This window comes from Trachemys scripta, chromosome 5, assembly GCF_013100865.1.
Source record: "Trachemys scripta elegans isolate TJP31775 chromosome 5, CAS_Tse_1.0, whole genome shotgun sequence".
Classification (NCBI taxonomy): domain Eukaryota; kingdom Metazoa; phylum Chordata; order Testudines; family Emydidae; genus Trachemys; species Trachemys scripta.
Window position 1 is genome coordinate 104,998,402 of NC_048302.1, and position 72,089 is coordinate 105,070,490.

The window sequence follows — 72,089 nt, forward strand, 5'->3', positions numbered from 1 at the left end:
GGGCATAGTATTTGCTAAACATGTACCTTTTCACACTAAATATCGATTTAAGGATAAGGAGGGATGATTTATATTGTTAAAGGGCAAAGTTGCTGGGTTGTTAAAAACAATGGACTCAGTGTAGGCTTGGATGCCTAGGCACCAATTCTGTGGATGCTCTAGGGCTGGAGAACCTGCAGAAAAAAAATTAGTGGGTGCTGAGCACCCACCAGCCTCCCCCCATCAGCCCCTCACCTTCTCTCCCGCCGATCAACTCCTGCCCTTCCTTCCACTCGCCTCCCACCTGCCGCAATCAGCTATGCAGGAGGCGCTGGTCGGGGGGAAGGAGCAGGGATGGGGCACACTTGGGGGAGGGAGTGGAACTGGGCGGGAAGATGGCAGAGCGGGGGCAGGGGTGGGGGAAGGAGTGGAGTAGGGGCAGGGCCTGGGATGAAGTGAGAGTTGAGCACCCCTGGTGCAAGGAATAAGCCGGTGCCTGTGCTACCATGCAAAAGCAAAAGCAAAAGCCAAAAAAAAAAAAAAAAAAAGTTTTCCATAAGAAGGACTTCTTTACAGCACTGCAATACTTTGGGGAAGGGCAAATTATAGTTGGAGGAGACTTCTGTCGCATACTGACTCCTTACTGGGACAGATCTGAAAAAGAGAGACATGGGGAACATAGAAATAGGCACAGCATTCACTTCTCTGTGCCAATGTTTCAGTTTCTCAGATTGCTGGAGAGAACTGCACCCGGGAAAGAGATTACACATTTTACTCACGTCCTCATCAGTTATATATTAGAATAGATTTAATAGATTTAATGTTAATCTCTAAATCTGATCTGCAAAAATTGTCAACTTTATATCGTCAAATCATGTACCAGTGGAAGTAATATTTGATAGCTTGGTTGGATTAGAAAGATCACTTTATTGGAAAATGAACGGCTTGCTTCGCCAAGCAAGAGATCAAGATGCAGCAATTAAAGAGGACATTGTTCACTACTTCTAAATAAATGATACTGACAATATAAAAAGAGGCCTTTTCTGGGAGGAAGGTAAAGCAGTATTTAGGGGTAGGTTGATAAGCAGAGATTCAACTGAAAAAAAGAAAGAGCTCAAGAAAAAATAGAACTAGAACAGGAAATTAAAAGATCACAAGACACAGATTCAAAAAAACAACAACATAGCAACAATTAACCAATATTAGAGGGAAGTTGAATACATTGATGACAGATGCAACTGAAAAGGCCCTTAGGTATACCAAGCAGATGTTTTATGAAAAAGGGAATAAAAGTGATGGGCTATTGGCTCAAAAGCTTAAATGGATTCAAGAGCAATGTACTATTCTACCAATTAAGACCAATCTGCAAAATTGCCATACTGAAATATGTGCTACTTTTGCAGCTTATTAGAAAAATCTCTATACCTCAGATGCTCTGAAGTTATTCAGAAATATCTGGAAGTAGAAGGCTTGCCAAAGGTAAGCAAAATTGATAAAAGAAACTTTGGATAAAGAAATAACAGAAGAAGAAATCCTAGTGGCAACAGCAAATATGAAACATGGCAGGACTCCAGGACCTAGTTGCTTTCCAACTGAATTTTACAAGTTATTTAAGGAGGTATTGGTGGGTCCTTTGAGAGATACCTCCAATACTATTCTATTAGATGGGGAACTTCCACAACCTATGAAAGAAGGTACTGTGGTTGTTCTCCCTAAAGATGGAAGAGACCTTAGCTTATGCAGTTCCTATAAGCCCATATCTCTGTTGAACCAAACAAAGATTTTAGCAAAAATACTAGCTAGCCAGTTACAGTCTATGCTCTGAGCTTATATAAGCCCAGATCAAACTGGATTCATTAAGGACAGACAAATGTCAGACAATACTCAGAGAGTACTTGGAATCATATGTAATGGCAGATTAAAAAAAAAGATCAATTTCACTTGTCATCACTAGATGCAGAGAAAGCCATTGATACACTAGAGTGGAACTTTATGTTTCAAGTCCTGTTCCTATGCACTTTGATCCCCAGTTCCTAACATGGATAACTGCTTTTTAAACCAGTCCAAAAGCAGCTGTACAAGTTAATGGAGTTAAATCTCCCCTTTCTGAATTACACGGAGGGACTAGGTGGGGATATCCAGTGTCTGCTTTACTTTTTGCACTGGCTATGGAGCCTTTTGTACAGAATGGATCCCTCACAATAAAAACTTGCAGAAACACGTCAGAAAATAAAAATAATATTCCATCATCTGCATACTATGCTATCTAAACCAAATATTTCCCTAAAATTAGTTTCTAAAGAAACCCAGGACTTTGGGGAAGCATCTGGATTTAAAAGTAAATTATCCTAAATCTATAGGATTTTTTCAATAAATTTTCCAGACTTTGAAAAGTCACTCCTCCAGAAAACATATAGGTACAAATGGGCAACAAATTCTATACAATTTCTGGGAATTCAAATCTCAAACAATCTAGAAGAGCTCTATGATTCAGATGTCAAACCATTACATCAGTAAATAAAAGAAGGCTGGACAGGGGCGGGGGGGGAGAGAGTATGTAATTTCTTGGTTGGGAAGAGTAACCACAGTCAAAATGAATATTCTGCCAAGGATATCTTTCTTATTTCAAAATCTTTCTGTGAGTATCCCAGATAAAACCCGAGCAGAAGATGCTGTTAGAATTTAAATGGAATAAGAAAGACCAGGCGTCAGAGTAGATACCGTGTACAGATCCATTAGACAGGGAGCACTAACTGTTTCAAATATTCTACGGTACAGTACCACCAACCCAGACAGCTTAAAGCAGTAGTGGGTTGGGGGCACTCTAACCCAGCCAAACACTGGGTCTCTATTGAACAAGAAAATTGCAGCAATGTAAACATTGCTAGACTACCATGGATTACTAAAAAATAATAAAAAAAAAAATCACACCCACCAGAAATTTTAACACAACCTTTAGCAAAGGCTACTCTATGGGTTTGGGATAGAATGAGAGATAAGATCAGTTCTGATCCCTCACCAACGACACTCATTGCAAATAGGCAAGATCTTAACCCAAATTGTGAACCAGAGAGCTTCAAAGACTCGGAGAGCCAAAGGAATACACACTTTCCAGCTATCCTGGAAAGAAACTTTTCTAACTTATTTAGAGACCAAAACTAACTTAAACTGACCCACTCTCCCCTGGTATCAGTACTTTCAAGTCAGGCACTTTGTCTCTCAACTTTCTAGAAAACCTGCTTTATACAGAAAGCTAACTTTAATAGAAGTATCAGAGGAGTAGCTGTGTTAGTCTGGATCTGTAAAAAGCAACAGAGAGTCCTCTGGCATCTTTAAAACTAACAGATGTATTGGAGCATAAGCTTTCATGGGTGAATACCCACTTCGTCAGACGCATAACGAAGTGGGTATTCACCCACGAAAGCATATGCTCCAATACATCTGTTAGTCTTAAAGGTGTCACAGGACTCTCTGTTGCTTTAATAGAAGTGATGGCATCTGGTCAATTAGGAAACAAAAAATTATAACTAATTTATATCCATCTTTGAAGATAGCTTTCCTCACAATAAATTGTCCATATATGATGTGCTGGGAAAAGGATATGGATAGACAAATTACCCCAGAAGAATGGGATTTGATCTAGAAAAGAGGACCAGCAAACTTCTTTAAGATACCATTTCAATAGTACCTCACACCAGCCAGGTTAAAAAAAAATTAAGCGAGAGATTGAATGGGAATACGTGTTGGAGAAACTGTGGTGAAAGAGGATATTTTAGGCATATACGGTGGACATGTCCAGTCACTAGGGAGTACTGGTATGCAATCCGTAACCAAATATCAAAAACTGTTGGATATTTATTACCAAGTGATCCTTTGGTAATCCTCCTGGGGCTTCTTAGTGCTAGTGGTCACACACAACAGGAAATTAAGAGTTACTCTTTCATCTCCTAGTAGCTGCTCAGCTATTGGTAGGCTCTCACTGCAAAAAGAAAAATAGTCCAACCACTGAGGTATGATTCAAAAAAATATGAGAGCTTGTGGTTATAGAAAAATTAACAGACCAATTATGTACCCAGCAAAATAGAAGACAGATAGATACTTAGATATGTTTACTTTTTATTCAGTACTCAAAGTACATTCACCTTCAAAAATACCAAAAAAACCCAGCACATCTGTCCATTTTTAAAAATATTAATATTTGATAGACATACAGGTCTGTTAAATGCATATATATAGATTTCACTCAATTTAATGAAATCACTAGAAACAACATAGGTGATGTATGATGCTCAATCTGTAATATGGTAGCATCCTGTTAAATAGACAGATCTCATGACTATATTCCTGGATAATGTCTCTTTAAACAAGAGCTAACTGTTGTAATCATTGTTGTGTTTCTGATATTTACATGGCAAGGATTTATAAACTTGTTAAAAATTCCAAAATAATATATAACAATAATAATAATAATAATGAATAAAGAAATAATGTACTTGGGAGACATAACATGTTTCAATATTATCGAGAAACTGAATGCACTTTTACTCATTTCAATATTCTATGATGACTGTGATGGACAATGGACCACAATTCACCGCAGCAGAATTTAAATAATTCCAAAGGAAATATGATTTTGATCACGTTACTAGCAGCCCACGTTATCCACAAGAAATTGGAGCAGTTAAGAGAACTGTACAGACAGCCAAGAAAATCCTACAGCAGGAAGATCCGTTCCCTGCTCTTCTGAGTTACAGATCAACACCAATAGCAGCTACTGGATATAGTCCAGCACAACCCCTGATGGGAAGACACCCAGAACTACTGTTCCAGATTCTTTTCCAAAGCTATCTCCAAAGTGGCCAGACATGAAGAGAGTAGCCAAATCGGATAAAAAGGCAAAAGGAGCTCACAAAGACTTTTACAGCGGACAACACTCAGTTGGACCGCCATCAGTTTACAAGCTGATGACTGTGTTTGCATCAATCTGGATGGAGAAAAAGAATGGACAACTCCAGTTGTCAGAGAAAAAGTGATCAAGACTGACAGTGAATAGTTCAACAGAAACCCTCAACATCTACAGTTTGTTCTTCAGAAAGAACAACAAACAGCGCAAACTCCACAAATGGCAGCTGCAGAACAAGATGACGACAACAACTCAAAGATTCCAAACCAACCAGAGACAGTCATTGCAACTAATGGACAGCCAGATGACCAGCTTGCTATGCATGCGGGTTGTGTAATTAGAAAGCCAGTATGATCCAGAGACACTTAACAGACTGATACATACTAAACTTTAAAGATAGCAGGATAGTGTAGGAATGGAAAACTTAAAAGGGGAGGAAGTAATGGAATGCTAAACTTTCAGCCACTATGTAGCACCATGTGTAACATACCTTATCTGAGCTAGTTATTGCTAGAGCCCGTCACTACATTAAAGGATCTTATAGTTAAAACTCTGGTATATCCCTCTCTCGCAAGGAAGCTCAGTAGCCAGCCCATATCTGGTACAAGAGCCTGACCTGCTAGGACAGAGGTGGGCAAACTACGGCCCGCGGACTACATCTGGCCCATAGGACCATCCTGTCCAGCCCCTGAGCTCCCGGCCGGGGAGGCTAGCCCCCAGCCCCTTCCCTGCTGTGCTCCCTCCCCCACAGCCACACCACTGCACGGGGAGCACTCTGGTCCACCGCTGCTGTTGGGCTGCATGGCTTGCGCCCGCCCAGGCTTTCCAATAAGCCAGTCCTGCCGCTTTGAGCAGCATGTTAAGGGGGCGAGGAATGGGGGGATTGGATAAGGGGCAGGGAGTTCTGGGGGGGCAGTCAGGGAACAGGGAGTGGTTGGATGGGGGTGAGGTCCCAGGGGGCGGTTAGGCAATAGGGAGCAGGGAGCAGTTGGATGGGGTGGAGGTTCTGGGAGGGGCGGGTGGTCAGGGGATGGGGAACGGGGGGGAAGGTTGGATAGGCATGAGAGTCCCAGGGGACCTGTCAGGGGGCAGGGGTGTGGAGGGGGTGTGTGGATAGGGGGTCGGGGCAGTCAGGGGACAGGGAGTGGAGGGGGGGTTGGATGTGGGTGGGATCCTGAGCAGGCAGTTAGGTCCTGGAGGAGGCAGTCAGGGGACAAGTAGCGGGGGGGGGTTGGATGGGTTGGGGGCTCTGAGGGAGGCAGTCAGGGGGCGGGAAGTGGGAGGGGGCAGATAAGGGGTGGGGGCCAGGCTGGTTGGGGAGGCACAGCCTTCCCTACCCAGCCCTCCAAACCATTTTGCAAGCCCAATGTGGCCCTTGGGCCAAAAAGTTTGCCCACCCCTGTGCTAGGAGCAGCCCTGAAACTTACTTGTACAAGTAGTACAATGATAGAAACTTACCAAGCTCTGGTTCTTCCACCATGTTTCTTGTTGATATATAGATAGGAGGTATTTCTGGCTTAGGGACATGTTAGTTTGTTAATTCAGCCCAGGATTTCTGTGCACTTCCGTTCAGGGCAGGACCCATGGCATTCTCCTATCACACCCTCTCTTTCTCCCTTATACCATATGGGATTCAAAATAGACACTGGAAAGAGAGAAAAAAAGGTAAACAAGCAATTATAAAAATTTTAATAGTTACATGATGTTGGTATATGTATGGGTTGGTGCTCCACAATTCATAGCCTCATGTCTTTGCCCCTTCCCCCTGGCCATATAATACAACACAGCTTCTAAATCAGCCATGCACACATTGTTTCAGACGCCTGTGAACTGAGTCCCCAAAACCCTGGCTGTTATGAGTCTAAACAAAACCAGAATGTGTATTTGATCCATTGCTGGCTTTAATGTAAGAGTTCTCACTGCAATGGAGGGTATCAGTCTGTATGTATTAGGCATCCCGATGGATGCCAGTGAGTGAGTGTTTGCGTGGACATAGGGGGCTCGCAAAGAGACTGTACTCCATACTAATTCAGCATCTTGTTGATTTTACCACAATTTTTCACCCATTGCTGGCGTGTGATGAAAATGAACGTCTCATGGAGAAGGAACTCCAGATGTTCTGTTACGTTACAGGACAGGGCATATTTATTAGGGCCACTTCTGTAACTCACATGTTTCCTTTCCACAATGTGCTATTTGGTCACCATATGCCAAAATAGCTCTTTATCATACACAGATAGTTTTCCTCTGTTGGCCTAGAACAGAAGTTCACACTTTCATCCTGGGGCCTCCAGGATATCAACATTCTCCAGAGCTTGCCTTGCCTAAACAGGATTAACCAACCATAACGTGTAACTAGACCACTCATCAGTCCTCCCCCCAAAAAAACAAAAAAGAGTATATAGAAATAATTTGAATAGAATTTTGTATGTGTCGCTTACCATGATGTCTGCTGGTTTCAGTCCTGCTCACAAAGACATCTGCAGTGGCTAGTGTCTTTTGCATGATGAGAATACAGCCTGTTAATAAAAAAGTATCATCTTTGGACCTTGAATTAAAGTAGCCCCTTTCATAAACTGTGAAATGTATTTATAATGCTCAGACAATGATGTTCTGTCTCTTCTTTCAAGAACATTCTACTTCCATAGGGCAAATACATTGCACCAGGAATCTGGAGGTGCAGACTACCTTACTGTAGCGCTGGTGGGACGAAAAATATGCTAATTGGAAAAATGAGCTGGTTGGAGACCTGCTACATAAAACTAATTAGCAGATCCAGAAGGCCCAAAGGTAGTACCAAAATGATAAGGATGCTTGGAGAGTGGAAAGGGACACAGAAGCTGCACAGCATGAGGAGAGATTGTTGGATGGATTCATAGAGCATCCTCAGCATGGTCACCAGTAGAGGGAGGAGGACAGAACGGAGCAGAAGGAGCTGTTTGAGCGATTACTTAACCTGATGGCTACCGGACTACAGGCTCCAGTGCAACCTTGAGCTCCTGTTCCCAACCCCACTCATCATTATGGAAACCTGAGAGCAGCCATCCTGGGGTGGCTAGACCACATCACTAGCACATGGAATGGACAAAGGTACCCTGTGTATTCATTTACTCCTGTCCAGGCATGGCCTGCATATGCCAAATGTGGCAAAAAGACCAAAGACAACATGGAGCCTTGACAATTTTTTTAAGCACAGAGTATGGTTATTGCTGTGCATGCCATGAAGGCAGCTAGTCTGCGTTTCTGATCATTAGATATGCATGTAAAATAAAACATTCAATTTACACCCAAAGCTACAATGACAAGTTTTATTATATGTAATGGCAAAAGTGGCACAAACTTTAATGAACATCATCACATGCCCAAAGTCAAACTTTCATAATAAAACTTTCCAAATTGTCATCACAGTAATCCATAAACTGTGAATGGCAGTACATTGCCAGCATGGATAAAATGCGTAATACAAAAGTGTTTACAGAATTCATGATACACAATACCTACACGTTTATGAAAATCTTCTCAAAGCCAGCACACGGTCCCACAGAGAGCAACCTCAAATACCATTTCATTCCCTCTCATGCATGGGACAATGCAAACCCAGTATATGGACACATAAAGCATTCCTGATTTCCATTGTGTATCTGGAGTTAACACCACTCGTGACAGGTGCACTGTCTGGCTGTGTGTACCGGTTCAGATATTCAGCAGTGTCCTGCGTCTGCTCCTAGTTAAAAGGTTTCCTCCTTCTCCTTGCAGACATGGTTCGAAGCACAGCAAGCCATAATAATGTGGACTTCATTAATGACACTGGCATCTATACAGTTTTGAAGGCAACACTAACGGGATTTCAATCTGCTAAATGTACATTCTACTGCGTGTGTAGTTGAACTTCTTTTGCCAGGTCCTCTGAAATCACCATACAGTTTCATAAACCATGGCAAGAGAGGGTATGTGGGGTCCCCTAGAATAACAGTGGGGTCAGTAACTCCATTTATAATAATGTCATTCTGTGGGACTGATGACCCAACTTCTCCATGAAGGTAAACTCCTGATGTTCAAAACAGCTTGGCATCATGGAATTGTAGGAGAGAGAAAACAGAAGGTAGAAGTTAGAAGAAGAATGAACAACAACAGAAAAGGGTTAAGCAATGAAAGGAGAAATCATAGGATTATTTTGTAAGAAATTTGTTCGTGATTCTATCATATGTAAGTTGTCCTTGCTTTGGGCAATATCTCAGCCCCTTTAGATAATCATATCACCCTGGTTTTCATTATGAAATGAGGACTGGACTGCTGTCTATGTAAGGGCCAGATTCACTGGAATGTGCTAGCTGCCTTGTGCCACTCTGACAATATACAACAGCTGGGGAGAGGGCGGGGGTAGCAGTGAAAATGGCCCCATGATTTTGCACCATGTTCATCACCATGGAAACTGCACCATGCTTCATCCTCTTCCTGCCCCTACTGGTTTATGGGTTTGGGGGTTGTTGTTTTTGGAAAACATCTTTTAACAAGCTCCATCAAGGATATGAAGAGATGCTTTCCTTGCTCAGTCAATACATGAAGCACCATGTATGCTGTTCCCCATTAGCTATCTCTGGAATTAAGCACTAACCTGCAATTGTGTGGGGAGGGGAAAGAGAAGAGAATCTTTCCAAGTGGTGTTCTATGCCCCTCCCTCTTCCTGACTCAGAGGAATAATCCTCCAAATTAAACAGTACTATTTCAAGTTGGCTTGGGGCCTTTGGCCTAATTTTTTGTTTCAGATTAATGCTTTCTGTGTCTTTTGGAAATTCTCCACTGCAGAAAAGACACACTTCAAATTAATCTGTGTGCTGTGTTTGGGAATCATTCTTAAGAAACGTATACCGGGCTATCCCTTTCCTCCTTTGCAATGACCCCTTGAGACAAAGATTCCCATTTTCCCTCCAGTTTGATTGAACTTCTAACCTATTTCTGTGCAATCACATCTGTTGTCCTTGATCCTCCTCACCTCAGTCTCTAGTTGCTCTATAATGAAGGCTTAATCTAGTTTATTATAACGCACCAAAAATGCAAAATGGACTGAGGTAAATAATTTCAACAATAAGGTTTTGTAGTGTACATGTTAGCTTGGTTGAAGTTTCTAGCAAATGTGATTTTGTTTAACACAGGAATTGTCATACTGGATCAGAGCCAAGGTTCGTCTAGAGCAGTATACTCTCTCCAGCAGTGGCCAGTACCAGATACTTCAGAAGAAGATGCAAGAAACACTACCACTCTCTTTTCCATGGGGAGCAGTGATCACTCATCGTGATTCTCTGACATGGCGCTATCAGGACTAATTCACCGCAGATGTACACAAAAGCATTCTTCCTCATTCTGAAGCCCTGCAGACTAGTTGCTTGTATTAAGTCTCAAAACCAATTCAGTCCCATTTGTTTGCATTCATGGGCCAGACCCCAAAAGTAGTGCTTCATCTGGTGAATTTTCTCTTCAAAACACCACATGGAACCATATACTCTGGATGTGGGTTAAAGCATGACTGTTGAAGGAAGAACTTAATCAGTTACTGGTCTCAGTAGTTGCTCTCCACAGGTATTGCAGAAGCACCCCCCACTACCTTACAAGTAGTTTGCAAAAGCTTCAACAGAAACCTCTCCTGCCAAGCAGGAGCTAAGCACTCCTCCTGGCCTCCATTATAGTGAGGAGACTTAGGAATAGGGTGACTAGACAGCAAGTGTGAAAAATCGGTATGGGGGTTGGGGTAATACGAGCCTATATAAGAAAAAGACGCAAAAATCAGAACTGTCCCTATAAAATTGGGACATCTGGTCACCCTACTTAGGAAATAGCACCAGCACATGGACTCTGTAAGAATTCCCCCAAGGAATTATGGGAGTTTCCCAGAGAGTTATGGGACTTTGAACTCTTCACACAACATTTCCCTGAGTCCCGCAAAGTCCACCACAAATTGCTCCTTGAAGAAGCTGTTCTGGGAACTCAGGAACAAGTTCCCAGGGGCAATGTGACTACTGTAATGTAGAGAGGCAGTATCTTTGATTGGATCAACTTCTGTTTGTGAGAGACACACGCTTTTGAATTTACAGAGCTCTTCTTTCAGTCTGCAGTGACCTGATGAAGAGTTCTGAGTAAACTCAAAATCTTGTGTCTCTCACCAACAGAAGTTGGTCCAATCAAAGATACTTACCTTACCCACCTTGTCTTTCTAATATCCTGGGACCAACATGGCTACAACAAAACTGCAAACAACAATGGAAGATACAGTAATGTAGTAATCTAAGTAGGAACATTGCGCAAAACATCTGAAAAAAGACTACTGTTATGGACACACTACACCACTGGTCCTTTTATTAATGCGGTCCATCCATTCAATTATCATTGGTTCAATTGTCTACTGTAGACAAAGCCATAATGTATAATCTGTTTCTTTTATTTTTTATGAGCAAGTGGGCTTTGGGGGAAGAAAAAGACGTGCTTCCTATGAACAGTAATATGCCACTCTAGGAAAGATGCACTTCTTTCTAGAGACATGGGAGATGCTGTGAGAACTACTTAGAGGTGTGCTCCTAGGCTAACAGGCTGAGAAACTCACAAACTTTTGGGGCAAAGAAGTGGGAGATACCAGAAGGGCTTGCTATTATGTAACCTATTCACTAACATCCTGTGACTAAACTTTCTCTTAGAGACACTTGCATAGTCACCTGCTCAGCTAATATCCCATCTCCTAGAACTGGAAGGGACCTTGAAAGGTCATCGAGTCCAGCCCCCTGCCTTCACTAGCAGGACCAAGTACTGATTTTGCCCCAGATTCCCAAGTGGCCCCCTCAAGGATTGAACTCACAACCCTGGGTTTAGCAGGCCAATGCTCAAACCACTGAGCTATCCCTCCCTAGCCTTGAACATCTTTTATTTCATGCTTTTCTTTGTATTATGCCAATAAAATGGCTTTTGTTCAAAAATCACTGGAACTGGATGAGGAAACTTAAGTTGGAGATCATTTCTGTTGGGTACCTTCATAGGTGCTGGAATTAAGGTTGCTGCCACACTCTCTGGCTTGAAGTGTTTTCCATCATCTACAGGGTTTATAGTTTGAATCAATGGCTCTCAGCATCCCTACTATACAAATTGTTCCAACACCCTTGAGTATCTTGGAGAGAAAGGAACTGACCTCTGACAAATCTGAGCAGAGCCTGTGGTAGCGTCTTAAGCATTTTTTAGATCCAAAAATGATTTTCAAAAAGAGTTTTGTTTGGGGGGGGGAAATAATATTCAATTAATTTTTGAAATAAAAAATTCATTTCAAGTTGAATTTTGCATTTTGTTTTGATTGTTTCTTCCCTCCCCTTTTTTCTTTGTCACTGAATGTAACAGAAGGTGTTTTCCCCTACTTTTCTTTTTAATCCATTTTTCCACTCCAACTTTTCCAAACTAGAGGAAGTTTTGAACAGTGACAGAATGACAAAAGGGAAAATGAAACTTTGCCACAATGTATAGTTTTGAAAAGCTAGGGGGCGGGGGGGGGGGGGAAGGAAAATTTATGTGTGTACTGGGGGGAAACCCTGGGCATTATTCATTTTATTAAACTCAGTCAAAAAAAGAAAAAAAGGGGAGAAAAAGTTATAAATCCTTTATTTTTAAATAAAAGATATTCCATTTGAAACCCTTTAGCAGAAACATCAACATTTTGAAGTTTTTTCTGTTTTTTGTTTTTTTTTTTTCTAAAACCTGCTCTACCTACTGTATATCAGATACCTTAAGCAGGGGACTTAAGTTTGCTACTCATACTACTTGTAAGAGCTTAGACACGGACATATGAGTGACAGATGCTGACATCCATGAGAGAGCTTACCTTATGAGAATGGCACTTTGGAACCAAGAAGAGTATATTTTGAATGGGGCACAAGCTCCTTCACGGTGTGTTTGAGGAAAATTGACCAGCTTGCTACAGGATGTTGAATTATCTGTTGAATAGTGAATTCTCTTTGTTTTTCCTCTCATATCCCCGTCACTTCTACCCCCTTTACCTCAGTTCTTCCTTCCCAGCCCCCTCCCCAGTTTTCCTGTGGTTGGTTTATCTCTTCTTCTCACGTTTGCTTTGTTTTCTTTTTTAATTTTTTTCTTTTCCTTCCTCCATCTCTCCTCCCCCCCACTGTTTGTTGATATTATCCCTCCTTTCTTTTATCAATCCATTGCCTTCAATTTCAATAACTTTATTGGCATGAGTAGTTTCAGCAGAGGTGTTTCCAGTTAACACAACAGATATCTGTATTTAAAACAGCTGAAGTAGAAACAGCAGAGAGGCTCTTTGCTGGCTGGGACATAAAGAAAGTTGTTCCTGAGAAGCCCTTGCTGTGGGCCTATGCCATGCAATGTTTGCTATTTATTTAGTATCCATGTCTGTTCAGAGTTATTACTGCAGGGACTCTACCTAGGATAATTTATTAATCCCATGCCTGTGTCCACTTATTTCTCTCCTAAAAAGGAAACAACCTATTTTGAGAGACCCAAGTTTCCTGACCACCCTGCAGTCATGACAAATTCAACCCTGGGGAGGAGTGGTGGCTTGGCATTTGCCAAAATACAGATGGAAATACTGTAATAGTGCTATGGGCTTCAAAGAAATGTTGAGTGGTGAGACTGTCACAAGCTGTGTTTTTTGTTTTGGTAAATCAAGGTCATGATTCCTCAGGGTCATCAGGAATTAATCATCACACAGTCCAAAAACATTCTTCCCTTCCCAAAGTAACATCATTTCAATATGACAAACATCTGCACCCACCTCTTTACTTGGAAGATAATGTAAAGTAATCAGACCATTGTTTATTTTTAAACTGGCTTATTCCTTAGATTTCATGGAGTTTAAAGGCAGAAGAGACCATTAGATCATCTAGTCTGACCTCCCATATATCATAGCCCATTACACTTCACCGGGCTACCTCCATATTGAGCCCAATTACTTCAGTTAGACTAAGGGCTAGTCTGCACTACCCGCCCGGATTGGCGGGTAGAAATCAATCTCTCGGGGATCAATTTATCGCGTCTCATCTAGACGGATAAATCAATCCCCGAATCGACGCGCGTACTCCCACCTCATCAGGAGGAGTAAGCGCTGTCGACGGGGGAGCCGCGGCAGTCGATTTGCCACCGTCCTCACAGCGGGGTAAGTCGAATAGGATACATCGAATTCAGTTACGTTATTCGCGTAGCTGAATTTGCGTATCTTAAATCGATCCCCCCCAGTGTAGACCTGGCCTAAAGTATTTCAATCTGCAGGAGACTAAACTGTTGTGTGCCACAGGCAGAGAACAGGAGAAACTGAGTACCATTAATGCCCAACAGCACTGCAATCAAGGCAGGGAACTGAGTAGCTGAGAGATGCCCAGATGATCTTAGCAGGTGATCCAACCCTCATACTGCCGAGGAAGATGAAACCCCTGATGTCCTTGCCAATCTGATGTAAGGGAAAATTCTTTCCCGACCTCAGATAAGAACATAAGAACGGCCATACTGGGTCAAACCAATGATCCATCTAGCCCAATATCCTGTCTTCCAACAGTGGTCAATGCCAAGTGCATCAGAGGGAATGAACATAACAGGTATTCATCAAGCGATCCATCCCCTGTTGCCCATTCCCAGCTTCTGGCAAACAGAGGCCAGATCTCAAATCTGGCAATCAGATTGACACTGATCTCATAAGCCAAGACACACCAAGCATCTAAGGATTTTCTGTACCGCCTGAAAGCTTTTCAGAGGACAATAAAAAACTGAATACACCTCTACCTCGATATAACGCGACCTGATATAACACGAATTCGGATATAACGCGGTAAAGCAGTGCTCCGGGGGGGAGGGGGAGAGGGAGCTGCGTGCTCCGGCGGATCAAAGCGAGTTCAGTATAATGCGGTTTCACCTATAATGCGGTAAGATTTTTTGGCTCCCAAGGACAGCGTTATATCAGGATAAAGGTGTACTTCTGGCCAATTGTGCATCAGGATGTGGACAACTATCCTTCCTGAGCCCAACTATCCTTCCTGGCTGAAGCCCTGAGGCATGAGATTTGATTATCATTATGGCCTTAATGCAGAGCTGTAAGTGTTATGAGCATGTTGAAGCAATGTAGAGTTTCCTGTACTCCCCATGAAGGAAGCAAATGAACGGGGGATTCATAGATTCCAAGGCCAGAAGGAACCACCACAACCATGCAGCTTGACCGCCACATACACAGGCTGTAGAATTTCTCCCAGAAGTTGGATTGAAGCATATCTTTTAGAAAGATCTCTAATCTCACTTTAAAAACCTGGAAGTGATTGAGAGTCCATCACATCCCTGGTAAGCTGTTCCAATGTTTAGTTACCCTCACAGAGAGGAAGTTATATTATTTCAAGGATGAATTTATCTGACTTCAATTGCCTGCCATTGAATCTTGTTATCCTTTTGTCAGCAAGATTGAAGAGTCCCCCTGCCCTGAACCCCACTATCAGGCATGTTTTTCCATGCGTAAATACATATTCACAGCAAACAAGTCACCTCAACCTTCTCTTTGGTAAGTTGAATAAGCAGAGCTCCTTAACCCTTGTATCATAAGACCTGCTTTCCAGTCCTTGGATCATTTCTGTGGCCCTCTCTTTGAACTCTCTCCAATATTTCCACATCCTTCTTGAAGTGTGGATATCAGAACTAGACACGAATATTCTAGAACTGCTCTTGCCAATACTGTGTAAAGAGGTAAGATCACGTCCCTACTTCTTACTAGATATTCCCCTTCTATACATCCAGGAGTCACATTAGCCATTTTTGACACAGCATTGCACTGAGAGCCCATGTTGAGGAAATTATCTACAGTGACCCCCACGTCACGCTTTCCAACAAAGCCATAGCTTACTCTTTTAATTCACAAACATAATATCCTGCATTTGGATGTATTAAAATGCATTTTGTTGAATTGTGACCATTTAACCAAGTGATTCAGATCACTAATAGTAACCTGGCCTCCTCATTTTTACTACCCAAACAATCTTGGCATCATCTAGAAACTTTATGAGCAAAGATTTTATCTTATCATTTACATCATTGAGAAGAAGTTTAAATAGCATTGGTTCCAAGAACTGATCCCTGGGAAACCCCACTAGAAACAGCCCTACTCATTATTGATATCTCCCCATTCACAACTTCATTTTGGATGGAAGGCACTATGTAACTGGATAGTATTAGCCACAAGAATGAGAGCAAAACCAGCATCTGACTTACTTGAACACCTCCAAGTTGCTGCCTGTTCAGGAATGGTTTGTGGCCTAACCACCATTTTCCATGCTTGTTGTCTATTGAATAAGCTACACTGAGCTCTGGGATCTCTTACCCTTTCACAACAGTTAATGCGTTACCACTTGTGATTTAGGTAAGTTACTTAGGGCCAGCCTATAAGAGGTGCTGAGCACTGGCAGTTCTAATAGACTTCAGCTGGAGACATGAGTGCTCAGCTCTTCGGGGGAGGGCGGAGAAGAGGCCTTTAGCTTCCCACCCCCCAGATAAAATAAAGATTTGAAGGCAGCCAACAGAATACAATCTGCTGTTGATATGCCTGCCTGCCCTAATGGGCATAGGACTGCTACTTCCCAACTCCCAATTTACAATCCTACTAATCTTCGCAGTTTAAGAAACTGAACTGGGAGTCATTAACCCGCTTCCTATTCAATTTCTTAAACTGCAAAGTTTAGGAGAGGAATGTGTCCAGCGGGAGAAATTCAGAGAAGGAGAACGGGGAAAAGAATGTACGGCAGGTTTGAGAGGAAACTGCAGGAATCCACTAGCTTGTGAAATTAAATGTGAGTTAAAGAGATGGTGAAAAACAATCTTCCCCCATTTTCTGTAGTACCTTAAGCATAATGAGCAAAGGCCTTTCCCGCTTGTGTTCCAAGCAGAGGGATCAGCTGTGCATTACTGGAAATTGGCACATACACGTATCACCCAAGAGACTCACCCCTATCACGAGAACCGAACAGTTCAGCTTGTCATACAACACCCCTCAATGGGCCACTTCAACCCATGCTGCCAGCAGATGTCATGCTGGTAGCCAGGCCTGATATTATTGCCCCAGGCATAGCTTTGCTTTTGCCACTCTCATTTTGGTTGATGGCATAGGGGCATGGCTGGGAAAGGGGGATATGTGTGAGACTTGCCTATTCCCCAGAAATAGCAGCCCTGGAGGACTGGCAAAGGGGAAAGGATGGCTCAAAGGCCTCTCCTCCTGAATTGTGCTCTGTTCTCCTTCACTGGTGCTTTATTACTTAAAGTTACAAACAAAATCCTGCTAAATGAGCTTGCACCTGTGATTTTGAATTCTGCTAATCTTCTAACTGAAGATTGGGCCTTCAATCACACTACCAGTAGGTACCATCTATTTGTTAGAGACTCACTTAGCAACACAACAAGAAGTTAATAAATAACATGCAAATAGCATTACTTAGTAGGGGAAAAAAGCATCTGGTAATCTTTACTGGCTTGAAAAGTAAGAAGTTCAAAGTTCCAAATACTTCAGCTTTAGGATGCCTGGCTAACGGGGAACATGTATCACTGTAGAAGAGAGGACTCATGGATGCTGCACCTCATCATGGCTAGGCGTGATGTAGTAGCTCTTTCCTCATCTAGCACCCCCTGCTGACAGCCACTCCACCCTTTGGTGGTCTCTTTTCTCATGACTCAGCCTTCCAGCCAGGTCACATTTCAATTTCAATCCTTCCAGGGTCCAAGAAGGCAAATGGATAGTAGTCCAAATCCTTACACTGGGTCTTTAGCCCTCAATTCTTTTCCCTATGGTCCTTTAATCCTTTCACTCAGGGTTTTAAGTCATCTACATCCCCTTGCATCTGAGGGCTTCATACCACTTTCCCAGTGACTGGCAGGGGAACCAGGCCCATGTTTTACACTGGGTTCCAGTCCAGGGACCCTAAAACAAGCAACCAAGAACTGCTCCATCAAGCATCTTGCCACCACCTCCCTAGATACCTTCTTACTATTTGCCTTTCTTCAGGCCTTCTCCTCAGCCCCTTTCTGGGGATTTGTAATGAGCAACACCTCCCAGGGCTTCTGCCTGGAGATCAGATGCCTGGCCATAGTCATGTTCCCAATCCACCACAACAGGACTCCTACAAGGAGGCTCCCTGTAGTGTTCCACATCCAGAGCCCTCTGCCTACAAGGCTACCCCTTCTGAGTTCCTCCAGAATCAGTCTCCTGCTCTTGGGTTCAGCCTCTCCCTGACTGAGTTGGTTCTTCCCTTTTACCTCAGAGCCCCACATGAGCTTTCTACCTAACAGAATAGTGTTGTGTTACAAGCTTTTCTGCATCCTGTTCTTCTACTCATTACTGCCAAGAGAGAGACTAAAACATTCTTTCCCTTCAACCCACTTTGTCACCAGACTGCCTCCCCAGCTGGGCTTCATCTTTGATTAGGTCTGGCTCACCCTCCAGGTGCAACCAGATGAGTTAATTGGCATCACAAGCTTACATTAACCTTTCAAAACCTGTGTAGGGTAGACACTCCATCACAATAAGGCTATAATTCATTCCTAGAAAGGCCCTGTTTGAAAATCATATGATGATCTGAGGCTCTGTGCAAATAAAAACATTGTAGAAAGGCAACCAAATAAATGATCAAAGCCAATCAATGTTGATGAGATGATATGTAATATGATTACAAATAATAAGAAAATGATCTTTCAGTTGTAATACCTGAAGATCATATTAGGAAGGAGAGGCTAGAATCTATTTTAGGGGTCTGAGCTGAGCTATGTGTGGTCTTGAAGGGTTCAGGGTAAACTGTACTTTTGAGCCCTCACTCAGTTCCTCTCTTGCCACTCCTTTCAAGTGACATGTCCAGCCCCTATATTTCTCTCAGAGTGATATCCCACAATTCATCCTATTTTCAGACTGGGTCTCCGAGTTACCACATCCCTGTTCAACAGCCATGTTTTCTTAGCAGCTCCAACTGAAGTTTAGCCTCTGTTATGCTTCCCTTTAGGAGCCTGTTATCAGTGTAAAAAAAGCACAGAATAGCCTCTTCAAAACAATTATTTATCTATAGAAACATAACAGAAATAAAATTATTAAAACAACAAAAGGAGTAACATACATATCATCTTACCTACACTTAGCATTTCCCTCAAGATTTTGGTAGGCCCAAGTTTTCCCAGCATCTAGGAATGGAGTCCAACCTGCTTTGCTCAAGATCTTATCTCTCTCCCTCAGCTTCAGGGTTGATATCTTTTAACAGTTTCCAAGTTATTTGTTCCCGTTTCCTCTCTTCCTTTGCTAAAGTCACCTGGTGAGCATACCATTAACTCTTTGCACCCACATAGCAGATAGCATGATAGTAAAGAAATATTCAGGAAATATAAAATAATACATAATAATAATACATAAAATAATCCATTATACTCCCACATTCTTCATAGATGGCAAACTTTATACAATATTGAAGTGACTCTGACATGCTCGGAAAGTAGACGAGCATGAAGGAGCATCTTATCCAGAATGGGAGTTACAAGGTAATATTACTGCTTTTATATTCTTTCCTATGTTACTGGAGTGTAGAGAGCAGAATGTTTCTATGTGAATCCTGTCAGTGTTTGAATATATCTGATTTCCTGTTTACTCAGCTAAACACAATTTGTTTAATTAAATATGAAGTAAATCTGTTATACTGGGGAAAACACTCTCAGAAAGAACTGGGCCTGATCTAAGAACCAATTAAGTCAGTGGAAGCCTTCTCATAGACTTTACGGTGCTTTGAATCAGACCCACAGTGAGGTAGATAATACAGAGGTGTGTGTACATACTAGTCACGAGGAGAGAGAGAGACATGCTGCCTTTGCTCCAGACAGTGATTTGAAGGTTATTGTGGGTGCAGAGAGTGAAATGGCCTGAATGTATTGTAAAGCGATACTGTGTTAAATTAAAATGGCATTATGCTGTGTTTCACCTACTTCTACTCATCAGCTCTGGGTGCTGAGGGGATGGAGCATATTTTCTAGGAGACTAAGAACCTCAGAGCAAATCTTTTTGTTGTTTTACTTTTCTCTGGGTTTTGTGTGTTTCAAGCTTCAGGCCATGAGCTTCCCCCACCCTCCCAAGATAAGCTATTTCAACTCACTGTGCATCACATGAGGACTACACATTTCTCGGAAGCACTGGGCACTAGCCACCATCGGAGGCAGGGTGCTGGGCTATGGCTCTGTTCCACTGAGGCACTTCATGCATTCCTCTTACTCCTGATTTGAAAAACATTCCTAATTTCAGGCTTGAGATTTAAGACTGAACTAAAATATAGTTCAGCCTGATCAAATCACACTTTTAAGCGGATCATCTATTAGCTTATGCTATTATATTTCTTTTCTGAGGGCAAGTGGGAAGTATAATCAAGAAAGCCATGAATCAGATGCATACTTTTGGTGAGGGCATTAGAACAACGCGGATTTATTGGGGCTGTCCAAGTGTTCTGAAGTGTCATCCATGGGGGCATTTACAGAAGCAGAATTACCAAAAGGAAATATGAGTGTGTGCATGTGCCCATGCACATGTCTAAAAAATGGTAACAAATTTTTGTCTCCTAATCCTTTTGGTGGTTTTAAAAGAGAAAACCTGTGTTTATTTATGTATGTATTTCTTGAGAAGATTCACATTGGGATGACTGAAACATTAGAAATTGAACTGAACACAAACAGTGTGCGAGCATGTCCATTTGGAAGCAATCTGTCTTTTGTGACTAACTCTTAGTAGAAAGCTTGGGAACTTGCCAAAATGTAAATATCCCTGTGTCTATGCAGGAAATCGTTTTTAGCAAACCAGAGCTGGTTTGCTGGTATGGGAGATTCTAAACTTTTCACATTACAGTATATCTACTGTACACTCTTATTGGAACAGGCTACACAGGGCTCACGGCAGCACATTATGGATAATACTGGTGAGAATTTAAGAATGCAACAAAATGGTAAAGCAATTAATTAAAACAATTTTTAGCCATTGCACAATGTAGTGTTTTTAAATTCCTGTGCTCTTTTACAATAATGTGGAGAAAGGCTGCTTAGAAAAACAGTCTGGCTTGGAAAGGACATTCCTTCAGTTCCTCTTGAAAGTTTGACAAACCCCTTGATAGGAAAATACTATTGAGCAGCCAATGCTTTCCACATTTGGCTAACGGGATACCCAAAATACACAGAACACTACTTCACTCTGAAAGGATTGCAATACTCCTATCTGAGTCATCTGAAAGCAAATAAAATGAGACCTAAACAAATAAACCTAATTGTGCATGGAAACATATCCAGCTCTCCAGCTTGGCTGATGTTCTGTTTTTGTTAGTTTAAAGCCAACACATGCAGTTTTAGTGGCATCAGGAGTTATGCAAATATTGACAACAAATTGCCAAATGTGTTTTTTTCCCTAGGTGCCTGTCAAGAAGACTAGGTGGTGTTTCTAAGCACCTTCTTCACTGGACAAATTTCACAACCTTGTGGGATCAGGGCCAGTCTCAGGAACTTTCTATAGCGTGTATTGTCAACCTAGCAATTATGCTGATTTCAGATATTTATGATTGCTATCCACTGGGACTTTATTTCATCTAGGCACTTAGCTGAAATCAAATCCAAACTTTCAAACCATACTTCACATATTTGCACTGGATCCAGGGCCGTTGTCGCATTTTCAGTCCACTGCCTCATGATTTGTTGCTAGTTTGTGTCTTCTTTAATCTGCTTTTGGGGGTTGGACTGACCAAAAGAGAAATGTAATGGGGAAAAGTGAGAAAATCAAGCTGCACTCTGAAACTGTAACATTTCCACCATTAAAATTTTGTCACTAACTTTTTCCCCTGGAGAGGCAGTCATCTCAAAATAAAAATCTCATTCTTTTGCAATCCAGGAGCAATTAATCATAAAGAATGAATAGATGCTGATCCAGTTTAACTGAATTCTTTACGGTCCACATGGAAGAGGGATGACTTATCAAATCTGGAGTTGCTGTGAGCCAAAGGAGAAGAAATTAGTGAGTGAGGTAGGATGCCTTTGTGCTTGATTTTTAATCAAACAAAGGCGTAGGTTTGTACAGAACCAATATAACAAAGTTTCTTCTTCTTTCCCTCAGAATCACAAGACATGACCATCATCATAACATCAGCTATTTTAACACTCCACTCTTCTGCCGCTGCATTAGTGTTCTTCACAGATTTAGGACTTGATCTTGCAATTTTTCCATATGTGGAACTCAGGGAGCATTTGAAGTGTGGGCCAGGATATGAATGCAGACATATCTACAAAGGTATTTATGTACTACATTCATCACCACTGTATCTGAGCACTACACAGAAAAGAATGGAGCATTAAATCAGTGGAAGCCATAATGGAGGGACACTGGGACCTGTGATCCTATAGGAAAGAAAAACACACTTTGTCAGTAGATCAAGACCTGCATAAAACCCAGAATGCTAGGCAGTGTCCATACTGTGGGAAAACAGTGAAATATGACAACCCATGTTAGCTCACCCATCAAGGCATGTCATGTTATATGATATTTTGACAGCTGCCGCAATTGCAGTTCAAATCCATCAACTGGCAAAGGGAAACTAATCTCAAATGCAAAAAGCCACATTACTTCAACATTTTGATAGAAATCTTACATGCACCAAAATCAGGAAATTCAAAATTCTAATCCCTACATTAATCATAATCCAGCCCTCAAGCATATATGTGCAGAGTGATAATGCAGCTGCATGGCTAGGATTCATATAGGCACCATAGGTTTGAATTTGCTGACTTTGGTGCATGCAAAATCTCCACAATAATCTCTCATAAGTATATTTTCTTTGCAATTATTCACCTTTTTAAAAAAAGGGAAACCAGTTGTTTTCCTGTGTGATGGGAGTGTGAAATGACTGCATAGTGCCATATACAGGTATCGAGATATAGCCATACTTGTATGTACCCTACTTCAGTAAACCCCCATCTTGTGCAAAGTCCGGAGTAAACTGCTTTAGCCCAGGGGCAGAGAGACAAGAAGAGTTGATTCTCTATCCAACCTAGATTGCTTGTTTCTGTATTGCAGCTTCAGTAGCATATTCAACACTTACTACCTAGCCTGCCTGTAAGGAGAAGAGGCCATTGGATCTGTATTTTTTTAAACCCCACCTGTGCCTGTTCCCCTGGGGCAACAGGTTGCAATGAACTCCTGCAAGAGGTGCAGCCCCCCTGGCATGGGTTGCTGAAATTCTGTCCTTCACAACACAAATGCCCTGCAAGCCCCTCTGCAGGCACCACAGAAAGGTCGGGATTTGCCCCTTGCTGCACAGGGGAATGACTTACCATGCAGTGCTCTCTCATCTCATTGGGAAGTTGTTTACTCTCCAATCAGTTTGCGTCTGACTTAGCAAAGAGCCTTTTCCTCATGGAGAGTGTCATGAAAGCAAACTCTGAACTTTCAAGATTAAATCAAGAGGGAGGAGTTAGCCAAGTGCAAAACAAAAAAAAGGTTCTGAAGCTGTCCATAAAGTGGGGCAAGACATCATGTTTGGATAACAGAATAACAGCCAAAGAGAATTTCACCATCCCCACGCCTCACATGAGAGACATTTCAACCCAAGGACAAATTTTCTAAAAAAGTTATAAGCTCCTAAAATAGGGGCTTAAGAAGGAAACTGCTCCCTCAACCATAACTGCTGCCATGATGCTCTGAGATAGCTGGGCCCAGACTTCAAAGGGCCAGATTCCCCCTATTTACATTGAATGGCACTTTATTCTGCAGATAGTAACGTTGGGTTGTCTACTCAGGGAGAGTGAAGGTTGTCAGAATCTGGCCCTAAATTTTTATACAGCATCTATCACTGTAGGATCTAAGCTCTTTCTGAGTGTAAGAAGGCAAAGTGTTCTTTTCCTCCAGGTGGTCACATTACTGTCTTATCATTTGCAAAGTACTGTTCATTTTAAAGGGTACAAAATGTTCCATATGGGATGGTAAGGAAAACATCATGAGAGTCTTGTGCTTATAATGCCGTATTTAACATCTGTACATAGAGCCATTGGTGTGTGTTTTCTTGAACCTTCTGTATTATTTTACAGATAAATGAGAAAATGCACACTTGTCATAGTTGACGTAAATGGAGGTTAGTTGCAATTACATGAACTGCATTCAGCGCACTCTTTATGCACTGATTCTGTTAGATGTTAGTAACATCTTTACTTTTTTTTATTGTCTTATTTCATTAGCTTGTATCACTCTCTCTCTCTTAGGTCTTTCTAGGGCATCTATTACTTTAGTAGCTGAGCTTCCTGTGCTAGTTAGCTATGTATGACCTACTACTTCTGAGATTCCTCAGCAAGTTATATACATCACCGAAATGACATAAGTTCCTTTCCTCCCCTGAGCTGTCTGGTTTTCCCCATCTAGTCTGGCTGAAGTGACAGACTCTCTCCCCCAGCCAAACATTTGCTTTACAAGGTATTTATATACCATCACCTATTCTCTGCATCTTCCCCACCCACCCCTCACGAACATATGCCATGGTGGGAGGACATTCTGATTTCACACCATTTGCAACACTGAAGTGACAAATTTTCTTCCTTTAAGTCATTTCTTTCACTACAGATGTGTGTAACAGCAAAGGACTGGTTTCCCTTTATTTCTGCGATGCTTGCAGGGAGATTTATTTCTTTGAGTTTGCCTGGAAAAGTCTAATAGGCACAAAGAGGAAATGGTGACTGTTCTATAGATTTTTGAAACATCCTTTACAATTTAAGCAAGAATTCTATCCCTGCAATAGGATCGTTCAAAAATCTATAGAAAGGATTAGGTTGTCTAAAATGCCAGAGTAAAGCGAGGCTAATACTTAAATACCAGTTTTCAAGAATCAGGCAAAATCATCCCACTGACTTCATTAGTTCATTTCATTGAACCTCTCCCCATGGTAAAATGCACAAGCAGCCATATCCATAGGGAGAAGACATAGTGTCCTAAGCATCAGGCTTGGAATTCCTTGAATCACAGTTTTTAATCCCACCACAATCAAATAAACTCTTCTTCATCCCAGATTAGATACACTGGGCCACATCAGGTGTGGGTGCAAATGGGTACAATGCCACTGAAAGCAATAGAATTACCCCTGCCTTCACTGGGACTGAGCTCCATACAATGTATTCTAGAGAGGGACGTGCCTTTCAGAAGCATTCATGTCTGTTCAGCATGCCTCACTTTTCATACGGAGAGAGTCTTATCCCAAGACCTCAGCCCAAACTTCCCATTATCTGCAGGACAGTAGCTGCCGTTTAATTCTGGTTTGTAAAAACACTTGGGGCACAATATAAAGATAAGTTATTAATGGCAACCAGAAAAAGAAAGAGCTTAACACTCACAACCTCTGTCCAATTAAACCCCACAATTTTGTCATATCTAAAAAAGGGTAAAATAAGTCAGTTTAAAAAGCAGGGTGAGGCAGCCCATTGGCAGCAACTGAGACATAAAATGTGAAAGCATTTAACAGTGAGGCTTATTGATCCTCTCGGTTCTGTGAAAGACTCAAAGGAGCAAAGCACCAAAGGGAGCACATTTCAAGGCTCCCCTTCAATCAAATATATAGTTCTGCCATTACGTGGTGCAGCATCACCCACAACACTAAGCCAGGCAACTGTGAGGATGAGAAGAAAACAAAAGTTTCCAGATAGTTAAGTATTTTAATAGTTAAGGAGTCAGGGCAGGCCATGCACCCTTTGCTTTGTTCTGTTTGAAGTAAGATCAGCTGGAGGCAGGGTCTGCTGAAAAGCAGCAGGAAATTAGAGCTAGTCTATACTAGAAGCGCTACAGCGGCGCAGCTGCACTCCTGTAGCGCATCTGGTGAAGAGCATTATACTGATGGGAGAGAGCTCTCCCGTTGGCATAATAAAACCACCTCTGCAAGAGACATTAGCTGTCCATGCTGGTGCTTAGGTCAGTGTAATTTACTTTGCTCAAAGGGGGGGCTTACTCACACCCAGCGATATAAGTTACACTGACATAAGTGGTTGTGTGTACAAGCCCTTAGTGGGGCAAGAGACAGGGGAACAACTTGTGTTTCTCACCAAAAAATCTAAGTAGGAAGAGCAGAAGTTTCTGCTTCAAGCCCAGGAATCCTGTCTCCTTTTCAGACTGTGCCCCAGCCTTGTGTTTTGTAGAACAGCACAGCCAAAGGCCACCAAACCATCACAAGGGACACCTCCACCAGAAAAAGGTTAAGAACCTTTAGGTTAATTCTCTTGACCTGAACCCAAACAAAATACTGTCCATGCCTCTGAAGAGTAGAAAGTAACAAAGTCACCTCACCCTCTATATCTTAGGCTAGGTGTCCAGAAAGGTATCTGATGGCTCATAAGAAAATATATGAGTGAGTCAAATGGAACAAAAAATGGAAACATTTTAAGAGAAAATTTCCCCCACCCTTTTCATCATTTGATGTTATTGTGAACTGCCTCAGCCTGAAACTAGTTTTTTCACTCAAAAGGCCAATTGCACCATTTTCTTATAAAAAAAATAAATAACTTTTTAAGAAGAAAGAGTGAAAAAGAGAGACAGCTCATTCAAAGTTCAACTGTGTGACCTGGGACAAGTCACTTCGATCATGCGTCTCAGATTCCCTACTTCTAAAATGGGAATAATGCTACTTACTCATGTTTGCAGAGCCCTATGCGGATACAAATTTATATCCATGGGTGCAGATATCCGCAGATATAAAATTCGGAATCCGCGGAGCTGCAGGACTCTATCGGGAACCGCAGCGGTGAAAGGAGCAGCATGTGCGGCCGCCATTCCCTGGAGCCAGTGCTCCATGCCCAGGGCCGGCTCTAGGCACCAGCAAAACAAGCTGGTGCTTGGGGCGGCACATTTTTAGGGGCGGCATGGCCGGCGCCAGAATGCCGCCCCTAAAAATATGCCCCGGCCGCCCTAGCTCACCTCCGCTGCTGCTGCCACGGCGCGCGAAACAGCTGATTCGCGCGCCGCTACTCGCCCTCCCTCCCAGGCTCTCAAACCTGGGAGGGAGGGGGAGATCCCGAGCAGCCGTTTCGCGCGCCGCTGCTCCCCCTCCCTCCCAGTCTTGAGAGCCTGGGAGGGAGGGGAAGAAGCGATGCCCGCGCTGCGGCCACTCAGAGTCTCCCCCTCCCTCCCAGGCTCTCAAACCTGGCGGGGGGGGGACTCTGAGTGGCCACGGCGCGGGCGCCGCTTCTCCCCCTCCCTCCCTCCCTCCTAGGCTTGAGAGCCTGGGGGGAGGANCTCCCCCTCCCTCCCAGGCTCTCAAACCTGGCGGGGGGGAGACTCTGAGTGGCCGCGGCGCGGGCGCCGCTTCTCCCCCTCCCTCCCTCCCTCCTAGGCTTGAGAGCCTGGGGGGAGGAGGCAGGGCTGGGGATCTGGGGAAGGGGCGGAGTTGAGGCGGGGCTGGGGGTGGGGTAATTAAAGAACGGGGGGGGGGCAAAATTGTTTTTGCTTTGGGTGGCAAAAATCCTAGAGCCGGCCCTGTGCATGCCGGCAACTCCTCTGTCATGGCTGTACTGCCCTCACTCCTGCCTCCAGCCCCATCCACTGGGGCGGGCACCAGGCTCACCAGCAGGTTCACACTAGTGCAGCGGGCGTAGCTGGAGGCAGAGCTAGGGGCGGTACAACCATGCTGGAGGAGCTGCCAGCACGGAGTGCTGGCTCCTGGGAGTGGCGGCCCCACATGCTGCTCCTTTCGCCACTGTGGTACTTGGTACAGCCCTGCAGCTCCACGGACACCGATTTATATCAGCAGATATCCACAGATATAAATTTGTATCTGCGCAGAGCTCTGCATGTTTGCAATGTGTTTTGAGATTTTTAGATGAAAGATACTATACAGAGGGAGTTGTTGTAATATATATATTTAGCTGTACCTTTGCATTTTCTAGGGTACCCATTTGCTTCAGGCAAATAAAGTTATTATTGTTCATTACACATTCTCATAAATGGAGAATCTGCTGTCAATGCTTAATGTTTCAATGAGCTCAGTAACCAACTCAAAGTCCTCCTGTGATATTGCTGTTTATGTAACTTTTCTCAGAGGTCTACTAGTCATTGAACCATTTAGCATACAAAAAAATTGTACCATTTTGGAAGTACTCCAGCTGGTCACAACATTTGTCAGTTTTTGATTTGCTGAATCACACAGCACCCAAGTTTATTTCACAACTGGGATTCCTGAGGCGCTTCTGCAGTCTAAACTATATTTTATATCTATAATGGGAATAGTATGTATCTTTAAAAACTGACATTATTTTAATTAGCAATGAGGTAGAACAAAGTAATCATTGGTACCGGAGGGGAGGTCAACAGTGGAATGCGAAAGGAGGGGGTTTCAAAAAGGGATTAAAGGAGAGTAAGGATGTTTAGTTTACTGGAAGGAGGAGGTTGTTCTGTCTGTCTATGGCCTAGTCTTCACTTACCGGCTGGTCCGGAGGCACGCCATCGATGTTCTGGGATCGATTTATCGCGTCTGGTTAAGACGCGATAAATCGATCCCGGATCGATCCCGGAAGTGCTCACAATCGACGCCGGTACTCCAGCTCGCCGAGAGGAGTACGCGGCGTCGACGGGGGGAGACTTCCGGCCGCGTCTGGACCGCGGTAAGTCCGGAGTAAGGTACTTCGAATTCAGCTACGTTATTAACGTAGCTGAATTTGCGTACCTTAGTCCGAAGTCCGGACTAAGTGTAGACCAGCCCTATGAAAGTACCCCATTACCATAGTATCTGAGTACTTCATTGTGATGAAATGCACGCCTGTAGTCAGACCCTACACACTATTATAATAAACTTTTCAAATGATACCTCACAAGGCATCTTTTGTACAAACTAACAACTCACTTCTCAATAATATCATGGTGAAATGTATGTAGCAACATATGTAAAGTTATGAACATAAGCTGACGTTATGACTGAAATGTGTTTACCAGACAAGTCTGGGGAGTGGGTAAACCAGTTTCTTGAAGACAAAAGACAAGCTGACACTTCTAGCCAGGTATCATCAAAACTAATTGGTAGTCATAAGTTAAGTGACCATTCTTCAAGGTACGATCCTGAGCAGCTCAGAAGTGACTACAGGGCTCTGGGAGTAAGGGTGAAAGAGTTGGGGGTGCAGGTGTGCTCTCTTCCATCCTTCTGGTCCAGGGTAGGAGCCCAGGCAGACACAGATGCATCCTGGAGGTGATGGTTCCTCGGGAAGTGAATGCGTGGGTGCGAGGATGGTGTCACCAGGAGGGCTTTGGCCTCCTTAACCATGGGATGCTGTTCCGGAAAGAAGGACTCCTAAGCAGAGATGGGGTCCACCTATCGAGGAAGGGGAAGCACATATTTGGATACACTCTGGTTAACCTAATGAGGAGGGCTTTAAACTAGGTTGAATGGAGTGGGTTGATTAGTTAGTTAAGTTAGTACCCATTACGCCTCTGGCATTTAGGGCAGCAATGAAGCTCCTTCATTCCTGTCTGTTTCTGGCAAGTCTTTCAATGGTTCCTCAGCTGTGCCCCAGGTTTTTCAGCTCAGCTTCCACAGCTCTTCGCCATGTTGTTTTTGGGCAGCCTCATTTTTGCTTGCCTTCAGGTGTCCATCATATTGCTATTTTAGTGATGGAATCAGTTTCCATCAGAAGCACACAGCCAATCCATCTCCAATGCCTCTGGTAATGACGGTGTTCATATCTTCTTGACTACACTGTGTGAACAAATCTTGGTTTGAGATTGTTCTAGGCCAAAAGATATGGAGGATTTTTCTGAGGCAGGTTGTATGGAATGCAGACAGTATGGACATGCTGTACTTTGTCATTCTCTAGCATTCTGCACTGTAAAGTAGTGTTGAAAGTACGCAGCTCTGATAAATCTTAAGTTTGGTTTTGGTGTTGTATTTTGATGATTTCCATACTATTTGAGCTCCTGAAGGTGTTCCTGGCTTTATTGATTCTGTTCCGGATATCCTGGCTTGCTCCACCATCGACTCATAGTGCTGCCCAAGTATGTGAATGTTTCTACATAAGTGAGAATATGATCTTTTATCTGTTCTGGTGACGGTGAGGCAATATTAAAGGTCATGATATCTGTCTTAGTGTGGTTGATTTTCAGTCCAATTTGCTGGCTGAATGTGTTCAGTCGGGTTGTTTTTTCTTGTATATGGTGTTGGGTATGTGATAGGTGAGCAATATCACCTGTGAAGTCCAGGTCTTCAAAGGATGGGAAGGGTGTCCATTTAATGCCTCTTGGTATGTCTTCTGTTGTATGCTGTATTACCCAGTCGATGGCAATGTTGAAGAGGATTGCAGGCATGACAGATTTGATGGGGATGTGACAGGTTGCCCCCCTTTAAGGTGCCACCTGATGTACTGGGATACCACTGAGCCCGCCTGTTCTGCCAGCCTGGGCCCCCTTTACCATGTCTTGCTGAGCCAGGCTCTTAAGCCTCCTTTAGCACACACACAGGCACAGCCACACCCAGCTGCAAAAGACACAGACACTGAAATCAGCTCTGTGAAGACTCAGCTTAGGGGACTTTCCCCAGCACTCAGGTGACAAATGGGGAGGAACTGGCTGCGAATTTGAAAGTGGACGGCAGCTTAGGTGAAAGTGATCATGAAATAGTAGAGTTCATGATTCTAAGGAATGGTAGGAGGGAAAACAGCACAATAAAGATAATGAATTTCAAGAAGGCAGACTTTAGCAAACTCAGGGAACTGGTAGGTAAGATCTCATGGGAAGCAAGTCTAAAGGGAAAAACAGTTCAAGAGAGTTGGTAGTTTTTCACAGAGACATTATTAATGGCACCAGAGTAAACTATTCCACTGCATAGGAAAGATAGGAAGTATGGCAAGAGACCACTCTGGCTTAACCAGGAGATCTTCAATGATCTGATACTCAAAAAAAGAGTCCTACAAAAAATGGAAACTAGGTCAAATTACAAAGGATGAATACAAAAAAATAACCCAAGTTTGTAGGGACAAAATTAGAAAGGCCAAGACACAAAATGAGATTAAACTAGCTAAAGACAAAAAGGGTTACAAGAAAACATTCTACAAATACATTAGAAGCAAGAGGAAAACCAAGGACAAGGTAGGCCTGTTACTCAATGAAGTGGGGAAAACAAGAACAGAAAATGTGGAAATGGCAGAAGTGCTAAATGACTTTGTTTCAGTTTTCACCACAAAGGTTAGTAGCAATTGGATGTCTAACAGTGAATGACACTGAAAATGAGGTAGGATCAGAAGCTAAAATAGGGAAAGAACAAATTAAAAATTACTTAGACAAGTTAGATATCTTCAAGTCACCAGGGCCTGATGAAATACATCTTAGAATACTCAAGGAGCTGACTGAGGAGATATCTGAGCCATTAGCGATTATCTTTGAAAAGTCATGAAAGACGGGAGAGATTCCAGAAGACTGGAAGAGGACAAATATAATGCCGATCTATAAAAAGGGGAATAAGAACAACCTGGGGAATTACAGACCAGTCATCTTAACTTCTATATCCGGAAAGATAATGAAGCAAATAATTAAGCAATCAATTTGAAAGCATTAAGAAGGTAATAAGGTGATAAGTAGCAGTCAGCATGGATCCAAAATAGCTTTCTTTGACAGGGTAACAAGCCTTGTGGATGGGGGAAGCGGTAGATGGGGTATATCTTGACTTTAGTAAGGCTTTTGATATAGTCTCGCATGACCTTCTCATAAACAAACTAGGGAAATACAACCTAGATGGAGTTATTATAAAGTGAGTGCATAACTGGTTGGAAAACCATTCCCACAGAGTAGTTAGTTATCAGTGGTACACAGTCAAGCTGGAAGGGCATATCAAGTGGGGTCTCAGAGGGATCAGTTCTGGATCCGATTCTGTTCAATATCTTCATCAGTGATTTAGATAATGGCATAGAGAGTACACTTATAAAGTTTGCGGATGATACCAAGGGATTGCAAGTGCTTTGGAGGATAGGATTAAAATTCAAAATGATCTGGACAAACCGGAGAAATGGTCTGAAATAAATAGGATGAAATTCAATCAGAACAAAAGCAAAGTACTCCACTTAGGAAGGAACAATCAGTTGCACACATACAAAATGGGAAATGACTGCCTAAGCAGGAGTACTGCAGAAAGGGATCATAGTGGATCACAAGCTAAATATGAGTCAACAGTGTAACACTGTGGTGCAAAAAAAAAAAAAAAAGCAAACATCATTCTGGGATGTATTAGCAGAAGTGTTAGCAAGACATGGGAAGTAATACTTCTGCTCAACTCAGCTCTGATTAAGCCTCCGCTAGAGTATTTTGTCCAGTTCTGAGCGCCACATTTCAGGAAAGATGTGGCCAAAATGGAGAAAGTCCAGAGAGGAGCAACAAAAATTATTCACAGTCTAGAAAACATGCCCTACAAGGGAAGATTGAAAAAGTTGGGGTTGTTTAATCTGGAGAAGAAAAGACTGAAAGGGGACATAACTTTTTATGTACTTGAAAACAGTTACAAGGAGGAGGAAAAAAATTGTTCTCTTTATCCTCTGAAGATAGGACAAGAAGCAATGGGCTTAAATTCAGCAAGGGCAGTTTAGGTTGGACATTAGGAAAAACTTCCAAGCTGTCAGGGTGGTTAAGCATGGGAATAAATTGTCTAGGGAGGTTGTGGAATCTCCACCATTGGAGATTTTTAAGAGCAGGTTAGACAAATACCTATCAGGGTTGGTCTAGATAATGGTCTCCTGCCATAAGTGCAGGGGACTGGACTAAATGACCTCTCAAGCTCTGTTCCAGTCCTATGATTCTATGATGATGAAGGGCAGGGGAGGGCAGGAACATATTGATTTGCATTTTAGTAAACAACTTGTAACCTATTTCACCCATAACCATGCCTTCATCCTCACAGCTGGAAGAAGCTTTATGTAGAGGTAACCCTCAGGAAAAAAAGCATTCAAAGGGTGACTGGACTATAAAAGTGAGTGGCAGAAACATCCCAGGAACCTTCTCTTTCTCTCGCTCTTGGTTGTTCTTTCACCCGAGAAGACAAAGGAAGCAGTCTTTGGATTTTGGGAGGGCTCTGACCTGAGAATTTGGTCAGCCCTGTTGCTGGGAACATTTACCTTGTACCAAATCTAGTTTGTTTAGTTACCAGGAAGCATTTTCATCTTTATTTCTCTTGTAACCATTTCTGATTTTAATACTTATACTCACTTAAAACCTATCCCTTTATAGTTAAATACATTTGTTTAATTCTTTAATCAAAACTAATCCAGTGTTGTGTTTAAACTGAATTGTTTGGTAACTCCAATTAAAGTAGCAAACTGTTGAATACTGACCCATCACAGGGGCAATGGACCTCTAATATCTGGACTGTCCAGGAGAGGGCTGGACAATGCAAAACACACATTTGGAGAGGAAATCTGTGATTGGGAGTGTGTTGGGGCCACTCTGCTAGTGTAGGGTTACCATATTTAAAAAATAAAAAAAGAGGACACTCCATGGGGCCCTGGCCCTGGCCCTGCCCCTGCCCCTGCCCCTTTCCCACCCCTGGCCCCGCCCCGCCCCAACTCCACCCCTTCCCCACCCCAACTCCGCCCATTCCCCGCCCCTTCCCCAAAGTCCCCGCCCTAACTCCCCCTCCTCCCTCCCAGCCATGCGAAAAGGGCTGCCCCAGCACTACTGGCTTCATGGTTTGCCAGGCAGCCCAGACCCTGCGCCCCCAGCTGGCGCTTCCCCAGCGCAGCTGGAGCCCCGGAGGGGAAGCGCCCAGCCGGGGGCGCAGAGTCTGGAGGCTGCCAGGCAAACCGTGAAGCCGGTAGCGCTCGGGCTTCGGGCAGCCCCCATGCCTCCGGACCCTGCGCCCCCAGCCGGGCACTTCCCCTCCCGGGCTCCAGCTGCTCTGCTCCTCCCCTGACTCTTCAGCTCTGTTTAAGAGCCGAGCTTCCCCTAGTGCTCTGGCTTCGGGCAGCCCCCTTGCCTCCAGACCCTGCGCCGCCAGAGCAGAGCAGCTGGAGCCCGGGAGGGGAAGTGCCCGGCCGGCGGCGCAGGGTCCGGAGGCAAGGTGGCTGCCCGAAGCCCGAGCGCTCGGGCAGCTCAGCTTTTAAACAGAGACGAAGAGTCAGGGGAGGAGCACAGCAGCTGGGAGGAAGTGCCCAGCCGGTATTTTTCACTGACATGTTCGGCTTTTTGGCAATTCCCCCCGGATGGGGGTTTGATTACCAAAAAGTCAGACATGTCCGGGAAAAACCGGACATATGGTAACCCTATGCTAGTGGTAACCAAGAGTGGTGGAAGCCAGAGCATGATTGGAGAGTGTTGACAGGCTGCAGTTATACACAGACACTTGGATCTGATCTGCTTGCTGTTTAGCTGTTTGTGAGGGGCCCAGGCTGGGAGTAAGAACAGCAAAGCATTATGAGGCACCCAAGGTTGCAGGGCAGGTGACGACACAGCCCCTCAGTGGTCTGGGTTGCACCCCACACTGTCATAATCCCACTCTTTGAAGTATTTATCCTTACAACATCCTTGTGAGGAAGGGAAGTGCTATTTCTATGCATTTCACAGATGGAGAACTGAGGCACAGAGGGTATGTCTACAGTGCAATTGGGAATGAGACTTCCAGCCCAGGTAGACAGACTCAGGCTAATGGAGTCATAGTATGAGCTAGTATGTTATGGCAGTGGGGACATTGTGGCTCCCGTGGAGACTCAGGCTAGCCACCAAGCTCAGACTCAGGGGGCTGGGTGGGGTTCAGAGCCCAAGCTTCCACCCCAGCTTCAGTGCTGCTATGTACCAATAGGGAACAGTGTGGGAAAAGGCAGGAGTAGGAAAGAGAAAACAAGGGGATCAAGAAGGTGAGGAGACCAATGAAGTCAGTGGGTTGAGATAGTGAATAAATAGGCAATGAAATGAAAATGCTGGCAGAGCTGGGCAGCACCAAAGAGCTTGAATTTCATGCAGAATATAGGAAGCCAGTGCCCTTAAGAGACATGAGATATATGAAGCGTGAGCAATATGGTCTTATGGCAGGAGCAAAAGTATTTAAGTGCTGAATGGTGAGTAGACTGAGGGGGGAAGTCAGGGAATCTGAACAGAAAGAGGTTACAGGAATCTAGGTGAGAAAAGAATGGCACAAACCAAATTTTGACAATGGATGGAAATAAAGGGTTGGGGGGGTTTTAAAGTGCATAGAGAGGGAGAAGCAACAAGACTTGGTGATAGCCTGGGTCTGAGTAAGAGAGAGGTCAAAGCAACCCTTGAGTGACATGAAGGGCAGGAAAGTATAAACTGCTCCCCAGAGGAATAAGCTTGTGCCTTTGGACACATTGGACAAGATCCTACTCATTTACGCCGCTGTACAGCCAGGGTAACTTCATTGTCTGTAGAGAAGCTGCATTAGATTTACAATGGTGTAACTTTGGACTAATGGGTATTTTGTGATATAATCTCCATTTTAACCACATGATTTATTTCCAAACATGAGCTATGTTAGTCCGTAGACTTCTGTTATGTAAAAAAAAAAGCCAGACTGCAGTACAAAAGCAAAAAAAACCCAAACCTTTGAGAAAACGTAGCTTGCTCAAGAAAGGAACATGAACCTATAGAGGCTCACTGGCACTATCTAGTGGTCAAAGAGAGAATTTACCTCAGCTATGCTAAAAACAAAATGTATCATTAAGGCCCCATATTCAGCAAAGCACTGAAGAACATTTCTGACTATGAGCATGTGCTTAAATCTCATTGACTTCGATGGGATCTTAAATATGTGCTTACACGTTTTACCCAATTGGAACCTAAGGCAGATTGTTCGTCATGACAGGTGTGGGGAACACTCATGGCTTATTTATGGCAAAAAGTATAATTTTCATTTTAAAAGGATATCATGGGATACTAAAGTAATATTAAATTGTTTTTCATGGGAAATTGAGAAGTTAAATAGATATATTTTACTTTTAGACTAAAATGGGTTAAATTACTTAATGCTATAATATATCTTAAAGAACCTAAGAGGTACATCCGGAAAAAAACGAAGTCTTGCTCAATAAGGGTTGGTGAGGTTTCCAGACATCATGACGTTTTATGGAATAAAAAGAAAGGGTTACTTATTTTACAGTAATTACAGTGATTCTTCTAGATGTGTTGTCCACATACATTCCACTGCTGGTGCGCTTGCCCTGTTCTGTACTCAAGTTCAGATTACTTTGGCCAGCAGTGTCCATTGGTGGGGGGGCTCTACGTGCACCCAGAGTGTCCATATGTCTCCTTCTGGAGGGCATAAAGGACAGTGTGATCCCAACCCTCCCTCAGTTCCTTCACCAATACAGAATCCAGGTCTTATAAGACTCTGTAGTAGCAAGGAAGGAGGGCAGGTCATGGAATATATTATACAAGGACAACGCAGCTCAAAGAGCCACAGTTAGTATAAGGTAAATGTTTTGATCAGTCAAACAATGTTTGGGGAACTTCCGTTTGTGGAAAGTTTTAAAATCACAAGCCTCCTCCAAAATCAAAGATCAAATCCAGTTTCCACATAGCTGTTTCCAACCCTCCTGCTTGTGAAGAATGCTTTCGAGACATGTACTGAGTGCAATCAACACAGTGTTGTCTTCCAGAATCTCCAGAAAGCCTGTAACAAGTGCTCTATAAGTAGTCATCACGCCAATGCCAACATTACCTGTTTCATTGCTGACCTCAACAGTAGGTAGACTAAAGAAAGGTGTGCGAGTGAAGCCACTGGGAACAAGCAGGAATTGGGGTTGCTGAAGAAAAGCAAGTACAGAAGGGAAAGAACAGATTTACAAAGAAAGAAAAAACAGAAAATGGAGGATGATGAAAGAAACAAAGGTCAGAAATATCAGTGTTTCTAAGGTGAGCATATTTTCCCATTAAATGCAACAAAAGGTCTTGAGTAATAACTAAAAGTTATTCACATCAGTGGAATTATGGACTTGAGTTCATTCCTCACTTAGGAAGTATAGCAGCTGCTATCTCCATTTATAGATGGGTAAACTGAGAAACAGCAAAGTTAAGTGACTTATCCAAACTCACACAGCAAGCTGCTGTCAAAGGCAGAAAGAGAATTCAAGCTTCAGGGCCAGGACCATGCAATCTCAGTAGATGTGCACTCAGCCTATGGGTTTAAGATTCCAATTGTGAACATTGGAATGATTTAGGCTTTAGGCTGTAAGTTTGTTTTTACCCCCCAGTTACGTTTTACACATATACACAGAATGTTTACAGAACTTTTTCAGAAGCTTCAAAGCAATCTTTCCCCCCTATCAAACGTGACCTCTATTTAGCAAACATGTTGCAGTGCAGAAGCCTATGGATGATCTTTGTTTACATCTGTGCCTGCGTAGTAGCATAATTGAGGTCAGTAAGACTGTAAACAGTTCTGGGAAAACTAGTAATCAATCATTACTAGAATGCAACAAGAGAAAGCTCACCTGATTTATTTTGGTGTAGAAGTACAGCCAAGTCATGAGGATTGCTCTTTTTTTGGCTTTTAAAATAAAAATTGACAAGTAAAGAGTACTCCTAACAAATCACATTAACCTTACCAACTTGAATAGCTCCACTGACATCAGTGAAATTATCTGCATGATGTCACAATGGGTCAAAGCCTTCTTGTCTATTTGTATAGTCTGATCAATTGACTCGTAGCAGTTGCCAGGTTCATTCCTGTTCAGAAGTTTAGGTTTGATTGTTTCAGCATATTGTAAAAATCTATGACTCTTTATAAGTCTGCTGGATTCAATCCAAACTACCTGTTTCAAAGTAGTATGCAGTGTAGTTGTAGCACTGTTGGTCCCAGGATATTAGAAGACAAGGTGAGTGAGGTAATATATTTTACTGGATCAAGTTCTGTTGGTCCAATAAAGGATATTACCTCACCCACTTTGTCTATTTCAAATAGGCTCATAAAAAGACAGTCAAACATTAAATAAAAGCTACTTACTTATGTTAGTGAACCAACTTTACACTGCCAATTGTTTCAGTTAAGACACTATCCAAAATTAAGGTTAGTCCCATGAGCCTAGGTCTGAAGTTAAATTTACTCTGTAACTGTTTTTACAACAGCTATAGAAAAAATATTGACTGTCTAAAGTAACCAAGGTAAATGTTATCTATTATTTAATAAACCTGATTTCAAAGGGAATTTCTAGTGAAAGGTTCTCTCCAGTTCTCCTACGGGAACAACTCAGAAGACAAGAAGAACATGGCCTAAACAATCAAGGCCATCCTTCTTCCTCTAAATGCAAGCTACAGTCCCCGCAGGGTTATCTCAGAATAATACTGATTGAATTGTTTTGTTAATTTGAGATTTTTAATATTTTCTTAATGAATCTTCTAATGTCTTGAGGTGCATGTACCAGACCCAATTAAAATATACAATTTTGCTTCTGAGCAGCAAAAAGGGTTGGAGCCTCACATTCTCCCGTTCATCCAACTCCACCCTTGCGCAAACAATCAGGGGAGAGATGGGCTTTGCATGGTGCATGGGCAGTGAAACCAGGTTCCGTGAAACCAAGTAAGGAAAGCTAAAACCAGGCTTGAGGAGCTTCCTATGAGATAGGCATTGCCAGCTCAAGCACCCAGCTGATCTCAGCTATTCACTAGGCCAGGGGTCGGCAACCTTCGGCACGCGGCTCGCCAGGGTAAGCACCATAGCGGGCCGGGCCAGTTTATTTACCTGCTGACGCGGCAGGTTTGGCCGATCGCGGCCCCCACTGGCCGCGGTTCGCCGTCCTGGGCCAATGGGGGCGGCGGGAAGCCGCGGCCAGCACATCCCTTGCCCGCGCCGCTTCCTGCCGTCCCCATTGGCCCGGGACGGCAAACCGTGGCGAGTGGGGGCCGCGATTAGCCGAACCTGCCGCGTCAGCAGGTAAATAAACTGGCCCGGCCCGCTAGGGTGCTTACCCTGGCGAGCCGCGTGCTGAACGTTGCCGACCCCTGCAGTAGGCACTTTTTAAGGAAGAAACCAAGCAACATATAGCACTACACTGATAAAAGGCCAACACTAAATTGCACATAACAGCAATAGGAAGGTAGAGTAGCAACTCTTGGAGAAGTAGTGTAATATGTTCCTTACAACTGATTCTAACAGGCGGACTTACCTGCTGTAACCCTCCTTTGGAGGCCACTCAAAAGTATCGGCAAACCCTGGCGGGAGATATGTTCGCTCTTTCTTAACAAACATATGCATATGACGTATATCAGATCACCAACATCTTCTATGACAAAAAGAACAGGAGTACTTGTGGCACCTTAGAGACTAACAAATTTCTTTGAGCATAAGCTTTCGTGGGCTACAGCCCACTTCTTCGGATGCATAGAATGGAACATATATTGAGGAGATATATATACACATACAGAGAGCATGAAAAGGTGGGAATTGTCTTACCAATTCTGAGAGGCTATGTTTATCATACAAATCTACATTCATGAGTTGAAATTAATCCCAGTAGAAAATGAAGACTGTATACATCAAGGCAAACTTAACATACAAAAAGAACAGGAGTACTTGTGGCAAATTTATTGTCAATGTTTGTAATGGCTCAGCCATTCCCAGTCCTTATTCAATCCTGAGTTGATTGTGTCTAGTTTGCATATCAATTCAAGCTCAGCAGGCTCTCATTGGAGTCTGTTTTTGAAGTTTTTCTGTTGTAATATAGCCACCTGCAGGTCTGTCATTGAATGACCAGACAGGTTAAAGTGTTCTCCCACTGGTTTTTGAGTATTATGATTCCTGATGTCAGATTTGTGTCCATTAATTCTTTTGCATAGAGACTGTCTGGTTTGGCCAATGTACATGGCAGAGGGAGACTGCTGAGCTGGAATTGATATGCAAACTAGACACAATCAACTCAGGATTGAATAAGGACTGGGAATGGCTGAGCCATTACAAACATTGAATCTATCTCCCCTTGTAAGTATTCTCACACTTCTTATCAAACTGTCTGTCCTGGGCTATCTTGATTATCACTTCAAAAGTTTTTTTTCCTCTTACTTAATTGGCCTCTCAGAGTTGGTAAGACAACTCCCACCTGTTTATGCTCTCTGTATGTGTGTATATGCATCTCCTCAATATTTATTCCACTCTATATGCATCCGAAGAAGTGGGCTGTAGTCCACGAAAGCTTATGCTCTAATAAATTTGTTAGTCTCTAAGGTGCCACAAGTACTCCTGTTCTTTTTGCGGATACAGACTAACACGGCTGCTACTCTGAAACTTAACATACAAACTAAATACAAAATCTCATTGTTTCCTATTTGTATATTCTGCTTATGAACTTACACGTGAGCTGAAGTTATGGTTTTTTTTTTTAAATATAAAGGATATCAATAACTGTTTAAGATCTTCAAAGTCAAAAACAATGGATATGTAATCTTAAATTTAAAACAGTACTTATAAAACCTTGTACACTTTCAAAATGCTCCTTAACCAATTTTCACAAGAAAATGGAGATAAATTTTGCATCAGCGTACGCTAGCACAGATACCTTAGCCCCACATGAGTGTGGGCATCTGAACTCATGGATTTCCAGGTCTGATCAGGACATAAGGGAGTTGCCCACCACCAACTAGATTAGTGGCAGAGCCAGGACTAGAACCTATGTCTCTCAACTACAGATCATGTATTTCAATCAGCTCTTTCACAGTTTTACATAACTCTCTGCCCCACACACCATTTATCCTGTAAGGGTTAGTGATTTAATAACCACGTAACAGGTGGAAATACTGCACATTCTTTACCCTGGTTTTGATGTCAGCACTTGAAGAAATGCTGTCCTTCAGAAATGGTTTCCAAATATTTTGTTCTACAGTGCATGCATCCACGTTTAAATCTACACATTTACTCTGTGAGTGATTAAAGCTATGAACAACAGATATAGCTAAGAAGTATTTTAGTTCAGTTTTTAAACAGAAGCAACTTGATTGGAATGTTTTCTTTAAATAGATCAATATGACTTTTGTATTAGGTAGAACCAACTCCCTCTCCCGCCTCCCCCCCATCTTACTTTGTTGAGACACATACCTGAATTGGTGTGAAATTTTCCAACCTCAAGTTTATTAAACTAGATTCTTGGTTTTCTACCCAAGACTCAAATAGCAGCATAGTGACAGTGCCACGTAATAGAGCAAAGCTGCTGTCAGCAACACCGATTCATATATGAGGTGAAAGCCTGATCCCAGCTCCTGTACATGAATAAGACCGCCAGAGCAGCATACAGGAGCTCTAAAAGCCCCAGATTTGGCCAGAGGATTCCCCCAGGACAGGAACTGGTGAAGACAATCATAAGGCTGCTTTCTGAGGACCACCTCACAAGTCCTCACAAGTCCTGATATAAGGGATAGGGCATGTCAGGCCTCGGACTCAGAGCAAGTAACCTTTTAGCATGTAACCTTGGCAGTGATACAGCCCAGAGGCAACCAGTGACAGGCCTCCAAGGACTAGGTTATGCCAGGGGCTTCAGAGCAAATCCAGACTTAGGAGTGTGCTAGTTGAGCGTTTGAAAGTGGAAGGAAACTTGGGTGAAAGTGATCATGAAATGATAGAGTTCATGATTCTAAGGAATGGTAGGAGGGAAAACAGCAAAATAAAGATAATGGATTTCAAGAAGGCAGACTCTAGCAAACTCAGGGAGCTGGTAGGTAAGATCCCATGGGAAGCAAGTCTAAGGGGAAAAACAATTGAAGACAGTTGGCAGTTTTTCAGAGAGACATTATTAAGGGCACAAGAGCAAAACTATCCCACTGCGTAGGAAAGATTGGAAGTATGGCAAGAGACCACCCTGGCTTAACCAGGAGATCTTCAATGATCTAATAATAAAAAAAGAGTCCTACAAAAAGTGGAAATTAGGTCAAAATAAACAATGAAATGGAGAAAATGTACATCAGTTTAAATAAAAACATGATTTTAATACTGTTTACAGATTTACAGATATATCACATTACATTCTTTCTGCATTGTTCACTCATCTTGCATATGTAATCAAACAGGAGTAAACTACAATGATCTGCATAATTTATTCTGATCAGATTTATTCTATAAATGTCTACAGATTAACCCCAATAGCAAGTTCTCTTCTCTTCCCTCAAACGTATGAAAAAGTGTTTCAGTTCGAAACTCGAAAAAATCATTCAGCCATCTCAGTGTCAGTCCATTTTGTTCCAGTAGCTACGGAACTCTAAAGAAAAATTTAGTATTAATCTTCAGAACCAGCAGCATTCACTGAAGTCACTACCATATTGAGAATCCTTCTCCAGCAACACCCGAACAATACACTCATTAGTGTATGAGTCAAAACAGTTGCTTTGAACATATCCATCTTCAGGCACACCTTGTGATGTACACAGACAATGTTGTTATTTCCTTCCAAATGGATCAGACCACACTTTTAACCCTACAAATCAAATAAAAAACACCACCATCAAGAGTTTATAGATTGTTATAGGCCAAAAGGACAATTATAATTATCGTCTAACCTCCTGCGTAATAGGTCAAAGAACCGCACACAGTAATTTCTGAATCAAGCGCATAACTTCTGTTTGACCTATAGCATATCATTTAGAAAGACATCCAGCCTCGATTTAAAGAATTCAAGTGATGGAGAATCTAGGTTAGTTGTTCCAATGGTTAATTACTCTCTGTGTTAAAAAATTGCACCTTATTTTTAGTCTGAAAATATCTAGCGTCCATCTGTTATGTCTTTTTCCATTATAGAGCTGTCTATTATCAGACCTCTCTCTCTCTCTCTCATGTAGGCACTTGTAGACAGTGATCAAGTCACTGCTTAACCTTCTTTTGGATAAACAGACTGAGCTTCTTTAGCCTCAATCCATAAGGCATGTCCTCCCGACCTCACCTCATTCTTGTAGTTCTTTTCTGAACCCTATTCAATTTTTCAACATCCTATTTGAAGTGTGGATACAGTGGATACAATATTGAAGTAATAGTCTCACTGATGCCATATACAGGAGTAATACCACCTCCCTACTCGATATTCCCCTGCAGTTGATTTTGGACTTTTATAAAAAAAAATTAAACAAATAATCCTGTAATACATCTTAATAGATATGGCCTATTTCAGAAACACAAATAGCTTCTTGTCTGCAACAACAAATGGCCAACCTTGAATGGCTAATAGCTAGTACTTTAATCCTCCCGTAGGTGAAGTAAATATAAGGGCTATCAGCAAGAATCTCTTACACTGGCACAGCAAGCCATAGAAACTAGCTGGAAATTATACCAGTAGTCATCAACAAAATATTTCAGACACTGGAAACGATAAATGCTCAGGCAGCTCAATTCATAGAATCATAGAATATCAGGGTTGGAAGGGACCTCAGGAGGTCATCTAGTCCAACCCCCTGCTCAAAGCAGGACCAACCCCAACTAAATCATCCCAGCCAGGGCTTTGTCAAGCCTGACCTTAAAAACCTCTAAGGAAGGAGATTCCACCACCTCACTAGATAACCCATTCCAGTGCTTCACCACCCTCCTAGTGAAAAAGTTTTTCCTAACATCCAACCTAAATCTCCCTTACTGCAATTTGAGACCATTACTCCTTGTTCTGTCACCTGGTGCCACTGAGAACAGTCTAGATCCATCCTCTTTGGAACCCCTTTTCAGGTAGTTGAAAGCAGCTATCAAATCCCCCCTCATTCTTCTCTTCTGCAGGCTAAATAATCCCAGTTCCCTCAGCCTCTCCTCATAAGTCATGTGCTCCAGCCCCCTAATCATTTTTGTTGCCCTCCACTGGACTCTTTCCAATTTTTCCACATCCTTCTTGTAGTGTGGTGCCCAAAACTGGGCAGAGTACTCCAGATGAGGCCTCACCAATGCCGGATAGAGGGGAACGTTCACGTCCCTCGATCTGCTGGCAATGCTCCTACTTATACAGCTCAAAATGCTGTTAGCCTTCTTGGCAACAAGGGCACACTGTTGACTCATATCCAGCTTCTCATCCACTGTAACCCCTAGGTCCTTTTCTGTATAACTGCTGCCTAGCCACTCGGTCCCTAGTCTGTAGCAGTGCATGGGATTCTTCTGTCCTAATGCAGGACTCTGCACTTGTCCTTGTTGAACCTCATCAGATTTCTTTTGGCCCAATCCTCTAATTTGTCTAGGTCCCTCTGTATCCTATCCCTACCCTCCAGCACATCTACCACTCCTCCCAGTTTAGTGTCATCTGCAAACTTGCTGTTGGTGCAATCCACGCCATCCATTAATGAAGATATTGAACACAACCTGCCCAGGACAACTCTTGGGGCACTCTGCTTGATACCGTCTGCCAACTAGACATGGAGCCATTGATCACTACCCACTGAGCCCGATGATCTAGCCAGCTTTCTATCCACCTTATAGTCCATTCATCCAGCCCATACTACTTTAACTTGCTGCCAAGAATACTGTGAGAGACCGTATCAAAAGCTCTGCTAAAATCAAATAACACATCCACTGCTTTCCCCTCATCCACAGAGCCAGTTATCTCATCATAGGAGGCTATTAGGTTAGTCAGACATGACTTGCCCTGGGTGAATCCACGCTGACTGTTCCTGATCACTCTCCTCTAAGTGCTTCAGAATTGATTCCTTTAGGACATGCCCCATGATTTTTCCAGGGACTGAGGTGAGGCTGACTGGCCTGTAGTTCCCCAGATCCTCCTTCTTCCCTTTTTTAAAGATGGTCACTACATTAGCCTTTTTCCAGTCATCTGGGACCTCCCCCGATCGCCATGAGTTTTCAAAGATAATGGGCAATGGCTCTGCAATCACATCCACCAACTCCTTTAGCACCCTAGAATGCAATGCATCTGGCCCATGGACTTGTGCTCATCCAGCTTTTCTAAATAGTCCTGAACCACTTGTGACAGGGTACCCCATAAGGCTTTATGGGGGGTGCTCATAAATGTATGTATGATATAACTGGAATAGAGTTTTGCTACAGATGCCATGTAACATATCTATGTAAAGGTTATGATCTACTGGTTATGTTCATCCTAGTTGTATGCAGGCACCATTCGTGTGTTCAAAGTTATGAACTTTGGCTGTATAATTGCTTGATTTCTAAGTAGCCTTAGTTAGAACATTTGGTCACTTCTTGGAAGCACTTAACAGACAAAAGAGCTTGGAAGACTCCAATCCACATAAGAAGTCTACCTGAGGACGTTCAAGGTAGCATGTGGGTAATGGCTGCTACCTGCAAGTCCTGAGTCATGCATGGGCATGTGACTTGCCCATGTGATTCCAATCTCCATTTTGTGACTGGATTCTACACAGGGTGAGGAGAGGGTCTCCACCCACAAGAGAAAGTCTATTTAAACCCCTGGGAGACCCCTCTATTTTGTCTTCAGCTGGCTAAAGAAGGAGCCTCTCCACTCCCCCCAGGATACTTGAAGGAAACTGGAACAAAGGACAGTAACTACAGGGGGTGTGAGTGATTGCTGGACCCAGGCTAAAAGGAGATTAGCCTATAAAAGGGAGCATTCTAGAACTGGCGAGGACCTTATCTGTATTTAGTTTGATTAGACATAGATTTGTGCATTTTATTTTATTTTGCTTGGTGACTTACTTTGTTCTGTCTGTTACTACTTGGAACCCTTAAATCCTACTTTCTGTATTTAATAAAATCACTTTTTCCTTATTAATTAACTCAGAGTATGTATTAATACCTGGAGGAGCAAACTACTGTGCATCTCTCTCTATCAGTGTTATAGAGGGCAAAAAATTTATGAGTTTACCCTGTATAAGCTTTATGCAGGGTAAAACGGATTTATTGGGGTTTAGACCCCATTGAGAGTTGGGCATCTGAGTGCTAAAGACAAGCACACTTCTGTGAGCGGTTTTCAGGTAAACCTGCAGCTTTGGGGCAAATAATTCAGACCCTGGGTCTGTGTTGGAGAAGACGGGAGTGTCTGGCTCTGCAAGACAGGGTGCTGGAGTCCTGAGCTGGCAGGGAAAACAGGAATAGAAGTAGTCTTGGCACATCAGTTGGCAGCTCCCAAGGGGGTTTCTGTGATCCAACCCATCACACCATTTCTTTCTCCACGGAGGGCTGCTCACCTCCTCCCCATACTGTGCTGCCCAGTGCAGTAGTCTGGGAGCTGACCTTGTTCATGAAGACAGAGGCAAAAAATAGCATTAAGTACATTAGCTTTTTCCACATCCTCTGTCACTAGGTTGCCTCCCTCATTCCTTGAGCTTCTTCTTGTTGTTAACACACCTGAAGAAACACTTCTTGTTACTCTTAATATCCTTGCTAGTTGCAACTCCAAGTGTGACTTGGCCTTCCTGATTTCACTCCTGCATGCATGAGCAATATTTTTATACTCCTCCCTGGTCATTTGTCCAATTGTCCACTTCTTTTAAGCTTCTTTTTTGTGTTTAAGATCAGCAAGGATTTCACTGTTAAGCCAAGCTGGTCATCTGCCATATTCACTATTCTTTCTACACATCGGGATGGTTTGTTTCTGCAACCTCAATAAGGATTCTACATAGTTTCTTGGTTAGAGCTTCTATTCAGCAATGGGGAGTGCAAATGTATATTTTTACAGTAAAGCCCAGACTACACATAGAAGCTGCATCAATTTTAATTGGTTTAGAAATCTATAGTTTAATCTGTACAACCCCTCTATATAGATGCTCTGAAAATGGTTTAAAAGTGACATAACTCCACACAAAGGGGTTGCACCAATTTAACTAAATTAATTTCAAGACCAAGTTAGTTAAATTGGTGAAATTTCTGTGCCATGACAATGTGACACTCTACATCCCAGGTGAGCGCCCTGTAACTCCCATATTCATTATTTGTATATAATTGTGATATTGCATATAAAGCATGCCATGTGAGGTATCAGGGGAAAGAACAATGGCTTTCAGCAGATCATAACCTATCCAAATATGTATATCATTAATGCATATGAAGTTATGAAATTGTGTTGTATGGTTGTCACTAAAATATGCTGTGAGTTGGGGAATTGCCCAGATATTAGATCCCCACAGACAAGGACAAGGGAGCTAACCAAGGCCTGGGCGGATGTCAAACAATCAGCAACAGGTATTGCCCTGCAAGGGAGTTACAATTCAATGACTTACTTGCACAAGGCCTCACCAGGGGAATTGCTCAACCTTACCTAATGGTGACTCAGCAATGCCCACCAGACATGCCTTGACTTATGTTCTCCAAACACATGGATGGACTAAGAGTATAAAACAGAACACAGGGGCCCAATGCTTTGCCTTTGCTCCTCCCCCAACCTATGTTGCAAGCCACAAGGACACTCAGAAGACTGAAGACTCCAACAGAGGAGACTGGCCCAGGTTTCAAGGGTGAAACCTGTGAACTATGATCTGCAATATCCAGTGAGGTGAGAAAAAACTGTTTAATCTAGAGGTTGTCCAGTCTAATAGGGTTGAGAGTTTAGGGTGCGTGCTTATATTTTCTTTTCTTTTGGTAACCACTCTGACTTTCTGTAATCAATAAACTCATTTTACAGTTTATCTTTATAAGTGAGTTTGCCTGAAGTGTTTGGTAAATCTGCTCAGGTTCACAAAGGCTGGTGTATATCCACCTTCCATTGATTAAGTGGGAACCAATTAATAAACTTGCACTGCTCGTCTTGAGCAGTGCAAGATGGTATATTCCTGAGGTACAAGGCTGGGAGCTGGGGAGATTTGGCTGGTGCCTTTCTCTGTATGATTCATGAGTGACTCTGGGAGAATTCATGCAAACTAGCTGGGTGTGAGGCTCCACTTATGGTTGTTCTGAGTGATAACAGACCCAGGAGGGGTTTGCTGCTTGTAACTAGCAAAGCATTGTGAGAGACAGCCCAGGCTGGAAAGTTAAGGGAGCACAGTGGTCCCACAGTCCCAGGCTGCACCTCTGGGATCCTGTCACAGACAGAAAACTGTTTAGCACTAAGTCACATATTACAAGCTTTATTTTTTTTTTTTTTTTAAAGAACACTGAGTAAGTAAATGGGCAGAGTATTTCATTTAACATACTTGCTTTTAAAGTCTATTTAAATGCTGAAATTATAGTATTCTATGAGTGTTTTATTAAATGCATAAACACAGAAATACAAACTGGATATACCTGGAGGCTGAACATCCTCTTGAACAATACCAGATCGATTTGTTGCCTGGTCCTTCCCTGGTAAACACAACAAACAGTAAAATCACACAGAAAAGAAACACTGTAGCTAACAAAATGCTATGAATCAGAAAGCCAGCAAAAAAAAAAATCTGCATGGGATAGTCTGATATGCGGGTGGACAGCAGTCTGCTCAGCAAAAATATAATAATCACACAGGATGACAGCTTGCATCTTACACCAATAAACAGCAAGACAATTTTTGGATATATAACCAGACCAAAAAGAGATAATGTGAAAGGAAGGAGTACCTGTGTTTCTATAATATAGTGTCAGCTATTGCCAAAAGGTGATTTTAGGGTACACAACACCTTAATGGCAGATAAAATCCAACACTGATAAGTGCAAAATAATGCACATTGGAAAAACTATAATACAAAATGATGGGATCTAAATTAGTTATCACTCAAGAGGGTGATCTTGGAGTAACTGTGGATAGTTTTCTGAAAACATCTGTTCAATGTGCAGCGGCAGACAAAAAAGTTAATAGAATGTTAGACACCGCCAGAAAAGGGATAGATAATAAAACAGAAAATATCATGCCACCATATAAATACATGGTACACCCACACCTTGAATACTGCCTGCAGATCTGGTCGCCCCATCTCACAAAAGATGTTAGAATTGTAAATAGTACAGAAAAGGGCAACAAAAATGATTAGGTATATGGAACAACTTCCATATGAGGTGAAATTTAAAAAAAAGACTGGAACTGTTCACCTTAGAAAAGAGACTACTAAAGGGAGAATATGATAGAGATCTATAAAATCACGAATAATGTGGAGAAAATGAATATGGAAGTGTTATTTATCCCTTCACATAACACAAGAACCAAGGGTCACCCAATGAAATTAATAGGCGGAGGAGTTTAAAACAAAAAGGAAGTACTTCTTCACACAGCACACAGTCAACCTGTGGAACTCACTGCCATGGGATCTTGTGAAGGCCAAAAGTATAACTGGGTTCAAAAAGCAATCTGATTCTCATGAAGGATAGGTCCACTGATGGCTGTTAGCCAAGATGATCTGGACACAACCCCATACTCCGAATGTCTCTAAACATCCAAATGCCAGGATCTGGGACTGGACAATGGGATGGATAACTTGATAATTGCCCTGTTCTGTTCATTCCCTCTGAAGCATCTGGCACCGGTCACTGTTGGAAAAACAAGATACTGGGCTAGATGGAACATTGGTCTGACCCAGTATGGCCGTTTTTACAAAATGGGAGTGTGGTTAGCACATTTTGGGTGCTATTGTAATATGATATTATAATAATGCATCTTCTTATAGACAGGGCTGATAGCACTAAACATCATTAAGTTTCCCTGACACTTCCCAACAGAAGAATCTGTTTGCAATAGCTTTTAACCACTTGGGTTGAAAAGTTCCCTTCCAGGAGTCTGCCTCAGGCTTCCCCCCTCACCCCCGCTCCACCTCCCCAGGAGGGAGGGAGAGAAACTGTGACAGAGTTGGAGGAAGAGATTGGCGCTTGTTGGCCAGAGACTGGAAATTGGAACTAATGAGACAGACCTATGGAAGGAGCAGGCTGGGACTGGGAGCTGTGGGGGGAGAGGGGAGGGAAATGTCACTAGAATCAGATGTGGAGCTGGGAGATATACATTTTGATACAGTCTATTGACAAGGGGAAGTGAATTAAGATTGCACAGACAACCTTAATTCTGGAGTTTCCGAACTTTCGAGTGCTTGACTTTGTAACCTTAATGATGTTCTTTTAGCATAGTGTTTTGTGTGTAATTTATATTTAAACTGCATTGTAAGGAGGAACAGGATATAGAGAAGAATGATCAGTTTTTGATGGGAAATAGAACAGAAACTGTATCTTTGTGGAAAGCTTCAGTTTCAGGAAGTGGAGCTTCCCTAACAGACTGTAGGTGCTTACCAATTAGCATCAGAGGGGTAGCCGTGTTAGTCTGAATCTGTAAAAAGCAACAGAGGGTCCTGTGGCACCTTTAAGACTAACAGAAGTATTGGGAGCATAAGCTTTCGTGGGTAAGAACCTCACTTCTTCAGATGCAAGTAATGGAAATCTCCAGAGGCAGGTATAAATCAGTATGGAGATAATGAGGTTAGTTCAATCAGGGAAGGTGAGGTGCTCTGCTAGCAGTTGAGGTGTGAACACCAAGGGAGGAGAAACTGCTTCTGTAGTTGGATAGCCATTCACAGTCTTTGTTTAATCCTGATCTGATGGTGTCAAATTTGCAAATGAACTGGAGCTCAGCAGTTTCTCTTTGAAGTCTGGTCCTGAAGTTTTTTTGCTGTAAAATGGCTACCTTTACATCTGCTATTGTGTGGCCAGGGAGGTTGAAGTGTTCTCCTACAGGTTTTTGTATATTGCCATTCCTGATATCTGACTTGTGTCCATTTATCCTCTTGCGAAGTAAGCTGATCACAGGACCTAACCAGATCAGCTACAACATCACCGGCTCATTCACCTGCACGTCCACCAATGTTATATATGCCATCATTTGCCAGCAATGCCCCTCTGCTATGTACATTGGCCAAACTGGACAGTGTGGGGGTGCAGGGCAGAAGGCTGGGGGTGTGTGGGGGTGTGGAGGGTACAGGGCAGAAGGCTGGGTGTGTGGGGGGTTCATGGGTCAGGGCAGAGGGATGGGGCTGTGGGGGTGCAGGGCAGAAGGCTGGGTGTGTGTTGGGGTGGGGGGCTTCAGGGCAGAGGTGTGGGGGGGGTGCAGGGCAGAAGGCTGGAGTGCTCGGCTTGTGGGGGTGCTCCCAGCCCCCTGCCCTGAGCGGCTCATGGCAGGGGGCTGGAAGGGATATGTCCTGTTCCACCCCCTTCCCCCAGGCTCCATCCCTACCTCTCTCTGCCTCCTCTACGGAGCTGTGTGCATGTTGCCGCTCTTCCCCCTCCCCCTCGCTAGGGCCATCAGCTGACTGGCCAGGGATGGAGAGGAGGAGGGGCACGAAAGCACCACGATGGGGGAAGAAGCAGGGGAGGGGGGAAGCTTGGCTGTGGCAGGACCAAGCTTCTGCCTCCTGCCCCCGCAGGGGAGAGCAGTAGGTGGGGGGGGGCTGAGTGGGGCAGGGGGCTGGGACCACGGCAGGGAGCTGCATGCCACTCAAAATCGGCTCGCGTGCCGTGTTTGGCACACGTGCCGTAGGTTGCCAACCCCTGCACTAAACACTGACTCATCTAAGTCTTGCATAAAAAACATTTGATTTTTAAAAGTTTGTTTACAGAATACAATGGCAAGTTTAAATATTATTTAAGAGGCAAAGAAACAGTAGATTAGAAAAGTAGCATATTCTAGACAGTTAACCGTGGAAAAAAAAAAAAGAGAATGTAGTTTAGACTAGCATTCAAGGCAATGTGAACGACATTCTAGACCAGGGGTCAGCAACCTTTCAGAAGCGGTGTGCTGTCTTCATTTATTCACTCTAATTTAAGGTTTCGCATGCCAGTAATACATTTGAACGTTTTTAGAAGGTCTCTTTCTATGAGTCTATAATATATAACTAAACTATTGTTGTATATAAAGTAAATAAAGTTTTTAAAATGTTTAAGAAGCTTCATTTACATTAAATTAAAATGCAAAGCCCGCCCCGGACCGGTGACCAGGACCCGGGCAGTGTGAGTGCCACTGAAAATCAGCTCGTGTGCTGCCATTGGCACATGTGCCATAGGTTGCCTACTCCTGTTCTAGTCACTCAAGAAAGCATGACTAGTGACTAAGATAGTTCTTAAATTCACACTATATACAGGTTATATATGTGGTATACTTATGGGAAGCTTTACGCATCCCTCAAGCTTGAAATGTTCTCTTCTGCCTCATTCAAATCACTCCTTAAAATTCACTTCTGCAATATTTATCAGAACTGAGGGGAAGTTAGAAAAGATTTTTTTAAAATAATAGTTTCAAGATGTGTTCATGCCTCACTGGTCCACATAACTGTACGTAATTGGCATTGACCTTTCCTTTCCCCTTCTCTTGATTCCCACATTCACTGTCACATCAAACTCAGACTCTTTAGATATAGGTCCATATCTGTAGTTGTTTCTGTGAGGGGACAGTACATTTTGGGAGCTTGAAAAAGTAATTACAACTGCATGGATGTGAGAGATTTAAGTAATGGGAAACCATCAACTTGAAGTTTAGGCATTTTTTTTAAAATAAAGGCGTTTTAGGCACTGGAGGTACAAGTGTTCCTGTGTCTTCCCCTGCCTTATTTTTGTTCACAATAGAAAATGGAACACAGCGATACAGCCAGGATTCAAAATCTAGAGTTTCTGGATTCCAGCTGTGCTCAGGCCATCAGTCTATACTGCCTCCTATATTGTACATATACACACATGCACATATATACTGTGTAATGGATCATTAATAAGCCTATTTTGAGTGATAGAACCATTTAAACAACTCGAAACTATTTTCCACTGTAAAAGGTTTGCCTAAACTCCCTTTTCTATAACAATGGGATACTGCAAGCAAATGATGATAAAAGAAGGGGTTATTCAAACATATTTCTATAGCAAAGACTAGTTGTTTTATATGGTGTGAAACAACAGGTAGCATATATTAGGAGCATTTATTCCCTGATCTGCCACAAGTTATCTTTATCTTAGATAGAGACAAGAAATAGGGAAGAAAATATTAGCTTGTGTTAAGTGAGTTTGTTGCAAAAAATGCATTCCAGACACCATGGGAGGCTCTTGCAAGCAAACTAGCAAGTGTTATGGATACAAAACCCATGCTCACGCTACAGTTTACAATGTAAAAGTAAGGTGGGGGGAAAAAAATCACCACTCTACTGCTAAAGCCAGATGTCTTAAAGAACAGTATTTCCAAGAGACCATTCAGTATGCAGCATGGACAGAATTCTTTCGGGCGGTGATGCTAGGATTAGTGGTTCTAAAACATCCTATATCCATCATGATGGTAGGTAAATTAGAGATGAACTGCCAAGCTAACTGAATACAGCCACAATAATAACCCATGGAAACCATCACGATGAAACCTTTTCTTCAAAGTACTTCATTTGGAAGAAGAGAATGCCTCTCCTGGATGTTTCTCGCTAAGTGGTTACTGAAAATATAGAACAGATGACAGCAGGGAGTTGTCAGGTTAGGGACGTTTATTCTGGGAGAGAGTAATGGTGCTCTGTCAGGATTTCAACATGTATATATTTATAGGCTAGCTAAAAATAGCAAGGAAAATCTGAATCCCTGCCACAGCCAAGAGGATGAGGGGAACACAGGAGGGGCTCGTGGGGGAAATAACTCGTGATCAGGAGAGTCAGGGAGGGATAACTCAAAGGGTAAATGAAGCACCTGTTGTACAGCATAGAGAGGGTGTTGCGATGGGCGAGAGGATGAGTCCTAGGGAGTATCCAGGGAGGGGAGCTGGGTAGGGCATGCCCGAAGGGGATGTTGCTCACTGGGGCCCGTGACGGTCCCGGGAGGACAGGGGTCACGGGGTGGGCACATGACACCCTACAGGAGAAATGTCCACGGGCTCAGCCGCTCAGGGCACAGACCGGAGGAAGGGGCCGCCAGAGCGATGCACAGAAAGCGGGGGCGTACAGGGGCGGGTCAGCAGAGGGGCGCGGAGAGCGGGGATCATGTCACGTGAGGCGAGCGGGGCGGGGTCCGTACTCACTGTATTGCTCCACCTGCAGCAGCGGCCGGAAGTAGATGGGGTAAAACGCCGCCCCCACCACGGCCACGAACCCGCCGAAGATGAGCAGCGTGCGGGAGATCCGCGCCATGGCCGGCAAAGGACGAGGCGAAACCCCTGCGCGCTAGCGGCACCTGCGCTCCCAACCCTCTCACTTCCCAGTTTGCACACTTCCGCTTCCGGGGCAAGTGCAGGGGATCCCGGGAAGCCACCTGAGTCACGTGGGTTCTCCGGCCTGGGCGCGAGCTAAGCCAGGCCCCCTCGCAGAGGCGCCCGCTTCCCCGTGTTACAGCGCGGCTCGCCCAGAGTTCCCCGTCCTGCGTCCTAGAGCCGGGCTGCGAGCTCCGGGGGGCGGGGCCTGCCACCATCTTCAGTGCTCCCCGGGGGCGCGGGGTCACCCAGCGACACGGGAAGTCGCGCAGCAGGCTGCTCCCGAGTCTCCGAGGGCGCGGAGTGTGCCGGGCTTTGGACAGGCACGTGGTAGAATGGTGGGCCTGGTACAAAAGCCTCGCTGTGCGGACAGGCAGACAGGCGCATAGGAAAGAGCGGTGCACCAATGAGTCCTGAGGGGTTTGCGTTGTAGGCGGGGGAGGGGAGAGGTGTCACCTTTGAATAATTTATTACATCTGTAAAATAAAATGGATGGTACATTTATATCAGCCATAATCTCAGTACTCTTCATTTTCCACTTTTTTAGTGTCCCCTCATTCCAACTAACGGAGTAGCTCGTGATTTAAAACTCTTTGTTACATCCCATCCTGCCACATTGTAATATACTCTTGGGGGAATTTTGTGTTGCTGCGCATGTGCAGAATTCATGTCCCCTGCGGATTTCTGTGCTTCCCTGCAGAAAATGATTTCTTATGGGGAAGCAAAGGGAAGCTGCAAGAGTAGTTATGCACTTCTCCCTGGCAGTGTAGGCAGGTTGGTTCGGGCACCTGGAGTAGCTGGTAGAGACATAAATCATGGGGAAGAGCGGTGGGCATGTGAGAGAGACATTCTGTCCCTCTTGTTCACTATTGCAGCACAGTTGGCATGGAGGGGCAGAGCTTCGGGGTGGTTCTGAGGAGTTAGGCATGAGGCAGGCTCTGTCCCCTCAGGCAGAGCAGAATGTAGCAGCCTGCCTTCTTAATAAATTGTTCCTATTGTCTTTGTGAATTTCCCCAGGAGTATAAAACAGGTGTCAAAGTTTTAAGGCTCTTTTACATTGCCAGAGTGGTGTAAAGGACAGTATGGCCTTATAAATGCTTATGGTGCTTTAGTGATTAGAACTGGTCTACATTTTTGGACTGAAAAAGCTTCCTATCAAAATGTGCTCCATGAACTGTTCGCCACTGACCACTCTGGAGGTGGTCAGTAGCCAATATAAATTATGAGTTTGATTCCCCAGCTCTCTCTTGTTTCTCAGTTGCCTATGATTAAGGCTGGGAGTTTGTCACAGAGGTCATGGATTCCATGACTTCTGCAGCAGTTGGTGAGCCTGGCCCTGGGGTCACCTGAGCAGCTCAGGCAGTCCCTGGGCAAGTCACACCAGCCGCTGCTGGAACAGTCTTGGGCCACTGTGCCTCTCTCCCCTCCGCAACAGCAGGAGTTTGGGTGTGGGAGAGGGCAGGGGGTTTAGGCATGGGATGGGGTGAGGGCTCTGGGTGGTGCTTACCTTGGGGGCTCCCTGGAAGTGACAACATTCTCCTCCCAGCCAAGGGAGCTGCGGAGCCAGTGTTCGGGACGGAGGCAGCGTGCAGAGCTGCCTGGCCACGCCTCCACCAAGGAGCTGAAGGAGGGGGATGTCACTGCTTCTTGGGAGGCATGGAGCCAGGTAGGGAGCCTGCCAGCTTCCCCCCAGCACCAGCGGTGGTCCTTGGCTGCGCACCCTCAGGCCGCCCCCTTACCAGCAGCCATGGCGTCCCCTGGGCTGCCCCCCTGAGAACCCACTGCACCCCCCAGGCCGTCCCCCACCCCCCAAGATTTAGTCAGAGGTATATAATACAAGTCATGGACAGGTCATGGGCTGTGAATTTTTGTTTACTGCCCGTGACCTGCCATGACTTTTACTAAAAATACCCATGACTAAAACATAGCCTTACCTATGATGTAACACTGAGCATATGGCTGCATATATTTGTTGACTAATAACTAGAAATAAAGGATCAAACCTAGCTACATTACTATTAGGCAAGGGGGGTTGGGGATTTCCTCCAATGCTCCCCACTCCCATTCTCCATCCATTGTATTGTAGTTTAAATAAATTAACTAAATAATTGAAACCAGTATGATTATATTGCATTATGTTGACAAATAAAATATGCAGCATTTTAAAATATTGTACACAGAATTTTAATTTTTTTGGCGCAGAATTCCCCCAGGAGTTTAATGGTGTATATAGTTTAATAACAATACATCTACATTGTGCTTTTCATCATGATTGATCCTAAAGTGAATTACAAATGTGGACATGAATCGGGTCACCTACTGAGTGGAATAGAACAGCTGTTTAATACCACTTGGCAACCCATGAAGTGAATGATAATATACCCAATGGAAGCTACTAGTACATTCTAACTCCAGTCATCATGCAGAAAGACGAATACCTGTGACTTCAAACACAGCAGAATAAACAAACAAGTATGTGAGGTTTTTATTACATTAAGCAAAGATGCCAAACTATCTCTTTCAGTAGATAACCAGCCTGATATTGATTCTAGCAGAATCCAGTTACTTGGGTGCTTTGACTGTAACCTGCAAAGAGAAAGAAATTGCTTGTAAGAGCATCATCAATCATCTTCTTCTTCTGCCTGGACAATTTATTTCAAAAAGGGTCATGTTCTGCTTGTTTTTTACATTACAAATATCAATTAAGGCTGTCATGGTCAATCTTTTCTGGTTTTGCTGGAGGGCTCGTTGGGCATACCAGATTGTGGACCAAGAGATTTTTCAGTCTTTAATAGAAGGAGAGAGGATGTTGAATATTTAACAGACAGTTTTTTCTGCCCAAAGAATTTTGTTAGGTGTTAGAGTTGAATGTATTATCAAAAATAAAGATTTAAACAGCCTGAATAAGAGTCACTGCCCCTGTCAGTTAATCAGCTTTCACTTGCATGATAACTCTATCATCCATCTACAGTTTCTCCTGTTGTCCAGAGAGTCTTTCAGGATAAGCACATTGGGCACAATCTGAATCTCCAGTGCAGCAGTTCTCAAACTGTGGGTCAGGACCCCAAAGTGGGTCACGACCCCATTTTAATGGGGTTGCCAGGGCTGGCTGAGACTTGCTGGGGCCCGGGGCCAGAGCCAAAGCCCGAGCCTCACCACCCGGGGCCAAAGTCTGAGGGCTTCAGCCCTGGGCAGTGGGGCTCAGGTTACAGGCTCTCTGCTGGGGCTGAAGCCCTTGGGCTTCGGCTTTGGCCTTCCCGCTCAGGGTAATGGGGATCAGGCTTTGGCTCAGGCTTCAGTCCTCCCTCCTGGGGTTGTGAAGTAATTTTTGTTGTCAGAAGGGGGTCGCAGTGCAATGAAATTTGAGAACCCCTGCTCTGTGTAAAAAGCAGCCCTCCTCTCCCAATGCCCCTTTTTGAGGGGGGAAAAAAACAAACAAACCCTTTCAGGCTTTTGTTTTGCATCATTAAAAAGCAAAATAATAGTATAAGCTGAATTTTCAGTTTTGAATTTTTAAAGGGACAAGCATTTGTGGTATGCGAAGAAGGCATAGTTGTCATCCTATACATTGTGTCCTTCCCAACCAGATACAAATGTTTTCAAGGACAGAACTTGTATGTAGTAGCCTTTTGGTTAAGATCAAGTGCAATACTTCGGATGTTGAGAAGCAGTATTTGCCAAATCCTGCTAATATTGAAGCCAGTGGGGATTTGCTTCGAGGAGAGCAGGATAGGGGCCATATCCTGCAAGGCTAAAATTCAACAAAATGTAGAGGAACCACACATTGCCTTACATACTACTTAAGGTCCCTTCAGTCTTGCATTAAGGGCTCCACATACCTACTGATTAGGACCAAGGCCTTAAACTGTAGTTTGGTTAGGGCAGGAAGCCCACAAGCCTGTAAAGTGCCATGCATTTCTATTGGTCTACATAAATGACAGATGACATTGAACTCCATTATCTAATACAGCTCTTAATTACAATGTGATAGAAACACATATTAAACAATCATTTTAACTCCATTATTAGAACATGGCAATGGCAATTTAATTGACACTGTCCTGCCATATGTTTTGTTCAAGTTCAGGTTTGAAAGCATAAGTAAAAACAATAATATGCTTTATATGAGTTGTTCAGGCAGCTACTGTGCCTTCCTATGTGTGTGCCTAACATACTATATGCTCTAGCATAATGCAGATATATAATAATTAATCGTAATAAAATGTACCAATGACTTCAGCCCATGCAATGTCTTTTTTTATTGTGATTGTGGTTAATAACTAATAAAACGTGCACTTCTATAGATACCTGACAAATGTTCTCAAAGCACTTTACTAGCATTAATTAATGAAGCCTTACAACTTATTCCAGTTTGATGATGGGTTCCTGGGGCACAGCAAAGTTAAATGATATGCCAGACTTGACATGGGAAGTCTATAGAAGAATAAAATCCAGAAAACCTGAAGGCTGACATAGTAACATGGGAATTGCCAGACGGGATCAAGACCCCAGGTCCAGCGAATCCAGTATCTGACAGAGGCCAGCACCGGAGGCTTCAGAAGGAGGTGCAAGAATTCCGACAGCAACAGATTTGAAATAATCTGCCTCTCACATTAGTTCTCATGTCATCCAGGTCCCTAATAGTTAGCAATTGGTTTAAACCCTGAAACATAAGGGTTTATCATTCTTCCATAATGTGTTAGCACAAAGTATTATAATGCTGGATACTCTTGTTGTCCAGTGGCCATGTAAATGTATGATCCCTTCTGTCAGCCCACCTCCAAACTAAAAGGTGTATTTCCAGTTATCTTTCCCCTCCTCCGGACTCTCCCACCCCCGCAAAGAGTGGCATAAAAGGGGGATAAACAATACACACACTGAACACTGTACACAAGCCAGCGTCTAAGGCAGGCGTGGGGAGACCCAGCAGTACCCGCAGACTCAGATAAATAACGTTAGAGAGCAGCAAAAACAGCGGATTGTCTCCCTTGATCTAACACCCCACACCCCCAAAAAAGTTATACCAAGGGGAAGGGCAAAGAGTGGGGGTGGTGGTGTCTGTCCCGGGGTAGCACGTGGGCCTGGCCCCCCAGCCCAGCGCGTCCTTTCCTGGTGCACCTGCTCGGGGAGGCTCCAGCCCAGCCCCAGCGGCTCCTCCTCCCGCCGCGGAGGCTGAGCTCCAGGAAGCAGGATCTACCTAGTCCCCGTGGCCGGATTCCCCAGGCGGCCGCGCGCTCGGGCTGCCCTGCCCCGGGCACCGACCCGCCGCAGCAAGGTCCGCTCTCGGCACCGACCCGCCGCGCGCCGTCACCAGCGGCATCCGCGACGCCCATGGGAGCAGCTGGCGCCTGAGCCGCATCGGAACCATGTGGTGCTCAGCGGAGCCCCGTCCCGTGCCCCACGGGGGCCTCCTCCTGCTCTGGCTGCTGGTGAGCCCGCCTCCCCCCACTCCCCGGACACCGGCCGCCACCCCGCTGCGGGGCTGGCCGGGACCTGCGGCCGGGAGCGCCCTGGGCTGGGCTGCCAGCTCCTTTGTCCCGCAGCACGCACATCCTCCGCTGCCAGCCCCGGAGGCTGTGCGGGACCCCGCTGTGCTCTTCAGGATGCCCCGTTCCTCCCAGCACACCCCTCGGTGTACCCCCCCAGCACACTCCCTACACGCCTCTACGTCCACCCCAGCGCACTCCCTATACGCCTCTCTATCCACCCCAGCGCACTCCCTACACGCCTCTCCGTCCACCCCAGCCCACTCCCTATACGCCTCTCCGTCCACCCCAGCCCACTCCCTACACGCCTCTCCGTCCACCCCAGCATACTCCCTACACGCCTCTCCGTCCACCCCAGCGCACTCCCTACACGCCTCTCCGTCTATCTCAGCACACTCCCTATACACCTCTCCATCCACCCAGCACACTCCTTATACGCCTCTCCATCTCCTTTCATGGATTGAGAACTGGTTAAAAGACAGGGAACAACGGGTAGGAATTAATGGTAAATTTTCAGGATGGAGAGGGGTAATTAGTGGTGTTCCCTGCGGGTCGTTCCTAAGACCAGTCCTATTCAATTTATTCATAAATGGTCTGGAGAAAGGGGTAAACAGCGAGGTGGCAAAGTTTGCAGATGATACTAAACTGCTCAAGATAGTTAAGACCAAAGCAGACTATGAAGAACTTCAAAAAGATCTCACAAAACTAAGTGATTGGGCAACAAAATGGCAAATGAAATTTAATGTGGATAAATGTAAAGTAATGCACATTGGAAAAAATAACCCCAATTATAGATACAATATGATGGGGGCTAATTTAACTACAACTAAGCAGAAAAGAGATCTTGGAGTCATCGTGGATAGTTCTCTGAAGACGTCCACGCAGTGTGCAGTGGCAGCCAAAAAAGCAAGCAGGATGTTAGGAATCGTTTAAAAAGGAATAGAGAATAAGATGGAGAATATTTTATTGACCTTATATAAATCCATGGTACGTCCACCTCTTGAATACTGCATACGGATGTGGTCCCCTCATCTCAAAAAAGATATACTGGCATTAGAAAAGGTTCAGAGAAGCGCAACTAAAATAATTAGGGATTTGGAACGGGTCCCATATGAGGAGACATTAAAGAGGCTAGGACTTTTCAGCTTGGAAAAGAGGAGACTAAGGGGGGATATGATCGTGGTATATAAAATCATGAGTGGTGTGGAGAAAGTGAATAAGGAAAAGTTATTCACTTGTTCCCATAATATAAGAACTAGGGGCCACCAAATGAAATTAATGGGCAATAGGTTTAAAACAAATAAAAAGAAGTTGTTCTTCACACAGTCAACCTGTGGAACTCCTTGCCTGAGGATGTTGTGAAGGCTAGGACTATAACAGGGTTTAAAAGAGAACTAGATACATTCATGGAGGTTAAGTCCATTAATGGCTATTAGCCAGGATGGGTAAGGAATGGTGTCGCTAGCCTGTTTGTCAGAGGGTGGAGATGGATGGCAGGAGAGAGATCACTTGATCATTAACTGTTAGGTTCACTCCCTCTGGGGCACCTGGCATTGGCCACTGTCAGGATACTGGGCTGGATGGACCTTTGATCTGACCCAATATGGCTGTTCTTATGTTCATCCACCTCAGCACACTCCCTATTCGCCTCTCCATCTACCCCAGCACACTGCCTATATGCCTCTCCATCCCAGCACATCTCTCCGTCCACCTCAGCACACTCCCAATACATCCCTCCATCCCAATACACCCCATCCATACACCCCAGCTTTTCATTCACCCCAGCACCCAGGACCCCCCCTACATCCACCCCAGCACACTCCCAATACATCCCTCCATCTCAATACACCTTCCATCCACCATAACACACTCCCTTTACACTTGTCCATTCCTATATAACCCTCCATTCACCCCAGTATGTTGCTAATACACCCTTCCACACTTCTCCATCCACCCTAGTGCACACACAATACACACCTCCGTCCAGCGCACTTCCAGGACAGCCCTCCATTCCAGTACATCCATCCACTCCAACACACTTCCAGTACAACCCAAAACATTTTCCCAATAAATTTCCCACACCCATATCCCAAATACATGCCCTCCATTCCATTTCCCCCCTTCCCCCACCCAGTACACACAAATCCTGGCCCTACCCTGACATCTCTCCATTATTCTGTCCCACCACATACCTCTTGCATCTTCATAATCCTCCCCTTTCTTCCTCTTTTTCTGCTTCCCCAAGATGCATATCTATCCCCTTACACAGCCCTTCCTCCTTTCATCCTGTGCCTACTCAACTGCACCCTCCCACATCAATACACCACCCTTCTGCCAAGCCTCATCAAAACATATTCCTATTTCCATTCCCAGGGATGATGACTTCCCCTACCAACTCCTCCAATTTTTTCTAACATTGATTTAAAAAAAAAAAAGATTCCTCTAGTTTTCCACTGACAGGGTCTAATCATGCAGCCCCTACTCAGGTACAATCATTATTAAAAAGAAGAATCGCATTATTTTCTATAGGACTATATTCACTTGAATCATAGAAATATAAGGCTGGAAGGGACCTAAAGAAGCCATCAAGTCCAGTCCCCTGCACAGAGGCAGGACCAAGTAAACCTAAACCATCCGTGACAGGTGTTTGTGCAATCTGTTCATAAAAACCTCCAAAAATGAGGATTCTACAACCTCCCTTAGAAGACCATTTCAGAGCTTAACTATCCTTATAGTTAGAAAGTTGTTCCTAATATCTAATCTAAATCTCCCTTGCTGCAAATTAAACCCATTACATCTTGTCCTACCTTCAGTGGACATGAAGAACAATTGATTACAATCTTCTTTATAACATCTCTCAACATATTTGAAGACTGTTACCAGTCCCTCCCCTGAGTGTTTTCTCAAGGCTAAATATGCCTAGTTGTTTTAACCTTTCCTCATAGGTCAGGTTTTCTAAACCTTTTATTATTTTGTTGTTGCTCTTCTCTGGATTCTCCGCTGTTTGTCCACATCTTTCTTAAAGTATGTTGCCCAGAATTGGACACAGTAGTTCAGCTATGCCTAGTAGAATAGTCTTACATACACCACTCCTGTTAATACACCTCAGAATGATATTAGTCTTTTTTGCAGCTGCCTCATATTGTTAACTCATTTTCAGTTTGAGATTCACTATAACCCTCAGATCCTTTTCAGTTCTGCCACTATCTAGCCAGTTATTCCCCATTTTTCAGTTGTGCATTTGACTTTTCTTTCTTTGCACTTGTCTTTATTGAATTTCATCTTGTTGATTACAGACCAAATCTACAATTTGTCAAGGTCATTTTGAATTCTAATCTTTTCCTCCAAAGTACCTCTCCCAGCCCGGTGTCATCCACAAATTTTATATGCATACTCACCACTCTATTAGCCAAGTCATTTATGAAACTGAATAGTACTGGACCCAGGACTTAACTTCTATGGAACCACACTAGATACGCCTCCCCTGTTTGACAGCAAACCATTGATAACTACTCTTTAAGTCTTTCAACCAGTTGTGCACCCACCTAATGGTAATATGATCAAGAGCACAATAACTCGTTTTCTTATGGGAATGTCATGTGCGACAGTGTCAAAAGCCTGACTAAGATCAAGATATATCATGTCTACTGCTTTCACCTTATCTATTAGACTAGTGATCCTGTCAAAGACAGAAATTAGGTTGGTTTGACATGATTTGTTCTTGACAGATCCCTGTTGGCCATTGCTAATAACCCTGTTCATGCTCTAGGTCAGGGGTTCTCAAACCTCATTGCACCACGACCCCCTTCTAACAACAAAAATTACTTCACGACCCCAGGAGGGGGAGACCGAAGCCTGAGCCCGGCCAAGCCCCACTTCTCCGGGGGCGGGAGGGGGGAAGCCTGAGCCCCACTGCTCCAGGCAGCGGGGTCAAAGCTCAATCTCAAGGGCCTCAGCCCCTGGTCAGGTGGCCTGCAACTTGAGCCCTGCTACCCAGGGCTGAAGCCCTTGGGCTTGACTTCAGCTCTGAGGAGTGGGGCTCAGGCTTCAGCCCTGGCCCCCAGCAAGTCTAAGGCAGCCCTGGCGACTCCGTTTGGGGTCCTGACCCACAGTTTGAGCACCGTTTCTCTAGGTGCTTATAAAGTGACTGTTTAATAATTTGTTCCAGTATCTTTCCAAGTATCAAAGTCAGGCTGACTGGTCTATAATGCCCCAGGTCCTCTTTGATCCCCTTTTTAAAGATAGGTACTATGTTTGCCCTTCTCCAGTCCTCTGGGACTTCACCTAATTCTCTAGGAGTTCTTGAAGATAATTACTAACAGTTCTGAGATTGCTTCTGTTAGTTCTTTAAGTACCCTAGGATGGATTTCATCAGGCCCTGCCGACTTTGAGTACATCTAACTTATCTGAATCTTCTTTAACCTGTTCTCTTATTTTGATAAAGGATAGTGTGTGAGAGTAAGAATTGAAGAGTTGATAACAGGGCCATTAATCTGGTAATTTATACTTAATGAAGACTACATGGGCAAGATTTTCACAAGATTTTCAGCACCCACAATCAAGGCAACATTTTCAAAAGAGCTCAATGTTGGAAAACCATCAGCATCACTCTGGAAGTTGCTGTATCTTGAGTGCTTTTGAAAATCTGCCTTTATGTAAGTGCCTAAATGGGAGCTTTCCAAATCTGGCCCCAATTGTGGGTTTGAGCACCTGAACGTCTGGCCCATAGCTTTTAAAAAAAATTAGCCTCAGATTTCTAAATTCTTGTGACCTTAGGTAAGCAACATACATAACTCTTATTGGCATCATTTTAAAATTATTGTATGTAGTTATTTTTTATACACATAAAAAAGGGAAAAAACTTCTCCTCCTGGTTTCTTATTTTAGTGTCAAAATTTTTCTTCAAAACATTACATATTTGCTGCCTGCATCACCCGTACAGAAAGGGCTGTGTTTATCTCTGCTGCATAGTCATAAGTCAGGCTTTAGATTACCATCTTTGCCTCTGACAACAAAAGAGTTACAAATTATGAAGTGGGAAATGTCACATTAATTATTAACTCTGTGGCAATACTGATCTTAAAAATGTAATCTTTTAAAGAGGATCCTCCTCATTTTGGCCAGACATATTTATTTCCTTCTATCCAAATTAGGGGTTACTTACTATTTCTCAGTGTAAATTATTGATCTAAGAAGTGATGAGTCATGCCATTAATGCATTAGAAAACTTTGTATAGTAGTTGCCATTAAAAACTCAACCTTTTCCTTTCCAGAGGGATTGTGGTACTGTGGTATCTCTTCTTTTACATGTAAGCGCATACTATCATTACTGCAGGTACCCGGATGGTGGGAAAGGATAAGTTTTTAATGGCACCCACTATACAAATCAACTTAAAGCGGCATAATTTCAGGACTCTGCGTTTGCTCTTTTGGTCTCCAATTGAAGTCAGTGGGGATTGTTTTGCTATTGATACTGAATGGGAGCAGGACTGGGCCCTTTGTGCTGAATTTCTCATATTGGGGCTTTTGCACATATCTTAAAATTCAGCATGGTATAGTAGAGAACTATGGGCCATGTACAGATCTTGTGTAAGCAGATGCAATTTTATTGAGGTCAGTGGAGTTTCTCCAGAGCTGAATTTGGTCCAGCAATAATAAGAGCCCCCATGACACACTCATCATCCCTGATACTAATGGAATGATTTATAATAATGCCTATTCAGCCTTTTTTCTTTTTGTTGCCTGGTATCAATGATGTTTCATAGATTGAAAATCCACTTCCTCGCTCATCATTGGTGAATGGGAAGTTTCCCCTGAAATCTGGCATGGTGATAGAACCAATGCCATCAAATTCAGTGGAATCTAACTCCCCTCCAATTAATAAAAAGACTGTAGCCCTTATGGATATTAAAATAACTATGTAAATCAGCTGTAAACTAATGCAGTGTTGTCTTCCTGAGCCTATGGAGTGTTAGCATATGAAATTAGCAGGACACTGTTCTGTTTTACTATTGCTGTTCGATGCCTACCCAATGTCTTGAGTAGATAACCTCATTGAACGTCTAGGACAAGCACATATTATATAATGATCTTAGATCTGACCAAGGGATATTGGCAGATCCTCCAGCCAGTGCTGACTGGCAGCCTCACAGCAGCTGGAAGAATAAAGGAGTTATGAAGCAAAGGGGCAGGGAGACTGCCAGAGGAGCTAGCAGACTAGAGAAGGGAAGTCCTGCCAGAAGAATGATGACAAGCTGCCCACGCACAACACCCCAGTCAAGGGATGACTGTAACTATGGGCTGAAGAAGCCCACAAAGCCAAGTAAAGGTAGAAAGGCGTTCTGGGTACAGTAGGAGGAATTGTTGCGGATTAATTGTCCCTGCCTGGTTTGAGGGCCCTGAGCTGGAAACCAGTGGAATAGGTTGGTGTGGGTTTGCCTACCGATCCCTCAATGGAGGCTTAAGTAGCAAACAGGTTTTCCAGACCAGCTAGCCCTGGCCAACTATAAGGGGAAACCTGTACACCCAAGAGGTACAGAAACAAAGACCTTCATAGTCCAGAATAGGACTATTATAGAGACTCAGACAGAAAAGGCTGACTGACTGCCCCTCCAGACTGAGCAAACTTTGTGCAACAGTTCAGTCTGACCAGAGGGGCGGGGGGACTGACACATTTAGCACCTCCGTCTACACTGCTGCAAATAATGACTACTGTGTTTTCCAACTAGTAAGTGCACTGCCATTCTGTATTTCATTCTTGTAATGCACTTTTGGATACTTTACAAATGTTAATTAATCTTAACAAAAATGTGATTGGGAAGTGGATTAGGTATTATCCCCACTTTACAGATGACTAATTTAAAGGTTTCTGTAGTAGGAAAATTTATTTTTAAAATTGTATTAATAAAACGCCGACAAAAATACAGCTAAACAAAAACAAAACAAGGGTCCAAATCCTATAAATTACAATAGAAGTTTTGATGGTCTGATCCTAAAATGTGCTTAGTGCCTCCTAGAGTAAGTCATTTCCTTGGGATAGGATCTTACCTGAGAAGGTTTGCAGGATATATCTATATGTATATTTGTTTGTGTATGTAATTCTAAGTATTTAAACTGGTCAAATATTAGCCTAAAAATTCTAACAATGTGTCTTCAATATTCCATAGCTAGTTCCTATGAAAGGGTCTTTACATTTTGGGTGTCTAATACTGTTTCTTACATTTTACATTTTAAAATGAGAAGAAACACGTACAACATACCACTGTAAATATATTAATAATAAAGTTTAACTCGGGCAGGTGGATATAATATTTTGATTTTTTCCCCCCAGAGTTTTGTGCCATCGTTTGGAAGGGAGACACTCCTGACGACACCTGTTCTCCCACAGTCTGACCAAAGCATAGCTTCTGAAGATTTTATTCATTTAAACATTTTAGAAAAAAGAGTTCTTAACGATTCTGAGGTATCAGTTCAGTATTTATGTTCTAAGCCTTGCACTGTCACTTTGGAAGCAGTAGCTTCATCGGAGTTCAGAACTGGTGTGTTAGTGTATAAGAAGAGGTGGAAGAATGAGAAGCATCTTCATATAAGTAGAACTCAAACAGTGCATTTGAAATTTCCAAACATCATGGTTTACAGAGATGATTATTTCATCAGACGCTCTATAATAGTGCCTACTGTGATACTATATGCATGGATCAATCACAAACCTGTTGGGAGCTATGATGCCAAGCGGGATGAAAGCTACCTACAGGCAGTTGCCAAGAATTATACTTTGTTGGAAACAGTTCCACCTTGTGAGCGTCCATACAAAGATCACAAAGTGTGTTTTAAGTGGAGCTCTGAGCATATGTGGAGGCTCCAGGCAAACAGGATACCTCAGTGCCCGCATGAGACTGGTAGGTACAATTACACGTTTCCCTTTTTTAGAGAACTAAGATGGGACCAAAATGGCACATTCTATAAGTTTCTATAAAAGTGTATATTTATAGTTATTAGCAAAAATATTTTGCCAGAGGGATTTACTTTTGGTATCAAAATGATTAAAATCAGTGATTACATAGCTTTGATTTAAATCAATGCACCCTACTTCATTGGCTACAAGAATGATAGGATCAGGCCCTAAAATGGATCTCCCTTCCCCCTCCCCCCCACATGGAAGACTAGCCTTTGGACTAAGAGTGCGAATGTGAAATTTCAGCCCAGAAGGAAACATTTTATGATACAGAAACAACTGAAAATAGGGTTTAGAATGCAATGTCCCTCTCATCTGCAACTATAGCTTTGCTATGCTACACTTTATTTATAAACAAAATCTGAAGCATCCCTCTACATTTCCTAGAAAGGAACAGAAATGAGTTAAAACATATGGTGAGTCAGATTGTGCTTTCATTTACACCCATCCACCCCTATTGAAGACAGTGTGTGGGTACAGAAGTAAATACAGAATGTGATCCATTGTCTCGGAAAAAGTCTATCATCACTGAAACTGAACAGGTTTTGCCATCTTAGGCCTTTATGGCCCAGTTCTGCCCTCCATTACATGGGTACTTCTGCCAGTGAAATCAATGGAAGTGCACTCATGTACCTAAGGGTAGAATTTGTCTCTATGTAGTTTAGAATGGTCTTACTTACATTATAGTCTATAACTGTTATGAGGCCATTATAGTGACCCAAAATTTTGTCTCCACTATAACTGAGCATTTACTATAATGTATTCAAAGGGCATGGGACCCGAGAGTTGCTTCTTTTTTAGTGTGCTCCTTGGTACAGCTGTCTTATGTTATGATCCAGTGTGGCATTGCATAAGTATGCCATCATACTGGGATGCAACATGACGACATCTCACGATTGGGTTTAGCCATGATTGTTCCACAATCATAGCTTGCGGGATGCAGGATATCTCTGTAGAAATCTAGTTAACCCACCGGTCTCAGTATGTCTAGGGAAACCTACAATCTGTCAGAATTCAGAGTAGCAGCCGTGTTAGTCTGTATCCGCAAAAAGAACAGGAGTACTTGTGGCACCTTAGAGACTAACAAATTTATTTGAGCATAAGCTTTTGTGGGCTACAGCCCACTTCTTTGGATGCATCAGAAGTTCCTCAGGATCCTATTGGGCAGATCTGTGTCTAACAACTGGAATTTTTGTCACATTTTGTGACCTCATTACCACTGATCCTAGCCTCAAAATAGCCATGAGGAATGGACCCCATGCTTCTTTCCCTCCTATAAGTAACGTCTCCCTGGGCTGCAGTGTATTGCTTAAAGGACAGTTGATCTAACATTAGGGATTTGTTGTGTATTTGTGGGCTGATTAGATCATAACATTTGATCTATGTTACAAGATATTTCATTTAAACATTTAACAGTGTATGAACGTGGGGTGTCAATGTGAATTGGCATTTCTTGGCAGACTAAGAATGATTACATTTGGCAGATGCTGTTGAGATCCTCAGTTTTCCATATGCATCAAGTGGAGAGAAGACAGGAATTGTGAAGAAGTTCAAGAGATTTCACAACAGAGAGCTCGAGACAATCAGGCAGCATCAGATCGATTACCCAAAGTAAGCAAATGCAAATCATGGAAGATGAGTATATTTAATTCCTAATGGCTAAAATCTGTCCTCAGAGCCACTCCTGTACAGAAAATCACAAGTTAAAGGCACACTCTCCACTAATTCAAGCAAGTGATAGGGCAGCTACCCTGCTGGTGTTTATAAGGTTTTTTTTCAGCAGAGGAGAGAGGACAGGACTGAGCTTTGCAACACCAAATAAACTTGGGCTCACTCCTCTTCCATCCTCCACTCCCTCTAAACATTCCAGCAGTACTGAAGTAAGGCTCCCAGCTTCTAAACTCCTTCCCAGGATATACAGAGAAGTCGTACTTCATGAAGAACTCCCCTCCTGCAGCTTTCCCAGGCTTCCATTGCTCTTTGGTACCACATAGGGATCTGAGGGGGAAAGAGGAGGATCCCTACCCTTCCCCTGGGCTCCTGTTGCTCCCTGTCCTCCCCTCAGTGCAACATGGTTATGGAAATGGAAAATGATCACTAGATTTGTATATCACCCTCAAGTACAAAGGAAGGAGGTGTGGCTGCCAAACTTGCTGATCCTGAGGATCTGCGGGAATTAGTGGCCCTAGACACAGGCCTCTTAAATCATCCATGCGTAGAAGCTCTATTTTGATGCACTTTCTAGCCCCTTTAGAACTGGTAGCATGGCTGGCTCATGTGCCATGCTATAAGTGGCTCATCCACTGCAGATGCATTCAACTTTCCCCTCTGAGAATCTGTGGATGGGAATATGCACTATTAACTCCCCTGCGCCTCACAATTTCCCTTTCCCTGCCACCAGGCCATGTCCCCTCTTTTACATGGAACACCACTTGTAAACTGTGGTGGCAAACCAGCTGCTGATAGCTACCCAGTGAGTGGGAGAGGAAGCATGCTATCTCACAGCTTTTTCTCCACAGTCCCATTTACATGTGAATTTTTGCTCCTCTCCACACCTTAGAGCAGAAGGGAGCAAACAGACCAGATTCAACAATCTGAAGCTTTCAGTCTTAATCGGGGATTTCTTTGAGTGCAGAAATCTCTGTAAGGACATATGTTCCCCTTCAGAGAAGCAGATGAGCATAAGATAGTGATAGAGGGCTGGAGAAATTCATCCATCGCATGGGGCAGCTGCCTCTAGGCACTGTGCACCAAGGGGAAGTAGGAATCCTGGAGTATCTACTGGCCACAGCATTTTTCCCTGCCAGAGGATTATATTTTAGAGTGAGATTTACAGTGACAGAGGGTGCTGACTCAGTCAGCATTGTCCTACACTGTGTGCCTTGTGACAGCCATCAGAAGGGCCACATGCACACATTTGCAATCAGAGAATCAATAGGAATGCAGCAGTTGAGTTAGCTGTGTTGCCAGGGATGAAGGATGCACAGAGAGGTGTATAGGCATGAAGGATATGTACAAAGAGCACAGTCTCTCCCTATGGATTAGTGTACACATAATTTATAAGCTATTCTGCCTCTCACATATACTCCTCAGAATGATGTGACATTCCCAACTATCAGAATGCACCGATCTTACTATGTAACTACTCCCCTCCCATGCATTTTTCCAGGAAGAGAACATATAGTTACTAGTCATTAGGTTAACACACACTATTTTAGGTCTGAGTAAAACATAAGATATTGTATATTAAATATAATTTCTAATGGAAATTGGAGTGAGTTGATCAAGCTTAACGTATTTACAATAAACACATTTAAAATGTGCATTTTTCTAAACCCATAAAAATATGGAACTGGGGATAGCACTTTTTAAAGATCATTAAAAGAAGATACTTTATCAGAAGATACTATTAAATGTAGTTTTAATGTAGGTGGGGTTTTCAAAAGCACACAGCATTGAATTAAATCGTCAAACTCCCATTGACTCCAGTGAGAGCAGAGTTAGGCCAATGCAGAGTTGCTTTTCAAAATTGCAGCCTATCAGCCAAATTCAGCTTTTAGTGCCCTAGCATATCCACTGTGTAACTTCACTGAAATCAGTGGAGTTTCTTCAGTTTATACCAACATGATTGAGAACCATATTTGGCCCTGTACAGACAGTTTCACTGTTATGTGGTTTGTACAGGCTGCACTGTTACTAATCCTGTGACAACCTTGCAATAGCTGCACATGTCCATGTCACCCAGAGGTTGGATTCCTGTAATAATTCTGAGCTGGACTTCCCCCAGAGCATTTCCACTGCTTGCAGCTACAGCACAATGCACAGCATTGTTTGATAGGAATGTGTGCTCACCCCTCCCCATTTGTAGAGATCCACCCTACTATCAAATCTTAGCTTGGCAGGTGAATACATCTTTCCTTTGGGCCCCAGGTTGTGAAGATTTGCTCTCCCTTGACATCTGACTCAACCCACCCCTCCTTTCAGACAGCGGGTACCCACGGGAGGTCTAAGGGACTATGCTCCCTAGCCACACCATAATTGGTCTGTACATAGGGGTGCAAAAGTAGAAGACAGGCTATTGTGTCCTTCCCTTGGTGCACCAGCAGAAGGGCTGGCCACAATCTTGCCCTAAAGAGTTGCTCCTCCTCTCTAATCACTGTATAGCTTGGAAAATCAAGCACTGTATCTGACTTCTCAGTGCTACATCAATGCAAACCTACATATCCAAGAGGAGATCTCAGCAGCAAGACTCCTAAACGGCTTGTTTTGTCCCAAGCAGTTGTAACAGCTCTGTGTTCTGTTTTGAAGATCACAAGAGTAAATGAGCTTTGCTAAATTAAAGTGGAAAACGTGCCTTTAAAAATATGTAGACTTTAAAAATTGATATGGTCTATATCCTCAGAGTGGGTTGTTTGTTTCTTTTTACTCATGCAGGTTCACTATTTCAGTTTGGCTTTATTTACTCCATCACTGCGAAAAGAATCTGTGTGGAATATTCTACTTTATTGACCCAGGAGAAATGTATAGTACCCCTGCTGTATTTCTAAATGAAGAAGGTAATAATAGTATAAGGCCTTCAGAGGAGAAATAATGTTATCATCCCTGCTCTGTAACAAAGAATAACATTTACAAACATTTTTGTCATACCTATTTTACTGAACTCATGCCTTGCAGAATGCTCCATTTTGGCCCTGTGTGTTTGGAAACAAAAAATATCCAGTATATTATTAGAGTAAGATTAAAAAGAATTAAATTTGGCCACAGTATTTCCATAGGAATCTTTGCATCCAGCCTG

At 43.3% G+C, this 72,089-nt stretch overlaps 2 protein-coding genes across 2 annotated transcripts in view; one reads left to right on the forward strand and one right to left on the reverse strand.

Moving 5' to 3' along the window:
* Positions 1–41,849: 41,849 nt before the first annotated feature.
* SMIM20 (small integral membrane protein 20) lies at positions 41,850–53,902 on the reverse strand. Its single transcript, XM_034772573.1, has 3 exons — positions 53,687–53,902; positions 47,992–48,048; positions 41,850–42,298 (listed from the first exon to the last, which is right to left on the reverse strand). Exons 1-3 carry the CDS (start codon positions 53,793–53,795, stop codon positions 42,261–42,263), a joined length of 204 nt encoding a protein of 67 aa, XP_034628464.1. The 5' UTR covers positions 53,796–53,902; the 3' UTR covers positions 41,850–42,260.
* Positions 53,903–66,670: 12,768 nt separating this feature from the next.
* SEL1L3 (SEL1L family member 3) overlaps positions 66,671–72,089 on the forward strand; it is a 61,213-nt gene continuing 55,794 nt past the window's right edge. The window contains exons 1-3 of the mRNA XM_034772531.1: positions 66,671–67,238; positions 68,779–68,905; positions 71,729–71,850. Of these exons, the coding sequence (XP_034628422.1) occupies positions 66,968–67,238; positions 68,779–68,905; positions 71,729–71,850 (520 nt within the window). The 5' untranslated portion in view covers positions 66,671–66,967. The remainder of the gene's footprint in view (positions 67,239–68,778; positions 68,906–71,728; positions 71,851–72,089) is intronic.

Excerpts from the sequence above, each read along its gene's own strand:
- SMIM20 (XM_034772573.1), bottom strand. The coding sequence starts at position 53,795 with ATGGCGCGGATCTCCCGCACGCTGCTCATCTTCGGCGGGTTCGTGGCC. Across the intron at positions 48,049-53,686 it reads GCTGCAGGTGGAGCAATACA|GGAAGGACCAGGCAACAAAT; the intron begins GTGAGTACGGAC and ends TGTGTTTACCAG. Across the intron at positions 42,299-47,991 it reads AGAGGATGTTCAGCCTCCAG|GGTTAAAAGTGTGGTCTGAT; the intron begins GTATATCCAGTT and ends TTTGATTTGTAG.